The sequence below is a fragment of the Hemibagrus wyckioides genome, linkage group LG04 (genome assembly GCF_019097595.1).
Source record: "Hemibagrus wyckioides isolate EC202008001 linkage group LG04, SWU_Hwy_1.0, whole genome shotgun sequence".
In the NCBI taxonomy this organism is placed as follows: domain Eukaryota; kingdom Metazoa; phylum Chordata; class Actinopteri; order Siluriformes; family Bagridae; genus Hemibagrus; species Hemibagrus wyckioides.
Genome location: NC_080713.1, coordinates 2466526 through 2538614, shown reverse-complemented (window position 1 = coordinate 2538614; position 72089 = coordinate 2466526). Strand labels below are relative to the sequence as shown.

At 36.7% G+C, this 72089-nt stretch overlaps 1 protein-coding gene across 8 annotated transcripts; it reads right to left on the bottom strand.

Annotated features, from left to right (window-relative positions):
* Nucleotides 1–28369: 28369 nt before the first annotated feature.
* ppfibp2a (PPFIA binding protein 2a) lies at nt 28370–65697 on the bottom strand. 8 transcript variants are annotated; one of them, XM_058388419.1, is made up of 25 exons: nt 65519–65697; nt 63179–63369; nt 57905–57991; nt 56521–56634; nt 52855–52986; nt 48211–48435; nt 47068–47160; nt 43815–43926; nt 43111–43143; nt 41247–41308; nt 38378–38453; nt 37767–37855; nt 37624–37691; nt 37489–37546; nt 37319–37360; nt 37085–37196; nt 35170–35305; nt 34381–34512; nt 34117–34267; nt 33536–33647; nt 32229–32317; nt 32019–32141; nt 30488–30613; nt 29388–29576; nt 28370–28795 (listed from the first exon to the last, which is right to left on the bottom strand). In XM_058388419.1, exons 1-25 carry the CDS (start codon nt 65559–65561, stop codon nt 28667–28669), a joined length of 2724 nt encoding a protein of 907 aa, XP_058244402.1. In that variant the 5' UTR covers nt 65562–65697; the 3' UTR covers nt 28370–28666. The 8 variants fall into 8 exon arrangements, with proteins under 8 accessions (XP_058244402.1, XP_058244401.1, XP_058244403.1 ...); XM_058388418.1 differs by having other exon boundaries at nt 35170–35308; nt 65519–65695; XM_058388420.1 differs by lacking the exon at nt 43111–43143 and having other exon boundaries at nt 35170–35308.
* Nucleotides 65698–72089: the final 6392 nt, after the last annotated feature.

The window sequence follows — 72089 nt, the reverse complement described above, 5'->3', positions numbered from 1 at the left end:
TTTGTCTGCAGTTTAACATTTAATGGGCTACGACCTTAGATGTGTGTAAAAGTTTGTATATCCTTAATGATAAAAATTAATATTTAGGGTGTTGTTCTGTTGCACTCTATTTATTTATTTATTTATTTATCTAATTATACACACTAAACCTCTAGAACACTACAATGTCTGTAGTGTGCAAACGTTTGCACACTACAAACCATAATTTATAGGTAATAATAATAATAATAATAATAATAATAATAATAATAATAATCTAGTATTATACTTTACTACATAGGTAGATAATATGCATATACAAATATATCATAATAACAATCTTAACAATATTTTTCTATATAATATACTATATTTATACAATATTGTTAACACCTTCTGTAAAGAATATGTGCATAATAAACAGTTTATAATGCTCCCACAGTTACACTCTATATCATACTATACGTAGTAACAAAATGTTATATTCCAGAAGGTCATTTTTGTATAAGGAAGTCATAAGGCTTTATTTAACAAAAAAGCAATTGCATATCGCACCTTACTACTCTTTAGTAGTGTCAATTAAATTGAATTAAAGCAGTAATCTTACTCCAACATCTTCAGTAACATTAGTAAACGTCATTAAAGAGTATGTTAACAGAGATTGACGAATTAAACTAACTTGATATTTTTCAGTTCAGTTACTCAAGAAGTTTTAGTTTTCTTTACTATCAGCTGATAAACTGCTAAACTAAATTACAATTTCTCTTTAAGTTTACATTGCAAAAAAACCCTTTAAAAAAAAAAAAGTAAACTGAACTGGTTAGAATTGACAGTGTGGATTGTTAGCATGCTGTATTGTACGTCACTTTCATAACATATTACCAAGATCAAGTTTGCATAGAGCAGTAGGATAGTAAGGCTTATTGTTTGTTTGTTTGTTTGTTTGTTTGTTTGTTTATCATGCAATTCTCCTAATAATCTTTACAATCTCCTATAAATAAAAACTCATAAATATTTCCAATGCACTACAAAACTTACATCATAACACAATCTCACAACATACTGAAACTTTTTTACAAAACCTTTTCCTATAACAGGAGCTGAAAGTGTTAAATTCTTTTTCTGTCGCAGCAAATTGACTTTGATTAGAATTTATTCTTTTCAGAATGACAATCTTATGTTTTTAGAGACAAAAAATTAAATGAATAAATAAATAAATAAATAAAATAAAAATGAATAAATAAATAAATAAATAAATAAATAAATAAATAAAAATGTATTAATTAATTAATTATCTAGATAAAATTAAATAGAGAAAGAATAAATTAAATAAATAAATAAATAAAAATAAATGAATAAATAAATAAATAAACAGCAGGTAATGGAGGATAAACTCCTCTGTCCTGAAAACATCATAAATCTTAAATTTGCAACTTGGCAAAACACTGGAGACTCCTTCCATTTCTCCTTACAGAAAACTTCACCACATCAACATTTACACACACGTTTATTTATTGAAGAGCATGTTAAATTAAGCTTTTAAATGCATGTCCACACTGCATGTCCCTGAGAATAGACATGACTATAAGATAGATATGAATGTGACATTTCACTGTAGGTTTATTTTTCTTCTTCCAGCATGAATTTCACTCCGACACGGAACATCAGAAATGATCTGGAATGAAAGGGTTGATTAATTCACAGGGTAAATGTGTGAATGTATCACGTTTAAGAGAAAGCGAGGCGTGTTTATTCCCCCACTACCGCAGATGGGATTAGTGAGTTAAGCCGTGCTGTCACAGCCGGTGATGGTCCAAATCTCTGCATCGCACTGAGAAGGCATTGGACCTGTCAGTTCACTCAACACTTCATCATGTGATGGCTTTCCTAAGAACACTGGGCCCTGAGAACGCTGCTCTCCTGCTCCTTCCTGCCCAGGGGAAGCTCTTTAGTATGGGGAGAGGGTTCGACTGTACTAATACCAGACCTTCCCAAAACACACACACACACACACGGGGTGTATTAGTGAGTTTTATGATTTGTCCAAATTTACACACACCAACTCATGAAAAGTTTGGAATAAAATTTAGAGAACAGAAACATATAACAAGATTTTATTTATTTATTTATTTATTTATTTATTTATTTATTTACTTAAATCTGAGTATCTACATATTTACTATAAAGTATATTATTTTGTAAATACGTCAATAATTTGAATAATATTAATATGAAAGAGTTAGGGCACTCTTCCTATTTTCTCTTTGCTGTGAGTGGTTAATAAATTTATGATGATTAAAATATAAGCATAATAGAAATATTATGAAATATAGACATAATAAAAATTCTAAAATAAAATAAAAATGCTAAAATATTATAAGATTATAGGCATAATAAAAATGTTAAAATATTATAAAAAAATATAGGCACAATAAAAATGTTAAAATATTATAAAAAAAATATAGGCATAATAAAAATTTTAATATAACAGAAATATTCAGATATAAATAAAACAAATTTCAAATGAAAATGAAGTTTTAGGATGAAAGTGTATGAGTTTTATCGAATTTAAAAGAAATTAAAAAAACTTTTTTAAAAAAATCATGTTTATCTTATCCTTATCAGGAATAGGTTTATGCAACATTTGAATAAATTAATCAAAAATATTTTTACTATTACCTTTAAGAAATAGCCTAGTGCCTTTTTTCATGAAGCTTCATTTTGTGTTAAAGATTTTCTTCATATTGCTGATAAACACCAATCAGCCAAACTGTAATCACCAATCAAAGCACTTTCACAGCAGAGATTATGCCTGGCCACGCCCACAAACTCTATAAAAGTCTAAAAACGGCAAAATGATGACTAAACCTGTGAAAGAAATGCTTTCTACCTGTAATTAGGAATCAGTTTACATTAATTAAATGAGTTTGAAGTACAGAAATATTCAGAAAGCCAAAGATGCTTATCCAGATGAACTGGATTTTCATAAACATTCCATTTCTGGTGTATGGAACGATTTACAAAATCAATTTGTCTTTAGTAAACGAGGTCTCTGATTATTTACCTCATGGAGATAAGACAGGAAAACCACACAAAACTTACATTAATTATTACATACTTCTGTATCAAATCCTGTGTAGTTCTTATCCAGTACAATGACGTGTGAACACTAATCCCTCGGTGGGTCAATGTTTATAAATGTTCATAACCTCTGAAAGAAAAGAAGCATGCTTTTTACAAAATTGATCAAAACCACAAGCAGCATTTTATTATAAATGAGAAAAAAGTCCTGAGCGACCAGTAAAGCCACAGCAGGCGTGTCCCATGGGAACGTTTACGTTATACGCTACTTTTCTATAATATCATCATAAATCATCTTATTTAGTTATTCAATACTATTCTGCTCCCTGGGGTCCTAATCTATTTAGAATGGTAATGTCTTTTTGGAGGCTGCACCTTAAAATCTATACTAAATGCATTTTTAATTGGCAAAAAAAACAACGTCTCGTTCCCGAACCACAACCTGTTCCAGGCTTTTCTTTTTTTTTCCCCCAGCAGTTAGATCTGTCACAGTGAGCGATGAAGCTCAGAGAGTTGATTTTGGAAGACATCTATAACAACCACACGTCAGTGTGTTATTTTGGTAGCCACAGGATCAGGATCCTCCAAACAAAATTTCACACACTCAACCTGCTAGCGCGGAGCCAGATTCACAGCTAGGATTTTTAGCTAGGCTTACACTTAAATGGAACGTTATGAGAAAAATAAAAAAACCTTAAATCAACATTTTTTTTCCCCCAACCCTTTCCATTAAAGCAAGTGAAAACCAGTAGGACTTGAAAATTAAATAAATACACAAACTACACGTTATATTCCGTCACTCAATATGTGTAACAGTACCGCGTTTTTAACGAGGCGTCAATCACATAGACCCCAGACATCACGTCTCCATGTGAGTCACAGGAATCTAAAATAATGCAAACGAGCCAAAGAAAGAAAGCAGTGTGAAATCAGCTAGATGGTTAAAAAGAGCAGTACAATTGTTTTTCACCAAAAAATTAAATAAAATAATTAAAAAATAAAAATAAAAATGGAGGAAAGTAAATGAGCAATAATTAATACTGAGCTAGATATTAAGATCCTTTAGTAATAATAATAATAATAATAATAATAATAATAATAATAATAATAATAATAATAATAATAATAATAAAAGCAAAAAGAAAAATATTTATTTATTCATTTATTTATTTTTCTTTATTTTTATACATATTTTTAGGTTAAAAAAAATCCTTCATCTATGTAGTGTTGAAAACCCCATAATTGGTTACAACCAACAAAGGATTATTGAAAAAAAAAAAAAAAAAAATTAAAAAAAAAAATAAATAAATAATAATAATAATAATAATTAAATTATTCAGTGATTCAGTAGGTTAGTTTAAATAGTTTAGGGTTGGCAGTAATTTTGCCAATAAACTTTTACAGAGAAATAATTTTATCCAATCACCTCCTGTCTCCTGAAAGGTGCCATTTATTCTGGATTTCTCAGTATGTCCTGTATGAGCAGTGAGTTTGTATTACTGCATCTTCACACAACCCCTTTAAACTAGCCACATTATGTACTCAGGTTGGATAAACAAATGCTTTGTGTACATTTCCTATGATTATTTATTTATTTATTTTAATGATATGCTCTATTTCCTGGTTCTCTTCTTCTATCCTTTTAAAAATAAATAAAATAAAAAATCTGCACATCTCAATACAGAACCCATTACAGCAGACAGTAAAAAAGTTGCAAAGTAGATCTTCACCAAGGTCAATGAGGCCTGAGGAAGGAAACAGGAGAATATCTGCCTTTATAGAGCAATAAAATATTCTTTTACAGCAGAAGATCTCTAGCCAACTGTCTTTAAAATGAAATAGTGTTATCATATTACACAGCCACAATAAAACCAGGAAATCATGTCATTTTACATGCCTGTTACGTTCCATTAAAAAGCCAAACAAATACCAAACCTAGAATATTTCCCCACACTGAAGCCATCCAAGACTTCAGTTCAATAAGAGACAAACACTTCTGTCATTTATGATCTGCAGAGCGGTCAACCCTGACTCGTGAATCATTTAATGCCTCCCCACGCAGCCGTGTCCTTTCTTTTATTCACTCCGCTTCATTCATGAAACTCGCTAGCAGCTCTGCTATCACTGCACTTCACCCTTATCACCTCCAGCGCGCTTCATACGTGCTATTCGGCTTGCGTTGTTAATTATTCCTAAACGTCCCTGGCTCTATTCTCTGAAATGTAACTCTGGTGCTATTAAAGTAATGAGAGTGTCAAGGTTCAGAGTGCAGACCCATGTGTCCGTCTGCCTCGGGCCGGAGCACGGAGGCGGTATCGTGGTGAACCTCACTCGCTGACTGACTGATTACACCACCACCACCACCATGAGGACAATATGGGAAAGCCTGACGTAATAAAGAAGACCTCTTTTTCAGGTCTGGGTGCCATGTGTGTGTGTGCTACTGATGATACGGTTACACAATAAAAGCTATAAATCTTATTCTTAAAAACTTCTTAAAAACTTCATCTGAAATGATGAAGAGCACAAAAAGGAAGAAAAGTGTATATAAATAAGTCCTCTTATTTTTTATCATCATTATTTTTAATGATATTGTATCATATAGTCACTTTAAAATAATATTAATAACCCAGAAAATAACCCAAATAATACAGAAAGTCCATCATTAATAAAAAAAATAGATATTTAACATAATATTTTGTCCTCATGTCATTAGCATGGATGCTAACCACAATTTGCATCATTTTTAATGTTATGCTCTAAAAAACTCTTTCAAGAATAAAAAAATCCAGCCTTTTAAAATAACAAGGTTATATTTTATCACTTGGCTCATGGTGTAGTAAGAGTCTGGATATGGAATTAAATATTATAGGAAACATTTACATGAACAAACAAAATAACAAATATTATTCTGAAATATTAAAATATATTATTTATTTATTTATTTTACATTTTTTTAATAAACAAAATTAAATGTGCATGGTGTACGTAAAATATATATATATATATATATATATATATATATATATATATATATATATATATATGTGTGTGTGTGTGTGTGTGTGCTTAATGATCTGCACCTTTTGCATAGAAGTAACACACTTTAATGGCTCTCAGTAGCTGAAAGTGACTTTGACACCTCTCCAACAAGTTGCAGCCAGGTCCAAAGTTTACATAGTATTGTTTTATCAGGGTTATTGAATAGATGGATAGATACGCGTCCCTGAGCATGCTGGGGGCTGCTCGTAGTTATCCCGGGTTTTTACGACTTAACGGCCTGTTTTTCATCAATTAACATCCAGCTATCTGCCATGCTATAAAGCGAGTGAAATAGATGTTCGGAACATTGAGAAATATTTAACTGAGGGACACCAGAGATACAGCATTGTGTTTAGTTTATACACAATCGCATTAATTTTATATGAAAAAGGAATAGGGTTGAGATTCATGACTCAAACAGGAGACAAGACACACCAGAGCTTAGCGGCGTTATTGCCTGAGAAGATTAGAGGGAGATGGATTACGCTAAGTTAATGAAATAAACCAGTCACTTCGAGAATTTCATGATTTCCCGACCATACAAATTAACGTGAAATTAAATAAAGTCTGGATTTTTTAAAAATCTTATGCAGATAAATAACTAAAAATAGATAGATAGATAGATAGATAGATAGATAGATAGATAGATAGATAGATAGATAGATAGATAGATAAAAATAAATGAATGAATGAATGAATGAATGAATGAATGAATGAATGAATGAATGAATGAATGAATGAATGAACGGATGAATGAATGAATAATGGGATAATGGAATGAAAAAAATGAACAAACGAATGAATGAATGAATGAATGAATGAATGAATGAATGAATGAATGAATGAATGAATGAGCAAACGAAGTTTAAGCGGCTTTGGATAAAAGTGTCTAAAAGCAAAAATCACCTGAACATCATGAATCTGATCTCCAGCTCAGGATCAAACCCCAGACCCTGTGAGACCCTGGAGCTGTGAGAATGAATCAATAATATTTACAATAAACAATTCTTCTGTCCATTCAATCCAGTCTGTTAAGAATAAATTTCAGTTGCTAAGCAACATATGATCCTTTACAGTGTCAGTAGCATAAAGCTGTTATGGGTTTAAAACCTGACACATTCGAACACGAAGCAGTTATCACCCTGCAATCACGAGGGAGCGGATATTAAAGATGTTATAAAGGCTTCCAACTATTATCTGTTTTAAATGTTTTATAGTAAACAATAAAGATGCATTAGACAATATAAACTCCTTGCAGTTATTTCTAACTCTCCAGGTATTTCAGCATGTTTGTGCACCTGCATTACATAATACCCTTAAAATCAAGTGACGGAGAACTTTGTCCTCTATATAACCTGTGTGTGTGTGTGTGTGTGTGTGTGTGTGTGTGTGCTTATCAAACTCTCTGCAGAAAAACATATGACATAATTGTTTTTGCTTTTTATCTTCTTTATATCGATAGCTTGATTAGAAGAAGTGTGGAAGAAGGACATAAAAATAGTTATATAAGAATTGTCTGGTATTTCTATTCTAGGAAACTACATTGTCAAAAGTATTGGGACACCCCTCCAAATCATTGAATGCAGGTGTTGTTTTTCAGGGGTTGGGCTCGGCCCCTTAGTTCCAGTGAAAGGAACTCTTGATGCTTCAGCTTCATACCAAGACATTTTGGACAATTTCATGCTCTTTGTGGGAACAGTTTGGGGATGACCCCTTCCTGTTCCAACATGACTGCACACCAGTGACCAAAGCAAGGTCCATAAAGACATGGATGAGTGAGTTTGGTGTGGAGGAACTTGACTGACCTGCACAGAGTCCTGACCTCAACCCCATAGAACACCTTTAGGATGAATTAGAGTGGAGACTGTGAGCCAGACCTTCTCATCCAACATCAGTGCCTGACCTCACAAATGTGCTTCTAGAGGAACGGTCAAAAATTCCCATAAACACACTCCTAAACCTTGTGGAAAGCCTTCCCAGAAGAGTTGAAGCTGTTATAGCTGCTGGACAACTCCATATTACATTCATGTGCATGTAAAGGGCAGACGTCCCAAAACTTTTGGCAATACAGTGTGTATGAATACATTAAAGTCACAAGGGGATTAAAGTAAACATGTATGGTTTGGTATGTGGGCATGACCTTTTTTCCAAACTCCCTTCATAGGGTTAAGAATGAATCCCTGATATTCTTTAATTTTTATTTTTATATTAAAACATTCGCTGTATTTTTCACACCTTAAAATGTCAGCCTTTATTCGGTGTAACGGTATAAAAACACAAGGATATGATCTTCGTTTGCTATGACATCAAACCCCAAATTTGCCATTAACCTTTTCTTTTTTTCCAACTCGTTCAGGTCTCAGGACTGCAGGCAGGAGAAGGGTGTTATTTATTTGCGTTTATTTTTCTCATTACTCAGTGCCCTACAACCTGCCGGGGTTGTTTGGGGCCTGCGTGTAAAGGTCACATGGAACAGATATCTGGTTGGTATATGGAGGCTGATATTAAGTAGTAAAAAATCATGCTTTCGAATTCAACCCCTGTGTTTCAGGACATAGGAGAACAGAAACGTACTTACTAATAATAACAACATGAACAAGTGCGTAAAATAAAAACGTTACAGCAAGTTGTGTCCAGTTACAGCAAGTTGTGTCCAGTTACAGCAGGTTGTGTCCAGTTACAGCAAGTTGTGTTCAGTTACAGCAAGTTGTGTCCAGTTACAGCAAGTTGTGTCCAGTTACAGCAAGTTGCGTTCAGTTACAGTGTATAACAGTCTATTTACAGCAAGTTGTGTCCAGTTACAGCAAGTTGTGTCCAGTTACAGCAAGTTGTGTTCAGTTACAGCAAGTTGTGTCCAGTTACAGCAAGTTGCGTTCAGTTACAGTGTATAACAGTCTATTTACAGCAAGTTGTGTCCAGTTACAGCAAGTTGTGTCCAGTTACAGCAAGTTGTGTTCAGTTACAGCAAGTTGTGTCCAGTTACAGCAAGTTGCGTTCAGTTACAGTGTATAACAGTCTATTTACAGCAAGTTGTGTCCAGTTACAGCAAGTTGTGTCCAGTTACAGCAAGTTGTGTCCAGTTACAGCAAGTTGCGTTCAGTTACAGTGTATAACAGTCTATTTACAGCAAGTTGTGTCCAGTTACAGCAAGTTGTGTTCAGTTACAGCAAGTTGTGTCCAGTTACAGCAAGTTGTGTCCAGTTACAGCAAGTTGCGTTCAGTTACAGTGTATAACAGTCTATTTACAGCAAGTTGTGTCCAGTTACAGGAAGTTGTGTTCAGTTACAGCAAGTTGTGTCCAGTTACAGCAAGTTGTGTCCAGTTACAGCAAGTTGTGTTCAGTTACAGCGTATAACAGTCTAGTTACAGCAAGTTGTGTCCAGTTACAGCGTATAACAGTCTAGTTACAGCAAGCTGTGTCCAGTTACAGCAAGTTGTGTTCAGTTACAGCAAGTTGTGTCCAGTTACAGCAAGTTGTGTCCAGTTACAGCAAGTTGTGTTCAGTTACAGCAAGTTGTGTTCAGTTACAGCGTATAACAGTCTAGTTACAGCAAGTTGTGTCCAGTTACAGCAAGTTGTGTCCAGTTACAGAAAGTTGCATTCAGTTACAGCAAGTTGTGTCCAGTTACAGCAAGTTGTGTCCAGTTACAGCAAGTTTTGCCCAGTTACAGCAAGTTGTGTCCAGTTACAGCAAGTTGTGTCCAGTTACAGCAAGTTATGTCCAGTTACAGCAAGTTGTGTTCAGTTACAGCAAGTTGTGTCCAGTTACAGCAAGTTGCGTTCAGTTACAGCAAGTTGTGTCCAGTTACAGCAAGTTGTGTTCAGTTACAGCAAGTTGTGTTCAGTTACAGCAAGTTGTGTTCAGTTACAGCAAGTTGTGTTCAGTTACAGCGTATAACAGTCTAGTTACAGCAAGTTGTGTCCAGTTACAGAAAGTTGCGTTCAGTTACAGCAAGTTGTGTCCAGTTACAGCAAGTTGTGTCCAGTTACAGCAAGTTCTGTTCAGTTACAGCAAGTTGTGTCCAGTTACAGCAAGTTGTGTCCAGTTACAGCAAGTTGTGTTCAGTTACAGCAAGTTGTGTCCAGTTACAGCAAGTTGTGTTCAGTTACAGCAAGTTGTGTCCAGTTACAGCAAGTTGTGTCCAGTTACAGCAAGTTGTGTTCAGTTACAGCATATAACAGTCTAGTTACAGCAAGTTGTGTCCAGTTACAGCGTATAACAGTCTAGTTACAGCAAGCTGTGTCCAGTTACAGCAAGTTGTGTTCAGTTACAGCAAGTTGTGTCCAGTTACAGCAAGTTGTGTCCAGTTACAGCAAGTTGTGTTCAGTTACAGCGTATAACAGTCTAGTTACAGCAAGTTGTGTCCAGTTACAGCAAGTTGTGTCCAGTTACAGAAAGTTGCGTTCAGTTACAGCAAGTTGTGTCCAGTTACAGCAAGTTGTGTCCAGTTACAGCAAGTTCTGTTCAGTTACAGCAAGTTGTGTCCAGTTACAGCAAGTTGTGTCCAGTTACAGCAAGTTGTGTTCAGTTACAGCAAGTTGTGTCCAGTTACAGCAAGTTGTGTTCAGTTACAGCAAGTTGTGTCCAGTTACAGCAAGTTGTGTCCAGTTACAGCAAGTTGTGTTCAGTTACAGCATATAACAGTCTAGTTACAGCAAGTTGTGTCCAGTTACAGCGTATAACAGTCTAGTTACAGCAAGCTGTGTCCAGTTACAGCAAGTTGTGTTCAGTTACAGCAAGTTGTGTCCAGTTACAGCAAGTTGTGTCCAGTTACAGCAAGTTGTGTTCAGTTACAGCGTATAACAGTCTAGTTACAGCAAGTTGTGTCCAGTTACAGCAAGTTGTGTCCAGTTACAGAAAGTTGCGTTCAGTTACAGCAAGTTGTGTCCAGTTACAGCAAGTTGTGTCCAGTTACGGCAAGTTCTGTTCAGTTACAGCAAGTTGTGTCCAGTTACAGCAAGTTGTGTCCAGTTACAGCAAGTTGTGTTCAGTTACAGCAAGTTGTGTCCAGCTACAGCAAGTTGTGTCCAGTTACAGCAAGTTGTGTTCAGTTACAGCAAGTTGTGTTCAGTTACAGCGTATAACAGTCTAGTTACAGCAAGTTGTGTCCAGTTACAGCAAGTTGTGTTCAGTTACAGCAAGTTGTGTCCAGCTACAGCAAGTTGTGTCCAGTTACAGCAAGTTGTGTTCAGTTACAGCGTATAACAGTCTAGTTACAGCAAGTTGTGTTCAGTTACAGTCTAGTTACAGCAAGTTGTGTCCAGTTACAGCAAGTTGTGTTCAGTTACAGCAAGTTGTGTCCAGTTACAGCAAGTTGTGTTCAGTTACAGCAAGTTGTGTCCAGTTACAGCAAGTTGTGTTCAGTTACAGCAAGTTGTGTCCAGTTACAGCAAGTTGTGTCCAGTTAAAGTCTAGTTACAGCAAGTTGTGCCCAGTTACAGCAAGTTGTGTTCAGTTACAGCAGGTTGTGTTCAGTTACAGCAAGTTGTGTCCAGTTACAGTCTAGTTACAGCAAGTTGTGCCCAGTTACAGCAAGTTGTGTTCAGTTACAGCAGGTTGTGTTCAGTTACAGCAAGTTGTGTCCAGTTACAGTCTAGTTACAGCAAGTTGTGTCCAGTTACAGCAGGTTGTGTTCAGTTACAGCAAGTTGTGCCCAGTTACAGCAAGTTGTGTTCAGTTACAGCAGGTTGTGTTCAGTTACAGTCTAGTTACAGCAAGTTGTGCCCAGTTACAGCAAGTTGTGTCCAGTTACAGCAGGTTGTGTTCAGTTACAGCAAGTTGTGCCCAGTTACAGCAAGTTGTGTTCAGTTACAGCAGGTTGTGTTCAGTTACAGTCTAGTTACAGCAAGTTGTGTCCAGTTACAGCAGGTTGTGTTCAGTTACAGCAAGTTGTGCCCAGTTACAGCAAGTTGTGTTCAGTTACAGCAAGTTGTGTCCAGTTATAACAGTGTATAACACTCACGTTAATATTCATAAGAGAGTCATTAATTCACCTTAACGTCTACGAGAGGTTTATGAGCTATGGCTTCTTAAAGGATCTCTCCTGATGTGAATTCTCTCTTATGAAAGGTTATAAGCTCTTTAGCATTAGCTGTATGTTTAGCATTAACTACAGTTGATTTTCGAGTCAGGTTTATTAGCTAACTTTAGCAAAGCAAACTATCTAACACCATCGATAAATTAAAAAAAGAGAGAATGTTAACGAAATTCATTAGCATGTTAGCCACTTAGTTAGCCTAAGCTAAGATGAATATATTTTCAAGGAACAATTTTAAAAGCTATGTTAGCGTCCTTGGCTATTAGAAGCTAAACTGAGAGATTTTTTTTTTTTTTTTTTACATCAGTTCTGGTAATATGTCAGAAATATTTATTGCTAACAACAGCTTGCTAATGTGAGCTAACCTGACAGAATTTTAAGTGAGGTTAGAATTAGATTAGAAATTATATTCAATGCTAATACTCACTAGCATTCTCATAGTTAGCGTCAGAAGGTTATTTCAGAAAAACTTTCAATCCAAAAGGTTTAAAGAATGTTTGTTTCTTTATTTCTATCCAAATTCCATATCCTCATTTTCATTTTCTTTTTATTTTCCGAGGATGGCTTCCTCGGTTGGTGAGAATCAGATGCAGAAGAATACGAGCTGCCAGCTTCCTGTCAGTCGGAGAAGAGCCGCGAGTCGACCGCCATTGTACTCGCCGATCTGGTTGATAAAACTCTTACTGGTGGTTTTGTTTAAAATTGAACCCTTCGCTCGGTTACACAGGAAAGGAAAATTAGCAAGCAACAAACATGTCAGAGATAATTAGCGCCTTTCACGTGTCCTCCATCGGCTGTCCATTAGATCTGCGTTTCAGGAGGAATATTAAAAAGGAGAGTCTTGTCAAAGCTGGCAGGAGGAAGATCAGATAAACATTTTCTTTCCTTCTTTGTGTGGATGTGTGTGTGGACGTGTTTATGTGTAGCTGTGCATGTGTATATGTGTATATGTTTGTGGATGTGTGTATATGTGTATATGTGTGTAGATATATGTATGTGTGTAGATGTGTGTGTATATGTGTGTGGATGTGTGTGTGGATGTGTAGATGTGTGTGTATATGTGTGTAGATGTGTGTGGATGTGTGTGTGGATGTGTAGATGTGTGTGTATATGTGTGTGGATGTGTGTGTGGATGTGTAGATGTGTGTGTATATGTGTGTGGATGTGTAGATGTGTGTGGATATGTGTGTGGATGTGTAGATGTGTGTGGATATGTGTGTGGATGTGTAGATGTGTGTGGATATGTGTGTGGATGTGTAGATGTGTGTGGATGTGTGTGTGGATGTGTAGATGTGTGTGTATATGTGTATGGATGTGTAGATGTGTGTGGATATGTGTGTGGATGTGTGTAGATGTGTAGATGTGTGTGGATGTGTGTGTGGATGTGTAGATGTGTGTGTATATGTGTGTGGATGTGTAGATGTGTGTGGATATGTGTGTGGATGTGTAGATGTGTATGGATGTGTGTGTGGATGTGTAGATGTGTGTGTATATGTGTGTGGATGTGTAGATGTGTGTGGATATGTGTGTGGATGTGTGTAGATGTGTAGATGTGTGCGGATGTGTGTGTGGATGTGTAGATGTGTGTGTATATGTGTGTGGATGTGTAGATGTGTGTGGATATGTGTGTGGATGTGTAGATGTGTGTGGATGTGTGTGTGGATGTGTAGATGTGTGTGTATATGTGTGTGGATGTGTAGATGTGTGTGGATATGTGTGTGGATGTGTGTAGATGTGTAGATGTGTGTGGATGTGTGTGTGGATGTGTAGATGTGTGTGTATATGTGTGTGGATGTGTAGATGTGTGTGGATATGTGTGTGGATGTGTAGATGTTTGTAGATGTGTAGATGTGTGTGGATGTGTGTGTGGATGTGTAGATGTGTGTGTATATGTGTGTGGATGTGTAGATGTGTGTGGATATGTGTGTGGATGTGTGTGTGGATATGTGTGTGGATGTGTGTGTGGATATGTGTGTGGATGTGTAGATGTGTGTGGATATGTGTGTATATGTGTATATGTTTGTGGATGTGTGTATATGTGTATATGTGTGTAGATGTATGTATGTGTGTAGATGTGTGTGTATATGTGTGTGGATGTGTAGATGTGTGTGGATGTGTGTGTGGATGTGTAGATGTGTGTGGATGTGTGTGTGGATGTGTAGATGTGTGTGTATATGTGTGTGGATGTGTAGATGTGTGTGGATATGTGTGTGGATGTGTGTGTGGATGTGTAGATGTGTGTGTATATGTGTGTGGATGTGTAGATGTGTGTGTATATGTGTGTGGATGTGTAGATGTGTGTGGATGTGTAGATGTGTGTGGATGTGTGTGTGGATGTGTAGATGTGTGTGTATATGTGTGTGGATGTGTATATGTGTGTGGATGTGTAGATGTGTGTGTATATGTGTGTGGATGTGTAGATGTGTGTGGATGTGTAGATGTGTGTGTATATGTGTGTGGATGTGTAGATGTGTGTGGATATGTGTGTGGATGTGTAGATGTGTGTGGATGTGTAGATGTGTGTGGATGTGTAGATGTGTGTGTATATGTGTGTGGATGTGTAGATGTGTGTGGATATGTGTGTGGATGTGTAGATGTGCGTGGATATGTGTGTGGATGTGTAGATGTGTGTGGATATGTGTGTGGATGTGTAGATGTGTGTGGATATGTGTGTGGATGTGTAGATGTGTGTGTATATGTGTGTGGATGTGTAGATGTGTGTGGATATGTGTGTGGATGTGTAGATGTGTGTGGATATGTGTGTGGATGTGTAGATGTGTGTGTATATGTGTGTGGATGTGTAGATGTGTGTGGATATGTGTGTGGATGTATGTATATGTGTGTAGATATGTCTGTATGTGTGTGCATATGTTTGTGTATGCATGTAGATGTGTGTATCTGTCTGTACATGTGTGTATATGTGTGTGTAGATGTGTGTATCTGTGTGTAGACGTGTGTATATGTGTGTGTATATGTGTGTATACGTGTGTATATATTTGTAGATGTGTGTACACGTGTGTGTAGATGTGTCTAGATGTGTCTATATGTGTGTGTATATGTGTGTATATGTGTGTGTATATGTGTGTATACGTGTGTGTATATTTGTAGATGTGTGTACACGTGTGTGTAGATGTGTCTAGATGTGTCTATATGTGTGTGTATATGTGTGTATATGTGTGTGTATATGTGTGTATACGTGTGTGTATATTTGTAGATGTGTGTACACGTGTGTGCAGATGTGTCTAGATGTGTCTATATGTGTGTGTATATGTGTGTATATGCGTGTGTATGTGTGTACACGTGTGTATATGTGTGTGTATATGTGTGTACATGTGTGTATATGTGTGTGTAGATGTGTGTACACGTGTGTAGATGTGTGTGTAGATGTGTGCATATGTGTGTGTAGATGTGTGTATATGTGTGTGCAGATGTGTGTACACGTGTGTGTATATGTGTGTAGATGTGTGTATATGTGTGTGGATGCTTCATTACTCCTTGTATTTTCCTGCATGCTTCATCCCTATCCTTCCTCTCCTCAGTGCGAGTGACAGCAGAGGTGAACGATGTGTGTGTGTGTGTGTGTGTGTGTGTGTCTGTGTACGCTCTAAGTGTGAAGCTTGTCTGAAGTTTATGACATTGAGAAAAAGAAAATAAAAATCCACTTCCACATGCCAGACATTTACTCTTATTGTAAGTTGGGTATAAGGATTGTTCCTCCAACTGGGAACCTGTAAAACTGCTCAGAAAGAAACATTGTAAGATCTATCAAGAGAAACCCTGAAAAACAAGTCAGTGACATCACCAACAACCTCCACAGGACCAGAGTGAAGGTCTCACCATCCACTGTTTGAAGATGTCAAGATGTCCAAACTACTGAAGCTGGATCACAAGACTACCTGTCATCAGCAGCTGAACCAGAAAACCAGACTGGAATTCACAAGAAATCCAGAGATGATCCATAAAAAGTGAGGAAAAGTGTGGAAGAAGCAAAGATCTGCTCATGGTCCAGAAGCTCATGTTCTGGTAGCATCATGGCTTGGGCTTGAATAGCTGCTTCTGGAATGTTCTCACTAATCTTTATTGATGATGGAGCTCATGATAGAAGCAGCAGGATCAGGAGGAACTTCTCAAACATCACGCAGCTGGACAATTCTCAAAGAAGTCCAGAGATGGTCCATGAAAAGTGTGGAGGAAGAAATGATCTGCTCATGATCCAGAACATACGAGCTCATGTGTGAAGCATGCTGGTGGTAGCGTCATGGCTTGGGCTTGAATAGCTGCTTCTGGAACGTTCTCTTCTTGTATCATCTTTATTGATGATGGAACTCAGGATGGGAGCAGTAGAATCAGGGAAGAGGAACTTCTCAAACATGATAACAGGACAATGATCCAAAATCACAACACAGGACTTCATCATGAGAGAAAAGTAGAAGGTTTTAAAGTGGCCAAGTTCAACATGCTGAGATCTTTCAGCACTTCACCTCCTGCAGAAGAGACTGAAGAGAGAGAGAGAGATCCCCTGAAACAAACAACAACAGAAAGAGGTTGTGGTAAACCTGGAAAAACATCACAGAAGAAGAAACCAACAGTTTGGTGAGGTTGGTGAGGCGCAGGTTTGATGCGGTTGTTGCAGGTGAGGGATATGAAACTGAATATTACGATAAACGTTAATTACTTTCATTTACAAGACGTTCCTGTTCCATTTTCTTCACAAAATATAACGATCGTCTTTATGTACAATTTGGTTTTGGAGACACATCAAGATTTTATTTATTTATTTATTTTTATTTATTTATTCATTTATTTAAACTTAAAATTAACACTAAATATGAAGGGGAAAATATTTGCAGTGTGTGTGTGTGTGTGTGTGTGTCTGTGTGCGTGTGTGTGTGTGTGTCTGTGTGTGTCTGTGTGTGTGTGCGTGTGTGTGTGTGTGTCTGTGTGCGTGTGTGTGTGTGTGTGTCTGTGTGTGTCTGTGTGTGTGTGTGTGTGTGTGTGCATGTGTGTGTGTGTTGCCAGGTGTATTTGTTTTTCCCCTAATGCTTTCCCGTAGATGTTTAATCGCTTCTGTGTAAAGCGGCTGGTTAACAGTCTTGTCCAAAAGAAACGAACTCTCTATGAACAGGTCACAGAATGCCAGACTCATTTATAATGCATTATTAGAGCTTATAACAAATGTGTACAATTAATCATGACGCACTTGTGAAGATTTCTTGCTCTACGTTCTTATGCAGCGAGTGAGGAAGAGAGAAAGTAAAAAATTCATTCCATGGTGTAATGAAGTATTGAATTGAATTACACTTGTCTAGTAAAAATCCGTTTAAAATAAATCCTGTGTGAATGATGGAAATTTTGATCAGATAAATCAGACCAGAAGCTAAAGCCGTGTAGAAGTGATGCTACAGGATACACGCTCCACCATGCGGACATTGACATGAGCTTCACAGTGGGCTTCAGTTCAGCAGGAAATCCAACGTCAGGTTAAAAGACAAGATGAAGTGAATTATGAACCCGAGCAGTCAGGAAAGTTCATGCTACAGGAACCTGGATGATGAATTATTGCTCTTCAGCTCCATAATAAAGTCAAAGTCAAATAACAATTGAGGCCTCAATCAGCAACCTCCACAAGGCAGGAGTGAAGGTCTGACCATCCAGGTCTGATGTCGGGAACAGATCTACAGAGGCTGGATCACAAGATCTGAACCTGTCATGAACAGTAGAACCAGAAAACCAGACTGGAGTTCACAAAGATATCCAGAGATGATCCATAAAAAGTGGAAGAAAGTGTGGCAGAAGAAACGATCTGCTCCAGAACATGATCCAGAACATACAAGCTCATGAGCTCACGTGCTGGTGGTAGCGTCATGGCTTGGGCTTATATAGCTGCTTCTGGAACATTCTCACTAATCTTTATTGATGATGGAGCACATGATAGGTGTAACAGAATCAGGAGGAACTTCTCAAACATCACGCAGCAGGAAAATTCACAAAGAAGTCCAGAAATGGCTCAGGAAAAGTGTGGAGGAAGAAAAGATCTGCTCATGATCCAAACCATACGAGGTCATCTGTGAAGCATGCTGGTGGTAGCGTCATGGCTTCGGCTTGAGTAGCTGCTTCTGGAACATTCTTATATCATCTTTATTGAGGATGGAGCTCATGATGGAAACAGCAGAATCAGGAGGAACTTCTCAAACATCACGCAGCAGGACATTTCACAAAGAAGTCCAGAGATGATCCATTAAAGGTGTGGAAGAAGAAAGGATCTGCTCATGATCCAAACCAAATGAGCATATCTGTGAAGCATGCTGGTGGTAGCGTCATGGTTTGGGCTTGAATAGCTGCTTCTGGAACGTTCAAAATTTAATCTGAGAAATTTTATTATTTTGTGTTAAATCTGTGTGTGAATCTGTTCTTCGCCTCCTGCCTGCAAACACCTTTTCCATGAGTCGTCTTTTATAACATTACGATTAATGTACATTTTAGTTATTCGGTCATCACAATGAAATATCTAGAGCATTCTGCAAGTCATATATTCAACAGGAAGTCGCATCATCAGTTTCCTGTGGGTCATGTCGTATTTTTTTTTATTGCTCTGCTTTGAAAGTACAAGATTGTTACATACATGTAATTATAGACTGCAAAGCAATTAGAAAACATGATAACGAACAGATTAGCATGGATGCTAATTAACCAGCATTTTGTGTACTAAGCACATGACCTAGCTACTTTCTACAGCTCTGCAGGTTGGTTAAAGCCATACAGTTCAACAATGTCCGCTTGCTAGCAAGCTAACTCTGCTGAATTCTAAATATTTAGTCTGCTACTTCTCCTAAATGCCAAACCGGTCTCGTAGACTCAGTTTCAAACTCGTTTCCTACGATGATTTGCTGCGCATGCCACTTGTTAGAGCAATCAAACGCTCGTGTAATTGCTAATGCATATCACACTGCAACAATTGCATATTAATACCGCTGCAGGGGCCGATTGATCATCAGTACATCAATATGCAGTTTGCATAAATTTATTCCCCGTTAAATGGTCTATGTTTGAGGTGACAGGGTCACCGCTTCAATAATGCTAATGGCCTTTCGTCCTTTAACGGCTAGTCTAAGCGAATGAAGGGCCACGTCGTCCGCGGAGTAATACTCAATACTACGGTTTGTAGCGTGCTTCCAGCAGCTGTAGTGTTTTCATCACAAACATTTCTGCCTCTCACACACAGCTAGCAAACTGCCTGACAGGCAGAAACGGCTAAACAAACAACATCTGGATCTTTTAGAACTTGGAGAATGAATTACTAATTATTTATTTACTTATCTTTACTCGTTTATGCATCCGAGACTGAAGAAGCCGCTCGGTGTCTGTTGATTTAGTCTCGAGCCGGTTGTCTGACCTTGAAACTCCGATCCATACAGCTGCTCATATCCTGAAGGCACTGGAGCGTCGTCCAGAACCTGCCGATAAACGTGCAGGACGAAGAGACAGAGCGATTTCTGAGCTGGTCAATAACATACATGTGGAATGAAGGAGGGAAAAAGGGATGGAATGGACAGGACAGGACAGGACAGGAAAGGAAAGGAAAGGAAAGGAAAGGAAAGGAAAGAAAAAAAAAGATAAGAAAAGAAAAGAAAAGAAAAGAAAAGAAAAGAAAAGAAAAGAAAAGAGAGAAAAACAGCTGCATCCCCTGCCACATTTCTGTCTTTAGCAAGTGCAAAGACTGAGGCTTTCATTTCTTTTATATATTTATGCAAAAAAGATCTCCAGCAGACATGTTTATTTGTTTGTTGTTTAATTAATTCTTATATTGATTGATTGATTGACAGCGACAGAGAGAAAATAAAATGATCACAAGGCAGAATGTTTTATTGGCTGCATTTTATTTTCCTCCATCTAAATAAATCATGAAGATCCACTGGAGCTGTTCTGTAGAGCTGAGATGCCTCCTAGTGGAAAAGAAGAGGAACTGCAGGATGAGGCCTTTCTTTCTGTCTTTCTTTCTTTCTATCTTTCATTCATCTTCCATAATCTGGAGTCTATACTGGGAGTACTGGGCATGAGGTGGGATGAAAGGTTAGATCCTATGGGATGAAACAGCTCCGTCTCCCTGTGCTGCCCCTCACACTCCCCCTTGTTGTAGATATTTTATATTCATCATTAACTGGCTGTAAATATAAAATCAGTGTAATCAGTGTGTCAGGATTATAAATTCATCTCCATCTTGCTGCTGAAACTCCATAGCTGTTGAAGCTGTTAGCATGTGTAATTATGCTAATCACACGGTAATAAAGGGTCACTTTATCTGAGGTTGATTTGTTGTTGCTTATAGCCATTTCATTTGTCTTTACATGTTGATCAGGAACATTTTCTGTCATTGAGTGATTTAATTTCCTTTCAGCTCAATGCCTCTGGTTCTGCTCCTGCACCCGGAACCCGACCAAACCCTGATCTGTGCATCAGTACTCATGAGGAGATGGAGTGCTGAAAGATCTGGATATTTACTAGAATCCTGTCTTTTATCTCCATGTGAGCTGTTTCTGCTGTCACTGCCTGTCAATCCACCCCAAAGAATAATAGCTCCGCCCCATACTAATTTTTTATTTCTTTGATTAAAGCTTTTTGTTGCGAATTTTTTTTCACTTAGGAATTACAACCAAGAACTTCATCAGCCCACAAGACCAGTTTTAAACACATCTGGTTTACATCTAGATGTTGTTTTAAGTTCACCAGATGTTGACTTTTCTAATGTAGTAGCATGTAACCTTTCCATCTGATGGCTCTTCCATGCAGATCTTCTTTGCTCTGCACAGAAGAACCATGACTCCTGCTTCAGCTAAACCATCTGGAAGGTCTTTAGTGACTTTTTGACCAGCGTTTGGTCAGTCCTACCTGGATATCATCATAGTTTTTCAGACTTTGTCTTGAGATCCAGAGTTCTAATGACGATTATATTTGGATTGAGTGAAAGAAACAGAAACATCTCCCTGTGCTGCTTCTAAACTGCATTTCTAAATCTAAAACAAATCCAGCGTGCCGTTGCTCTCTTCATTTCCCACACCAGAGCAGACAGGAAGTTCTGATGAGGAATAAAGGCGGATCAGTGGGATACACGGCTTCAGGTCTGATGCTTTCCCGCCATATTCACTGCTCTTTGTTTCAGATGCGGTTGAAGGCAGAGCATTATGGCAAAAAGATCAGGAGGTCCGAGGCTTGGTTTAACAAATCCAAGATCATGTCAATATTTATTTATCCTGATCACTTCACATTTGGTTTGTAAATGAGATCTGGATTAGCTGGAGTAAGTTGTATGAGACTCAAAACCTTGATTAGTGAGTCAGTCGCTGGCTGTTTCTGCATATCATGACAGATAAATATCATACGTGACATACAAGAAACCACTGGAACAACATGAGCTCCATGAGTGTGGTTTTTATTTATTTATTTATTTATTTATTTATTTATTTATTTATTTATTTATTTATTTATTTATTCATTTAGTCATGACACTGTTTTTTTGTTGTTGAAATTAAAAAAATAAAATAAAAATTATAAATAAAATAAAATATTATAATTCTATAATATTAATTATATAATATAGTATAATAATTAAATATTATATATTCATAAAACTCATAAAACAGATTAAAACAGAACAGACTCAGTTAAAATAAATAAATAAATTCAATTTAATTCAATTCAAATTTATTTTTTATAGTGCTTTTAACAAAGAGCATTGTCTCAAAGCAGCTTTACATGAGAAACAACATAAGAAAACAACAAACATATAAACAGACAGACAGTCCTAGATGTTATCCCAAGTGAGCAAGCCTGAGGCGACTGAGGCAACTGGGGCAAGGAAAAACTCCCTTATGGTATGAGGAAGAAACCTTGAGAGGAACCAGACTCAAAAGGGAACCCGTCCTCATTTGGGTGACAATTGTGTGATGCAGATACAGCATGTGTATAGTGTTATGTAAATCAATAAGGAGGTTGTTGTCCATGTCGCTGCTTGAATATCCCAATCCTTACAAGCAGAACCCGCCTGGAGCTGGTCCATCTCTGGATGCCACTGGAGCCGGCACAGTCTCTGTATGCCTCGGGATGGGTAGAAGAAGGGAAACAATGGAACAGCATTAGCGTAGCTGCTGTTCATAATATTAGCAGCACTAGATGAATGTGCATTTAATCAGATGTACTGGAGCACAAGGTTATGGGATGTGTTAAATGTATGCCAGGCTGAAGAGATAAGTCTTTAGTCTACATTTAAACTGGGAGACTGTGTCTGAGCCCCGAACACTGTCAGGAAGACTATTCCAAAATTTAGGAGCTAAATACGAAAACGCTCTACACCCTTTTGTGGACTTTGATATTCTGGGAACTACTAGAAGTCCGGAATTTTGCGATCTTAAAGAGCGTGGTGGATTGTAAATAAATAAACAAACAAACAAACAAATGAATGAATGAATAAATAAATACTACTACTACTACCACTACTACTACTACTACTAAGAATAATAATAATAAGCATGTAAATCATAAAGAAACTTTTTTTTCTTTTAACCAAAACAGAAACTGCTAGAGACCAAAAAAGGACATTTTTATACACAGATAGTGTCCAGAATATTAAAAATACAGTAATTAATTATTTAATTAATTATTTCTGTGTCTGTGCTGCCAGTGTGTTGTTTGTGTTTGTGTGAATTAAATAAAATTGAAGTGAATAAAATTATAATTTGTAATTTAGTGCTGACATCTAGGGTGGTGGGAGTCATATTAGCAACCTGGAGTTTCTTTCTTTCTTTCTTTCTTTCTTTCTTTCTTTCTTTCTTTCTTTCTTTCTTTCTTTCTTTCTTTCTAATGACAAGTAGTTCAGATTTTTGTACATATTATAGAGTTACAGTAAATGATATAGAATGTTTGTGTTATCACTTACCTTATAGCAGCTCTTGTCCTCTTTAGCAACCTCTTTAAAAAAATAAAGAAGAAGAAGAAGATAAAGATGGTTACAAAGCACTGACACTGGAGACTCCTTCCATGTCTGCTGTGTAGCTTAAAGTACATGATCAATAATATAAAGACTTTCTGCATAAACGGTCGTCTAGCTGGACGGTGGAGTGAACAGGAATTCTGTCAGGGATTTTATTGACTTGTAAAGAAGAAAGGAGAGCCAACAAAGATGAGGTCAAAATGTTAGGACTTTTTTTCCCACTCTGCCAGTTTACGCAGTGAAATGTAGCGTGTAGATTGCAAACTGAACAGATTTATGTTTCCAAACACTCACTTCATCTTATCTCAGGCCAGACTTTCTTATTCCTTCATTCGTCACCCGGCTGCTTGATAGAAACATAAATAAAAGCTGTCCTCTCACCCGGGCAGCTATGTCCTGTGAGTGAGGACGTCATGTGTGATGGTACAGCTGCGCAAACACGGTTGAGAGGTCATCAAAACAGAGTGTGTGTTCGCTGACCGCTCGCTCCTGAACGGTGGACGACGGACGATGCCAGCACGGTCAGCGTCATTCCCGCCGCAATGGGACCTGCAGCCTGGCTCACCGGATAAAGACCCTTTTCTCCACAGCTGCATGCTCCTGCTGCGGGATATTTTACAAGCCTGGAGGTGGGAAGTGAGGCTCGGACACATCTGAAGTGTTCATGAGAGAGTTTCTCAGAAGTCCAGCATGAGGTGACGAGTTTGATCCAAACGTGATCGTTTACCAGTCCAAAGGTTCAGACTGGAGAATTTTATTTTTTTTGTGTGTGTGGTTATTCAGTGGTTATAAAATCCTAACATTATATTTGGTGACTTTTATCCTCACACTGTTCTGGGAAATGTAACAGCGCTTGTACAGAAATCTTCTCATATCTCAGAGTTCGGACATGGAGCAACACGAGCTCCATGAGTGTGCTTTTATTTATTTATTTATTAGTTATGACACTGTTTTTTTTTGTTTGTTTGTTTTTTGTTGTTGTTGTTGTTGTTGTTGCAACTTACAATTAAAACACCAATTTAAAAAGTTCATTAAAGACAAGTAAACAAAATTGGTCATTACGAAATATTCCAATTCTATAATATTAATTCTATAAAATAATATTATAATTCTAATTTTGCAATTATAATTCAGGAGCTTCATAAAACAGAGCAGACTCAATTAAAAATAAATAAATAAACAAATAAAAAAAATACTACTGCTACTACTACTAATAATAATCAAAACAATGTAAATCATAAAGAATTTTTTTCTTTTAATAAAAACAGAAACAGCTACTGAGGCCGAGAAGACTCAGTTATAAATAAATAAATAAATACTACTACTACTGCTACTATAATAATAATAATAATAATAATAATAATAATAATAATAATAATAATAATAATAATAATAATAACAATAAAAAAACATGCAAATCATAAAGTAAGAATTTTAAAACAAAAACAAAAAACAAAACAAAAAAAAACAGAAGCAGTCATGAAAATAAAGTGTAAAAAAATAACATATTAAAGCTTCTGGTATTACATCAATAATAATTAGTAATTATAAGTAAACAAATACATATTGCATCAATAATAATAATAATAATAATAATAATAATAATAATAATAATAATAACAATACATTTTTTATGTTGTTAACAATAAACAATATGTTAACAATACATATTTTTGTATGGAATTGGAAATAAATGAAAATCATTAAACAAAAATGACATAATAAATAAATACATATATTATATATTGTATTAATAAATAAATAAATAAATAAATAAATAAATAAATAAATAAATAAATAATAATAATAATAATAATGTATAGTTACACTGCACAACAAGTTAACAAACATTTTGTCATTTTGTTTGTTTGTTTGTTTATATTAAAAACATATTTATCCCTCACTCAGCATCTCTCAGGCTGTGAAAAGGACAGTGCTCCATCTCATCCTTGTCTCCTAACCTCTCCTGACAGACAGTCGTCTCACAAATCAGACGGAACGTCAGATGCATCATGTCATGCCCCCTGGAGGCTTTTCCAACAGGACTGGGGGCAAAGGAGGGACAGACTAACGGCTAACAGAAAGGGACACAATGCAGTGTTTACTTTTGTCCTTACTGAATTCAGTGGGAAGCTGAAACCCGGAATAACGGCCATTAGGGGAGACTCCAGTAAAATATCTGATTTGAAGAATAAGGGTTTATTCACACACACACACACACACACACAAAGAAGTCAAACTGGTAGCTATTTTTTTAAGCAGTGATTTTTAACACATTAGTTAACTGGATATTTTATTTATGCACAGGTGAAAATTAAATGCCAAAATAAAATAACAAATAATTTTTTCATTTCATTTCATTGTCTGTACCGCTTATCTGATCTATACTCAGGTCACAGGGAGCCTGTGCCTATCTCAGGAGTCATCGGGCATCAAGGCAGGATACACCCTGGACAGAGTGCCAACCCATCGCAGGGCACACACACACCCCACGGGCAATTTAGAGACTCCACTCAGCCTAGAAGCGTGTCAATGGACTGTGGGAGGAAACCGGAGCACCCGGTGGAAACCTACCAAGCATGGGGAAAACATGCTCCACACACACACACACACACACAGCAAGCAGGAGTGAGACTTAAACCCAGGGCGCTGGAGGTGTGAAGCGAACGTGCTAAACATTAAGCCACCGTGCCACCGTAACAAGATAATATATGTACTTAATATCTTTCCATCACAGAACAATTAAAAAAGTTAAATTATATAAAAATATATATATATATAAATAAATAAATTAATTAATTAATTAATTAAAAAAGGATACATTATTTTTGTTATGATAGTTATTAATTGATTACTTGATTACTTGATTAATTGATTAATAAATATCATAACACAAAGGTAATTTATCCTTTATCATTTATTTTATTAAATTTTATTGTAAATGTTGTAATTAAAAGTAAAAGTTAGAATGTTAAATAAAATATTTTACATATTTTAATATTATATTTATGTTAAAAAATATTATTTATAATAAATTATTATACCTTGTTCAGATGTATTTTTATTTTATTCATTTATTTTATTTTATTTATTTATTTTTATTATTATTATTATTATTTTTTTTTTTTTTTTTTTCACTTATCCTCACATTTGCTCCAAACGAAACATTTGCATGCTTTAATGAATTTGTGAAATGCAGTAATATATCTAAACAAACCGAGCTAACTTTTGACAGCAGCACAAATCCTCCTACGCAGCACAGTTCCTCTGGCACGGAGTCGAGCGCTCTCTATTACTGCATTTGTTATTAATCAAGTAGATGCACCTCTTCTGTAGTGGAATCATCTTCATCATCATCATCACATCATCATCATCATCATCGTGTATATGATCATTAGCATCGATGTAATAAATCATTTCTATAAAACACAGCGCTGCAATTTTATTTACATTTTCTCTCAGCTCTTCACGGCCATTAACAACTTCACAACTAATAAACGTCACCACGGCTTTCACTTAATTAAAACAATAGACAGCAGTGTATTTGTGTGTGTGTGTGAGTGTGTGTTTGTGTGTGTGTGAGTGTGTGTTTGTGTGTATGTGTTTGTATGTGTGTGTGTGTGTGTTTGTGTGTGTGTGAGTGTGTGTTTGTGTGTGTGTGAGTATGTGTGTGTGTATGTGTGTGTGTGAGTGTGTGTTTGTGTGTGTGTTTGTGTGTGAGTGTGTGTTTGTGTGTGTGTGAGTGTTTGTGTGTGTTTGTGTGTGTGTGTGTGAGTGTGTGTTTGTGTGTATGTGTTTGTGTGTGAGTGTGTTTGTGTGTGTGTGTGTGTGTTTGTGTGTGTGTGTGTGTGTGTGTTTGTGTGTGTGTGTGTGTGTGTGTGAGTGTGTGTTTGTGTGTGTGAGTGTGTGTTTGTGTGTGTCATTCATCCATGAGTTTCCTGAGCACTGCCATTTCTTTATGTCGTAAATAAGAGCCATTAAACTGACACACAATTAGCAACAGAGAACATTCTAGAAATTACTGAGCATGAGGTACTGAAAAAATACTTAATTTTATTTATTTATTTATTTATTTATTTATCTATCTATCTATCTATCTATCTATCTATCTATCTATCTATCTATCTATCTATCTATCTATCTATCTATCTATCTATCTATCTATCTATCTATCCATTTTCTTCACCGGTTATTCTATACAGTCTCTCTTTCTCTCTCTCTCTCTCTCTCTCTCTCTCTCTCTCTCTCTCTCTCTGGTTTCCTCTGGAGAACCCTGAGGAAACCCCTGAAGCACATTGAGAATTTGCAATCCCTACACACACACACACACACACACACACACACTGAGATAAGACTCGAACCTTCATCTGTTATTTATTTTTGTTTGCTAGTTTAATATTTCTTTTACACGGAGCAAACCTAAACAGAAGGGAAAACACATCGTATAATTATTTTTCTAATGAGAGAAGTGTAAATTTCTCAAAAGTCAGCTTTCGTCTAGACGACTGAATGATTAACCATTAAATTAAATTATAAACAGTGACAGTAATTAACTGAACGAGTTAAAACAAGATCTTACTGCAATATCCTAACTATTACTATTGTTAAGTTTATATGTTTTATTACTTCCTGATGTGTTCATGATTAGTACATGTATTAATTATTTAGTATTAAATAAAATTAAATTTAATTAAATTTAATTCAATAAAGTATAAATCAATCAATCAATCAATCAATTAATTAATTAATTAATTAATTAATTAGTAATATGTGTAAAAAAGATTTCTGTATTATTTTGCCAGATTAAACTTTTGTCTAACACCTGAAACATTTTACTCTGTGTGTGTGTGTGTGTGTGTGTGTGTGTGTGTGTGTGTGTGTAAAACCCATTTGCCTATACACCCTATTCACCACTTGATGGCAGTGTTGCACATAAATACATTTAACCCTAATTATTATTATTATTATTATTATTATTATTATTATTATTATTATTAATAATCCCTATATTATATTATATTATATTATATTATATTATATTATATTATATTATATTATATTATATTATATTATATTATATTATATTATATTATGTTATATTTAAATTTCATCCCTCTAGCTGATAAGTGAGTAAACCACTGGATCTAAAGTGTATTGTTTGTCTGCAGTATGAGCGATAATAATTATTCATCAATGCAGAGAAAAAAAAATCACTGAAAAGAGAGAAGAGAAATGAATCGAGCGCTTTATTTATTTATTTATTTATTTATTAAGTATTTCAGAATTTTAGAGTCTACAATAAAACATTACACCAACAAAAAAAAGAAAAAGAAAGAAAAATGGGGCTTACAACCGAATAATGTCCGGATGTATGACCCTTTAATCCAGGTGAGGTTTCAGCCGTGTGTTCCGTCCATCCGAGTGGACAGTCGACCGATCCGATCACAGTAAGAGAGACTGTCGAGGGAAGATCAGGACTTTGATCTGCTTCTGATCCTGTCTACCTGAGTCCAGGAGAAGCTGGAGAAGCACCGACGCTGTGCTAGAGCTGGTGGGTCGTTCCGTTCAGAACCGGCGAGTTTCCCATTTCTACTGGACAGATATAATCCGCAGAGTCATCGGGCCTCCTCTTCCTCAGGTGGCTGAAGTTCGTGAAGCCGAGCTTCTTTGGCTGAGAGAAGGCATGATGAGAAAGCAGACGAAAACACACACACACACACACACACACACACACACACACAAACTGTTTAGAGAAAGCACATGGGATCCACAGAAAAAAAAAATCCACAAACTCATCTTGGTGATAATTATGGGCATAAATTTGTTTCTTTATTTGTTTGTTTAATATGTTAATAATTGTTGTGTTTTGATTAATTGTTACAATAACTGTTTCTAAGTAATTCATTATCTAAGTAATTAATTAGGATGGGTGGTAATTAATTAATTAATCGTTTCTATAGTAACAACTCAATCACAGGGAGCTTTACACTCCACATAAACTACATAAAAGACTAATAATAATAAATTTTAATAGTTTCCTGTAAATAGAATTGGCTGAGCGTTTAACAGATTAGTATTAATTGCTGTACTAATTAACATATTAGCATAGTCGCCTTATTATATGTACTCTTTAGCTGAAATATTGAGTATAGTAGTACACACTGATCAATACTGTCACACATTTTTTCCCTTTTATTATGTCTGTGTGAGTTGAGAATTCACCCTACAGCATTTACAGAGTTAAGTCTGCATAGGTGACCTACCCGGACTTTAGCGGTGGTGGTGAGTGGCGTGTGACCGCTGGCGTTAGCGTACTCGCGTTTCTCCTGCTGAGCCTGCGATCCCACCAGACTGTTGAAGTTGGTGGTTAAATGGCGCCTGAGCAGAGTTTTCTGAGGAGGGATGTTCAGCAACATGGCCAGAGTCTCCGAGGTAAAGCGAGGCTCCAGGATCTGAAGATATATCCCAGAAAATAAATAAATAAATAAATAGATTAATTAATAAATAAATAAAAACTTCGTGTTGATAATAAACAACAGATTTATTGCTAAATTCTGGAAATTGTGGAAGGACACGTGTATTTAAGAAGGCATTTATGGAAGGAGTCTCCAGTGTCAGTGCCTCTTATCTTATTACCATTAGACAGAGAGAGAAGACGTTGAACAACATTTAATGTAACTGGAAATAGATAGAGAAATGAGAACTTCAGTGTGCTAACAGTGCCTCCTCTTCATCACTCCATCCTGCTCTTGATTATTTTCCCATAACAGCATGATACTTCCAAACAAAAAATGGACCTTCCTCCTGTTTCTGTTGTGTCCATGTAGACGATCGAGTGTCTTTCCCATGTTCCTCTCCACAGTGGAGGTTAATATGAAGCTCATATGAAAGTAGACACTCAGGACTTTAAGAATTTGTAGTGTTTCAGAAGGATTTCTGTTTTTAGATGACTAGGGGTGATATATTCGTAGAAAAGTTCCACACAAATGTTTGTATTTTCAAATAAATGTTGATATCGAACCCATTTCTGCTCTCTGAGATGCTCTGAGTGCTTGTTCATCTAAAAAGCAGCTGGAATTTGATCTTCAGCCAGTAAAATTCTGTGTAAGGTTCTCCAACAGAGGGAAAAACACACGTCTAAAACACACTGAAAGCCGAGAGACTCGTTTTAGACTCACAGGCTGAACATCGTTCCATTATTTATACTGATTGAAAAGGTCCCATGAATCCATTTCCTGTCTACTGGTATGTCCTTGTATTGTTATTGTATGTGTATTATATTGTACGTGTGTTAGCTCGTCTCAGTAGGAGCTCTGTGGATAAATACTGAACAGAAGGTGATAAAGGTTTTCTTTTTACTCACTATGAGGCCTCCATGAACGCCGCTGCCTCTGAGGTTGGGAGCGTATTCAGCCAAGTCCACCGAGCGCAGCCACTCCATCACACGGTGATTGGACCACTGCACCACCTCGGACGGAGAGGTCTTATTCTGAGGGAATCAGACACAAACACACTTTCTGTGATATGTGATATGCGCACACACTGATATGCAACCTCATATTCGAGCAGAGACAAGAGAATGATACACTTTCCTGGTCACTGAATGTTTAATGGAAATCTTTAGGGGGAAAAAAAGATGTAAAAAAATGTTTAAGATTTTTATTTAGATTTTTTTTATTTATAAGTATTTTATTTATCTATTTATTTGTTCATTCGTTTAATTTTAAAGTAGTTTATCAAGAATTATCTGATTTTTCTTGAAGGGTGGAAATAATTATAAATTTGAAAATAAAGAACAATAAATGAAAAATCAACTATGTATCAATTATTGTAAATAAATAAATAAGTAAACAAATAAAGATAAATAAATATTAATTACATATAAAATGCATTTATATATATATATATATATATATATATATATATATATATATATATATATATATATATATATATATATATATATATATATAAATCACTAAATTATCTTTCCCTGTACTTCTTAAATTGTATTTTTTTTGCTTGTAACTGCAGATAAAACACCTTTATTTCAAATGCTGTTATTTTTTTATTTTTTTATTTATTTATTTATTTATTTATTATTATTTATTTATAAGTGGAGTAGCTCATCAACAATTTTCTGATTTTTCTTGAAGGGGGGAACAATAAATGAAAAATCAGTTATGTTATGTTATATATATATATACACTACCAGTCAAAGGTTTGGACACACCTTTTAATTCAATGTTTTTGTTTAGGGATTTATTTTCTACATTCTAGAACAATCCTGGCGATTTCAAAACTATGAAATAACACACAAGGACTTCAGTAATCCATATGTAACGACAACAAAAACCAGTCAGTTGTTATTTTAAGACACGAAGGTCAGGTGTTCTGGAATAGTTCTTGCAAGAACAGTATTGTCAAGTGCATTTGCAAAACCCATCAAGCACCATGATGAAACTGGCTCACATGAAGACCATCCCAGTAAAGCAAGACCAAAACTTACCTCTGCTGCAGGTAAGTTCATTTACCAGCCTCAGAAATCACCAATTAACAGCACCTCAGATTAGAGGCGTTATGAAGGCTTTACAGAGCATCAGTAGCAGACATATCTCAATATCAACTGTTCAAAGGACATTATTATGCATTTCGGCCGCCTTCAGCATTGTTTTACAGTGTAGAAAGAAATAAACATCAGGAAAGACCATGGGATTAGAAGGTGTGTCCAAACTTTTGACTGGTAATGTATATGAACTTTTTTTCCCCCTGTACTTATTTAAATTGTATATCTGCTCATGTATGTAACTAATGTTGTTGTTTGTTATTTATTTTATTTATTAAGTCCTCTCTCTGGTCATTCAGTGTGTGTATTATCTGGAGTGAACACACACCTCATCTCCTGGTCTGCGCCTCAGGCAGTGCGGGTTGAACTTGTTGGCATGGAGGACGTGGATGGCACACTTGATGCTCAGGTGATGGAGCTGACTGGTGACCTTCAGGAACAGAAGGTCGTTCTGTAAGAGGACAAAGACGATAAAAAGCCATGTTTAGAAGATGAAAGCATCATTTTAGCATCAGTTACGGTCAGTTACTGGACTCACCACAGTGAGGTACTGGAGAACCCTGCCGTCCACTCGGCTCTCGTGGAACTGGTCTTTATACTGAGGTAAGCCAATGTCATCCAGCCAGCCTGAGGGGAAGAAACACGTTTACAAACCTACTCGATTTTTCCATCTTACTGAAAGCAGCTACTTTAAAACTTCTCAACTTTTATAAGCTGTCAGTATAAAATAGCTCTCAGTGGTCAGTATAAAACAGCTCTCACACACTCTAACACTGAACACATGAAACGTCCGGAGAGCTGGAGAAGGACGTTTAAACACTTAAAATCAGTTTAGGGAGAAAACAACCTACAAAGAAAAAAATAGATATAATAGATAGATTTAATTAATAATGAAAAAAGTTTATTAAAAAAATAAATAGATTGATATAAATAAATAAATAAATAAATGCATGAAATGCATCATGAAAAAGTGTAAAATAATAATAAATATATAGATATAAATACTAAACAATAAATAAAAGTTAAAATTAAATAAAACAAATAACCATAAATAAGTAATAAAATAAATAAATAATCATGAAAAAAGGTTAAATAATAATAAATATATAGACAAAAATACTAAAAAAAACATTAAAAAATAAACAATAAGCATAAATAAATAAATGATCATGAACAAATTAAAAATAATAAGAAATATATAAAGAAATATATATAATATAATATATAATAATAATATATAATATATATATATTATATATAATATATATATATATATATATATATATATATATATATATATATATATATATATATATATATATAAATACTAAAAAATAAATAACAAATAAAAGAAAACAAATAACCATAAATAAATAAATAAATAAATGACCATGAAAACATGTAAATATAATATTAAATGTATAGACATAAATACAAAAAAATAAATAAAAATAAAATGAAACAAATACCCATAAATAAATGATCATGAGAAAATGTAAAATAATAATAAATATATACACATAAATACTAAAAAATAAAACAAAACAAATAACTGTAAATTAATAAATAAATAGATAAATGAATAAATGAATAAATAAATAAATAAATAAATAAATGATCAGGCAAAAATGTAAAATAATAATAAATGTGTATTAGCAAAAAAAACTTTTGTTTTCTATTACTGTGACTATTTCTTGTCATAGAGATGAGTTCACATCTACATTTCATCTATCTATCTAGATATCTAGCTATCCGTTTTCTTTAAATATGTGAGTATTCATAGTCACATGTTATAAATTTACATTCAACAAAAACTTTCATGAACCCCATTCCAGAAGTACCTACGTGTGACCCAGATGTGATCAAGCTCAGAGGATTTCTCCATCGTCTTGTTGCTGAAGGACCTGAGAGCCAGCTGCAGTTTCTTTCTGTGCAGCGGATGTTTGATGCCCATTTCCTGGAACGATCATTAAAATGTAAAATATTTAAAATAGGAGATAAAACACAGAGATACTGAATAGGAAGTCAGAAGAAATCACAGCTGTATTCACGATAACAATATAACAAGGGCTCCAAATAAATCAGTAACATCTACAGACATTTCTGACATAGTATGGTCAAAGTTTTTGTTTATCTAGCTCACATCAGCATCTATTCTTTCTGGTCATCTTCATTTGATGGGATTTTGGGTTTCATTTGCGGTTTCTGATGATGTCACTAACTCTCCTGTAGTAACCGTTTCAAAGCAGTAAGTGAAACGTTCCAGAATGATAGAAACACAGTGAAAAAAATCCCACTGAGGTTACAGGAAACATAAACACCCCTGGAACACTGCTCGACCAATCAGATTAGAGGAGTAAACTACCTCAATGCGGTGATAAGTTTCGTTCAATATAATGTGCAAGCTGCAGTAAAAAAAATCAAACCTTCTCAAATTCCTGCGGCGTAGCGGAGAGGAGGGTCTGTCCACTCATCACCCACTGACGCGCCAAGCTGACGTATTGACCAAGCCCGAAGTCCTCCAGCCAACCGCACACCTGCTCTGTGGTCCAGTTGGAGAAGGGAACCGTCATGTCTCTGAGGAGGAAAATAATAACTTAATCATCACAGAGAGATTACAATAAGAGCCGTGTATTTTTAGTAAGATTAAAAAAAAATCAGTTGTTGAAAATGTAAATCTGGACTCTTACCGGACAGAGCGGCCCGAGTCAGGGGTTCGAGCCAGTCGTGGTCCAGCTGTGGCTCTAAATCCTCCTCTCCTGAACTCGGTGGGCTCCAGATCGTCGCCGGGCCCCAGACCCCCCGACTGAGTCCTTCTGATCCTAAACACACACTCAGGTTGTGTTAATGCCTTAATATCAATGTTCACAGACTCAGACATGCCTTTAGATAATTAATAAATAAATAAATAAATAAATAAATAAATAAATAAATAAATAAATAAATAAATAAATAAATAAATAAATGTCAAAACATGTAACATCGTGTTCATCTGAGTTAACAGCGACATAATGATGGGGTCCAAATGACGGGTTTTGGGCTATAATAATAATAATAATAATAATAATAATAATAATAATAATAATAATAGAATAGAAATTTGGCTCAAAAACATAGCATTTATTGACATATTATTCTGTTTGTTTGTTTGTTTGTTTGTTTATTCACATTGCTGTTAAGAGCCTTTGTACTTAATTAAAGGAATAAAATTATTTATTTTATATTATATATAAATTATTTTAGAAGGAATAAAAGTATTTTTCCACTTTTAAAGCACAAGAATGAGTCAAATTTAAAACTAATTATTACTAAACATCCTGAAACAATCCAGACACTCGTCTAGAAAAAAATGAGAATTATGAAGAAAAATGATGCACTTTTGCGTATCAAAAAAAAGGTTTTAAGTGGAATTGTTTGACCCCAGCAGGATTTAGGGGTCAGTTAGGAGCAGTCATGCAGAGCTGCAGATCCACACTCACTTTCCCCAGAGTTTACGAATGCTCTTGTTGTTCTTCATGTTTTCCTGGGAGACGGGGGAATGTTCTCCTGAATCCACACCGGACGACGTGGGTGAAGTGTCGCAGGCGCTCGGCTCTTCTGTTCTCTCGGCCTTTCCTGCTGGAAAAAGGAATAAAACTCAGAAAGACGGGCTACTGAAGAAAACGTTTCGATGTGAGTTCACACAGAAAATGAGGTGCGATGTTATCGGTCAGACTCGGCATGTTATTTACGGAATATTAAACCGCTTTGTCTTTCCAGAATTCCAAAACTAGTGGAGAAATTGTTGAAGTAAAATCGTGTGGAACGTAAACGAGGCTGGAGTTAAACATAGTAGCAGTAATGAAGACTTGGGCTTCATTAAACCCTTTAAATCCTGATCCTTTGTGTGCCTTTCACTAAGCTCTTGGCTTCACGAACAATAAATAAATAAATAAATAAATAAATAAATAAATAAATAAATAAATATCTTCTCATTAGATGAAAATGTGTCACTTGATGGATTTTAATCCTGTATATAACATCATGCCCTGTGTTTTATTCCTTTTTTACTACAACAATCATTATAACAAACATCACACTTTACTTTTTATCCGTTTGTTGTTATGTTTATTTTCATGGAATGACTAAGAAACAAGTTCCTGCTCTCTCTTCGGGTCATGAAGCAGCTCTGTTTTCTTTCTTTAAAAGATTCAATAAAAAGTCAAACTCAGTTTGTGTTTGGGAAAACATAAACTTCATACCCATGTGAAGTCTGACACTGGAGACTCCTTCCATGAATGTTTAATCTCTCTTTACAGACAAAAAAATCACCACGCTAACACACGTCTATATCTATATCCCTCTGACCAATCAGACTGGACGAAACATCTCTGTGGTACTATATTAATAAAAGGTAATATAATAAAAACAACGATTTAAACACAATTAAAATAAAACACATGATGTTCCCAAGTGAAGCGGAAGAAGAAATGACACCTGAGAGCTCGCAGTTTCCGGAGTAACTGCTACGCTTTGATCTGGACTCTGACACATGTGCAAACATCTGGGCTGAGTTAAAGCTAAAACACAGCTGAAGCCACAGGTCTGGTCCTCAGACAGACAGAGAGAGACAGAGAGAGAGAGAGAGAGAGTGAGAAAGAGAGAGAGAGAGAGAGAGAGAAAGAAGGAATGATAGTAAGGAAAGTCTAGAGCTTCAGATAAAACCCCCGACTGCTCCATCTGATCAAAGACAGACGTAAATCTTAGGAGTAAATCTGTGGAGCAAAAAGTGGCTTTCATTTACTCAAAGCAGAGAAGAGAGGTGAAGAGAAGGGAAGAGTAAAGATCGAGAAGAGAAGAGAAGAGAAGAGAAGAGAAGAGAAGAGAAGAGAAGAGAAGAGAAGAGAAGAGAAGAGTAAAGATCAAGAAGAGAAGAGAAGAGAAGAGAAGAGAAGAGAAGAGAAGAGAAGAGAAGAGAAGAGAAGAGAAGAGTAAAGATCGAGAAGAGAAGAGAAGAGAAGAGAAGAGAAGAGAAGAGAAGAGAAGAGAAGAGAAGAGAAGAGAAGAGTATTTGTGGATAATATTTGTAAATGCAGTGAAACAAAACCTGTATTAAAATTACCTGTTATTTAGATGTATAATTAACTGATTGTCTAATCTTTAGTCTATCTATCTATCTATCTATCTATCTATCTATCTATCTATCTATCTATCTATCTATCTATCTATCTATCTATCTATCTATCTATCTATCTATCTATCTATCTATCTATCTATATCTTTTCTTCATATATTAGTTCATTCGTTCTTCAACTCCAGCATTGTTCCATTCTATGTTAATTAAAAACCATGATTTAGACCTAATATAGGTACATAAAAAAGCACATGGTCTATAAAAGTGATATAAACTCTTACTCTGGGTCACGTCTCCGTCCTGGCTGCCTTCCTGAGACCTCGACTCTGATCCGTCACTTTTATTTCCATCTGTCAGGATGCATTTCCCGTTCGCGGGTTTGGGTGGAGAACCCTGTTTGTGTAGGAACCAGAAAGCGGAGAGAAATCCTGAGAGAGTTTATCTGATGATCAGCAGAGTGAGACGTGAATTCGTTCGATAATCGGACCGAAAGTTAATCAGGGTCGTCGGCATACCTCATCTGAGGAAGCAGGTTCTGCAGGAGATCCAATCACAGGCTACAGGATCGAAACAAGATCGGAAATACGGTTAGATTAGAAACAAATGAGGGATTTTAGCTAAGAGAATCCTCATTCAAGCAGAATTTCAGTCTAGTTTTCCAAAAAGGAATCCTAAAAAGACAAACCTTTAGTGCTTCACTCTTCAGATCTTCCTGGCTGCTGGACAGATTTCTCGGCTGTGACCTGAGACAACAAAGCAACATCAGGTTCAAGCGATGAACGCTTAGTATTAGCAACAGCATTAGCAGAAATCATTATACCTCGCTTCTGTTTCCTTCTGATCAGATGTTTTGGATGGGAGAAGTGGAGATGCTGCACCGGACGTCATCTAAGAGCGAGGAATTAGCATTAGGTTGTGAACGTGATTACGGGAAACAAAGCATGTCCATGAGACCATCTGTACCTCTGAGGGAGCTTTCAGAGTGAGAGCTTTAGTCTTCACTGCTGGACTTTGCTCTTCTTCTTCACTGCTGCACTGAGGTGCTGATGTCTCTGAGGATTATTAGCAAAAAAGATATTCAAAATCAATCAAATTTACAATATTGTAGGTGAATTGCTGAATTAAAGGAGCTGTGTGTCATGTTTAAGGCCCTGGTCTTGTTCTTCTGAAGCTGTTTCTCTCTTGGCTTCTTGCTGGAAAGTGTCCAGTTGTCTAACAGATGACTGCAGGTTTGTGCCAAAAAATCAAAAGAGGGAGAAAAAGTATTTGTTTTGACTAGAGCCCTAGTCCCAGCTGAAGAGAAGTAGCCCCAGGGCATGATGCTGCCACCACCGTGCTTCACCATAGGGTTGGTGTTAATTTCTGTAAATAATTTTAACCCCTTAAAGGGGCTCCAAGCTTTCCTAATACACACTTCTCAATACACACCTTTCCTAAATAATTCATATTTACCAAATCTTCAGCTTCAGGGTTAGCAAATGAATAATAACGAGCGTTATTAAAGATAACGTAATCTAAAGATAACGTAAGAAAGCGTAATAAAGAGTTAGCGATGGTGTGTAAGATAGGCTCACGTTGAATTAAGGCCTTGCCATCTCGAAACTGTCTGCAGTGGCTCAGGAGAAGAGAAAGCTCCTCTATACGCCGATCCTGTACAAGAAATAAAAAAGAAAAACAAAACTTAAGCAAGAAAGCAATTGAAGAAATTATACCGTAAAGAAAATATGACTGATATAAAGATTTAGTTATGAGTCACAATACATGACTATTATGTTTGTTTAAATAGTTAAATGGCATGGACTTATTTCATATAAAAGATTCATATTCATGTGTTTGTATATTATTACGTTACAGTTAATATAGTCGCAGATACACTATGTTGCCAAAAGTTTTGGGACGTCTGCCTTTCCATGCACATGAATGTAATATGGAGTTGTCCTGCCCTTTACAGCTATAACAGCTTCAACTCTTCTGGGAAGGCTTTCCACAAGGTTTAGGAGTGTGTTTATGGGAATTTTTAACCGTTCCTCTAGAAGCACATTTGTGAGGTCAGGCACTGATGTTGGATGAGAAGGTCTGGCTCACATTCTCCACTCTAATTCATCCCAAAGGTGTTCTATGGGGTTGAGGTCAGGACTCTGTGCAGGCCAGTCAAGTTCCTCCACACCAAACTCACTCATCCATGTCTTTATGGACCTTGCTTTTTATTCAGGTATCCCAGCTGACAAAATTGGGGTCAAAGTGCAGGGGCAGCTATGATACAGCACCCCTGGAGCTAGGAGGGTTAAGGGCCTTGCTCAATTGCCCAACAATGGAGCTTGGTGGTGCTGGGGCTTGAACCCTGATTCCTTTCCCACTTGAACCACATAAACAGATTTTTTTAATGTGTGTAAAATGTTAAACATTAATGGAAGGGGTCTCCAGTTTCAGCACTTTTTTAGCAATCTGACATTCAGAATTTCTGTAAGATGTCAATCTGTGATTTCAGACAGAATAAAAAAGACTGGTGAGGTAAAAAAAAAAAAAAAAAAAAAAACTGTTTATTGCCTTGATAATGGAAGTAAGAACAGGACTGAATTGTTTCATGGATGTTACGTAACAATAAATATTTAGCTATAAACAGATGGCATGATACGATGTTATAGGAAAATAATCAACTTCAGGTTTGAAAGCTGCTATTGATTATTTTTCTAAAACTACACAACACATGTTTTTTTTTATTCCTGTCCTTCATATCGGAATTCTAATACAAGGAAAAAGTGAATCATTAAAATATTGTGCACAACAGAACGTTTCCATATGAGAAAGGATTTGAAGACAGAACCCTTTCAGGAAGGATAATTTATCCAGCAAACTTTAAAAGAACCATCAAAGAACCCATTTTTTAACATTAGACATCTTATCAAAGAAATCTGAAACCAAGCAGCAACGGAAAAGTATCCGATCGCTTTATGAGGATTATGTGAACCTTTTGATTATCTGAAAATAATCTCCCTCGCCCCGATGGTTTAGAACACGGTACATGGCTGCGCAGTTAAATGGAACATTGGCTAAATTGCAGAGTCGAGATTTGGCAGCGAGTTCAGAGAACTGGGTGTGTTTTTGAAGCCATGCCCTGAAGCAGACCCTGCCACGTCTCGCTTACTGCAAACACATGACGGGTTTTGGCATGGTACCCGCACCTTTAAGTGTGGACTGAAGGAAACGGTTTTAGCTAGGGTTCTGTAAATATCTCATGCTGTTTAAGTCCACAGATGGGAACAGGAGGTCCTGTGTGCTCAAAGTGGTTCTCATTTACTCTCCCACATGAAGCTAGAATGAGGTTTGGGGAGCGAGTAGAGACGACACTCTTAGAATGTGTAATGTGAAGACTTAGAATATTAAGTATACTTTAGATGGTTAATGGTTCTAGCTTTCTAAAGGGGCCTTACTTGGACCCAGGTTTAAAAGTGAAACCATCTGGTGTAGATGGAAACTGGAATCCTTTAGAGCACTACACAGTTCAGGCTTTTGGAGGAACTCTTAAAAGTACTATTGTTAACCCTACAGATTAGTGCTTCCCAATAACAAAGGGCTCTCAGGAGAACTCTTTCAGGAGAACAAGAACCAAACCATCCGAGGGCTTTTATTTTTTATTTTTTGGCCAATTATCAATAATTTGCTGTTTGTACCACACACAGTGGTTCTGCACATGTTCTTAAAATGTTTATTGGACAATTAAAAGACTCATAGCTTCCAAAAAAGGGTTAACCCTATACACTGTCAAATAAAAATGCTTGTTAGGTGCAAAGCAAAACATTTAAAGGAAGAAAAACAAGAACTTTGCAGGATTCTAGGCATTAAGATAAAAACATTGAGCAATAATTTGGGGTAAATAAAGGTTCTTAAATGGTTCTTTGTCTTCAGAGTGTATGGTTCTATGAGGACTTCCATTGCACAAAAAGTTATTTGTAGTGGAAAAAAGTTTCAGCCTATAAAAAGGTTCTTTATGGCACTAAGAAAAAAGGGTTATTTTAAGAACCATTTACTAGACGTTTCTTTGGAGAACTAAAAATTGTTCTGTGGCATCGATACAAAAAAAACCCTTTTTTTGGTTCTTTCTGACATCTTTATTTTTTTCAAGAATCTTATACAACTGGGTTCTTTAAGAATAATGAAGGCTTTATAAAGCTTCTACTTCGATCCCTTTCCAATAGTAAAATTTACTTTGATTGTAGGCCAGAACATTTTTGTACAACTTTGAAATGTTCCAAGATGGATTCAGATTCTTTTCTGAAAGCTAAGAGCACTTCAGAGTTTTATGTAGAGTTCTCATGGGTTCTCCTTGAATGACAAATGAAGAACCTTTAAATGAGTTTTAATAGACTATCTAGATTATGCTAAATTTCTAATAAATGAACTGTTCATATTTTTTAAAAACTGAGGCCAGAAATGTTCCTTTACCTTCTCATCGTTGGCTGCAATTAATAATTCCATTCCGGCTTTTAATTTTAGAAGCTCTTGATCTGTGGAGAAAGAAAGGACACAAACATGTTTACTGGATTTAACAAAGTCTCCTAAAGCAAGAACAGATGACAAATGCAAATATGTGCTTTCACCATTGACTGGAACTGATTAGAAATGTTATTCTTGCTTTTGAGGTATCCCCTTGGTTTTGCATGCACATGACAGAAATACAAAGTGATGCTGTGATAAGATACTGTGATAATTGATTGATTGATTGATTTATTGATTTATTGATTGATTAATTGATTGGAGGACAATGTCACATTCCTCTCTCCTTTTGTCCCTTTATCTGTCACATATTTGTCCCATTTTACTCAGGACATTGTGCTTCTCATTGTCAGTTGCCATGGAATATAATTATTGTCACCTGTTTTTTGTAACCCCTGTCTGGTTATCTAAACCCTGCATGGTTTCCTTGGGTTGTGATTGAGGAAGTATAATACTTGGACATGCTGCAGTCTTGAGCCAAACCTTTGAAATAAATGACTATATTTAATTGCTTAAACCAGATCAGAAGATCAGAAGGTCTGAGAAACAGATGTGTGGAGGATTTTTGTAAAGCCGATTACTCCCAAGCACAAAAACATTCTGACCACTCATTACTGCCTGCTCCTACAGACACTCTTAACCATTTCGCTCACTGTAAATGGAATTGTGAACAAGACTGCCTAAAGACAATGGCATTCCAACCAATCCTTCCATGGGAATTCTGACCAATCTAGCCTGATCTTAAAAATAATTCAATCAACATCTTGGTTTATACAATCAATACCTTGGTTTTATACAACTGAGCAATTGAGGGCTATCTATCTATCTATCTATCTATCTATCTATCTATCTATCTATCTATCTATCTATCTATCTATCTATCTATCTATCTATCTATCTATCTATCTATCTATGTCCAGTCTTGCCCCTTCCAAAGAAAGTCTGATCAATCCTGCCTGATGTCAAAGAAATTTCGGCCACTCCTGACCATTCCCTTCCAAAGAAATTCTGTCTAGTCCTGCCCATTCCAAATGAATTCTGACGGGTCCTGCCTGATAGCAAACTCACTGTGACCAGCCCTGCCCCTTCCTAAGGAATTTTAACCAATTCTTCCTCATTTCAAAATAATTTCTACCAGTTCTGCCCCTTACAAAGGAATTCTGAAGCAGCCTTGCCTTATCCACAGGAATTATGAAAAATCCAGTCTGATCTCAAAGAAAATTTGGCCAGTTCTGTCCCTTCCAAAAGGAATTCTGACCAATCCTCCCTGATATCAAACAAATTGTGACAAGCCCTGCCCGTTCCCAAGGAATTCTAACCAATTCTGCCTAATCTCAAAGCAATTCCAACCAAATTCCAACCATCCCTGTCCCATCCAAAGAATTTCTAACCATCCCTGTCCCTTCTAAAGAAATTCTGACCAATCCTGCCTGATATCAAAGGAATGGTTTTCTGGAAAGCCGTGCCCCTTCCCAAGGAATTCTGCCAATCTCTGACCCATTCAAAGGAACAATTCTGCCTGATCTCAAAGAATTTGGGTTATTCTTACCCTCTTCCAAAGGAATTGCCTGTTCATGAAGGAATTTTGAATAATTATTCAAGGAGTTCAACAAGAAAGTGTGTTATATATGTGATGTAAGCAGAAAGTCCTTCTAGATGCACGAATTCCACCAGGCGTGGAAAAGTAGAGTAAAGTAGAGCAGCAATAGTGAGACAGAAAGAACTTTCTTTTAAGCAGCTTAACAGTCTTCATTTATGTCTACTTCTAGGAGTGTGTGTGAATGTTAGTGATCAGATATACTAAAAATCTTACGTTTGGTGTTGAGCCTCCTCCTGTACAACTCCTCTTATGTTGAGAGCGGAATAAAGACGATACAGAGTTATTGTTAGACACTACACAAACAGTTACACTGCACACCATGCAAACACGTATTATATAAATACCAAACACCACAGATACCATTCAAGCTCTTACTGTACACAATGCCTGCACTGTATTTTTGAATAAAATTGCTAGACGACAAATTAGTGCATATTAGTGGCAAAAATATTACTTTAAGGGCAGCATTTTTTAAGGCTACATGACACCTGCAAACACCCTTCCTTACAATTGACATAAACCTACATAAACATTTACAAACGCTAATTCCAACAAATCTCCACAGCAGCATTAATAGAGCATACATCATAAACTTACAGACATATATCTACAGTATATGCAGTGGCCCAGATCACATTGTTATTGAACTTCCAGCTCATAATATCATAACCTTGACAATTTATTGATAAAATAAAATGCTTCAGGACAACAGCACTGTGGTTCAGCCAGATTTATTGTGTCTTGGTTGACCAATAGTAACCAGTCAGTCAGTTTAAAGGCCGGCCAGTATTCATTAACAGTCGATCAGGACCACTGATCAGTGCTACATAATTAGCACTAGATATCATTTATGTCTCTATGTGTCCTTATCATATTTGTGCTGAAGAATAAAAATTAAAAAACAAACATACGCTTACCTTTTTCTGAATTGTCAATGGAACTGGGAGATCTGGAGAGGAGCTGGGACTGGAGGTTCTCGATCTCTGCATTCTTGCATTGCAGGAGGTGCTGAAGGCCAGAAATTTCTGCCTGGAAATGGAATTTATCAATGACTTCATTCTGTATGTCTACAAAACTAATGAAATTAATACTTTTCTGATGTACAATAAAGGGTAATGGAAAGATCATTAAACACTAATGAAACTCATGAAACAGAAGGTCAAACTGAAAGGACCTAATTAGCTGGAAAAAAAAGTTTGTTTCCCAAACTAGTCCTTCAGGTGTCTTCAGTCTAACCATATTACTGAGGACTTTCCTTATATATGGTCCGCTAGTGGCAATGTTCTACCCTTAAGGCAATTAACACATTAAAATGGTGCCATGATGAAGTTTTACTCCAATCCATCATGTTGGTTGAGGTTAGGTTCAGACCCCAGGGAAATAAAAAAAGTATCAAGAACTAAGGAATGATCTAAAATGTCCTTAAACTCCAGAATTTCCATAAAAATCATACAATACAAGTCGCCAAACAGTGTTTTTGACTGTTCCAGGGAGTGTTTTTTCCACTCCAGAGTCCAGGGACGTGCTTTTACTACTCTGATGTTTGGCATTACATTGTGACCTTAGGTTTAAGTACAGTTTCTTAGCCATGGAAATATTTGTGATTTAGCTCCAGATGTAAAGATCTTGTGCCAGCGTTGCATCCAGAAGCAGTTCAAAATTCAGTAGTGGCTGTTCCAGCAGATGGCAAGTAACTTCCACATGTTTGCATTTAGTTACCTGCTTGAATACTGACCTGTTGTTGCTTTTGGACATTTTCACTGTAGAATATCTAATTCTAAGACTATGGAAGGAAGACAAAGGCAGATTGGCCAAAGACATGTGCAGATTCGAGGATGATTAGGTGAAGAAGGTGGGAATAAAATTAAATGCAGAATCAAGATTGCCTTGAGGGAGCGATGAAGTGAAGATGATGATGATAGAGAAGGAAGTTGCAACAACCATCAAAAAGTGGAAGATGATGTGGAGCAGGTGGGATTGAAGATTTGAGATGAGAAGGTGGATGTTCCTCATGAGAGATATGAGAAGAAAAGGTAGCAGTGAAGGAGCGAGTAGGTGGAGGAGCTGGGAGAAGAGGGGGGGTGGTGGTGGCACCTGAAGGTTCCTGCTGTGCTCCTCCCACTGCTGCCTCTCCACCTGCAGCTGCTCCACCGTCAGCCTCAGACTCGACAACTGAGTCATCAGAGACTGGTAACACACGCGAAGAGAATAAGAGATGGACAGCTACAGGAGAAGAAGTTGAAAAGTGAAGGAGGAGAAGTGAAGAATAGATGAATAAGAAAAAAGAGAGATTAAGGGGAGAACTGTGTGAGTGTACATGCAGAGAAGGACGGTTCTGGTGAGTGTTTAGTTTGGCATAATGACTAGCATTATTTTTTATTATTTTTAAAAGTGAAATATTTATAAGCACAATTTTCAAGGCCATACATACACTGAACAAAATTATAAACGCAACACTTTTGTTTTTTTGCCCCATTTTTCATGAGCTGAACTCAAAGATCTAAGACTTTTTCTATGTACACAAAAGGTCTGTTTCTCTCAAATATTGTTCATAAATCTGTCTAAATCTGTGTTAGTGAGCACTTCTCCTTTGCCGAGATAATTCATCCACCTCACAGGCGTGGCATATCAAGATGCTGATTAGACAGCATGATTATTGCACAGGTGTGCCTTAGGCTGGCCGCAATAAAAGGCCACTCTAAAATGTGCAGTTTTATCACAGCACAATGCCACAGATGTCGCAAGTTTTCAGGGAGCATGCAATTGGCATGATGACTGCAGGAATGTCCAGCAGAGCTGTTGACCGTGAATTGAATGTTCATTTCTCTACCATAAGCCATCTCCAAAGGCGTAGAAAAAATGGGGGCAAAAACAAAAGTGTTGCGTTTATAATTTTGTTCAGTGTATATAAAGACCTATAAAATATTCACAATGTCATAACCACTTATAACCTTTATGAGCAGAGGTTTTAATTCATTATTAATTATTAACAGAATGCACTTTACGTAGTCTTCTGAAGACAAAGTATAGAGATATGATACAATTAACCTAGTTAACTTTAAAACTAATAATTGTGAGCTGCAATTAAAGTGAGATTTGGTTATAAAAGATAATCATAAAAATTAATAAATATATCAGCAAAAGCATTCATAAAAGAAAACAAAATGCTAATAGAATTTGTACTGTTCTTATTGGTCCCATATTTTGAATGCATTATGCAAATAAGAGATGAGTATCATAAGAATTCTGACAAGCCCTGTCCCTTCCTAAGGAATTCTAACCAATTCTGCCTCATTTCAAAACAATTTCTACCAGTCCTGCCACTTATAAAGGAATACTGACCAGCCTTGCCCCATACACAGGAATTATGAAAAATCCTGCCTGATCTCAAAGGAATTCTGACAAGCCCTGCCCATTCTTAAGGAATTCTAACCAATTCTGCCTCATCTTAAAGCAATTCCAACCAGTGTTGCCCCTTCCAAAAGAATTCTGACCAGCCCTGACTCATTCAAAGGAATTCTGACTAATCTTGCTTGATTTCAAACAAATTCTGGCCAGTTCTGCCCCTTTTCGAAGGAATTCTAACCAATTTTGCCTGATTTCAAAGTATTCCGGCTAGTCTTGCCCTCTTATAAAGGAATTCTAACCAATCCTGCCTGTTCCTGAAGGAATTCTAAATAAGGACTGAAATAAGAAAGTGTGTTATAGATGTGATGTAAGCGGAAAGTGACAAGTACTAATAATTTATTTGGTGTTGGTGATGTACTGAATATTTTGTCACAAAACCTACTTAAAATTTGTACTTGCTATTAAGCTATTTTTATATTATAATTATAACAATGTGTATAATGACTTATAAATGCATTGTAACATGTTCTAATGTGTTCATTAGAGTTTATTAGGAATATTAGGAACATTGTTTTTTTTCCATGTACTAGTAAGATTCCCAGATTGTAACATTATTATTATTATTATTATTATTATTATTATTAAATAGGTCAATAGGAAGTTGTGAACAGAAGTGAGAATAAGTCCAGCTGTTAAACAGTAAGCTTAAGAGGCAGAGGAAGTGTGAGCTGAAAAGAGGAAGATTAATTCACTCATGTGAAAGAAAATCAGATAATCGGAAGATAATTGGTGATGCAGTGTGCAGTATTTCAGCAGCTGTACCTTTGTAGCCTTGAGTTTTCTCTCATACTGCGACTTTTCATCCTCAAGTTCCTCCACCTTAGTTTTGAGCAACCTCAGTTCCTGGAGCAAGCTCTGTTCACCAAAATAAAGAAGGAATGATGAATAACTCTGTCACTCAGAGGAACAGTTATAGCGATTCCATGCTGAAGTAATTGTTTAGAATTTAGGTACACACATAAAATCTCCAACACCACACCACAACCACAACCACAACACAACTCTCCTGAATGTTTAGACCAAAATATCACTTACTGATTCATATTTTTTTACATCATTTTTTACATCATACATGTAATGCTCATTTTAATTATGCATTTAAGTACGCATAGGATGTCTCAACAACCTGTCTCAACACATATATTAAATATATATTTCTTATTTAATTTAAGTATTTTAAGCAGATATTTTCTTTTCTTTTCTTTTTTTTAAGTTAATTATTTAAATTAATTTCTTTTTATTTATTTATTTATTTATTTTTTATTGTTTCCTTTTTATTTTCTCAATAAATCAATAAGGCACTATACATGATCTCATGATCTCAAAACATTTCTAAAATTTACATAATGAATTCTATGATTGTGTTTATATTTACTTGAATAAAAAAATCCATAAATAATAAATAACATATTCATAAATAATAAATAGCGACTCAGTAAACGTCATTATTAATTTTTTGTAAAATAAAATTTAAAAAATATATGTGCATACTGTCAGTTATGTCTTACTGTGTATTTGAAAGTATATTCAAGGACAATAAAGTAAAATGTGTTAATAATAATAATAAAGAAAAAGCTCAGTGGCTTTAAATGATTTAACAAAACATGGTATAACCACTCAGCTCTTAAATTAAACACTTCCATGCATGTAGTCTGTTAGATATTTTCCCAGCCCACAGACCAAAACAAATGACACAGAAATTAAACCCACAACAAGATGTTACATCAAGCAGGAAACAGGAAGCAAGCACACTGTGAATACTAGTCCAGATTCTCCAAACACGGTGTGATAGCATCGATCAGCAAATGTCACACGAGCAAGATGCAGGTTTTACAAGCAGCTTTCACATTTTAGGCCCAAGTCCAGCTGTGAAAAAAGGAGCTTTACAACTCATTCAGTGCCTACACTTTCTCTCCCACAGGGACAGAGCTCCTCAGCACCTAAATCTTCAGAGCTCTGCTCCTCGGCAGACGTTTCTTCAGCCTCGGCTGATTCACTCTGCGAAGCGTCTGTATCTGTGTCTTCATCCTCCTGAAGCTCTGCAGCTTTTTTCTCCTGGATCTTACAAGAAAGTTCCTGCTGAATTCTACACATCTGCTCCTGGAGCTCGCTAATCAGATTCACTACGCTCTGGCCGAGGGGAAGAACCGGACAGGGGAGCAAAAGTGGAGAGATGAAAGGGAAATTAAACTGAGAACACATGTAGGAGTACAAGACAGTATTGTATGGTGGCTTGCATAAGTATTTACCCCACCCTCACCTGCTTGATCCATTTTTAAACATTTCCACACTTTGAATTGGACATAAATTTTATATCATGAATCTAATTAAAAAGAAAGTAATATTGAAGTGGGGGGAAGCAATATAGATTGCTACATTATTCACATATAAAATATGTAAATGTTGGTGTGATGAGTAACGATGCTGCTTCACAGTTTGATACTGAGCATGTGTGTGTCTGAGTGAAGTATTTCCTGTTCTTCTGGGCTTCTTCTCAGTTCTCTGATTTCTTCCCACATCCCAAAAACATATTGATAGGCATATTGGCCATGTAAAATTGCCCCTAGGGCTAAGTACAGTATGTTGCCAAGTTTTGGGACACCCCTCCAAATCATTGAGTTCAGGGGTTGGACTCAGCCCCTTAGTTCCAGTGAAAGGAACTCTTAATGCTTCAGCTTCATACCAAGACATTTTGGACAATTTCATGCTCTTTGTGGGAACAGTTTGGGGATGACCCCTTCCTGTTCCAACATGACTGCACACCAGTGACCAAAGCAAGGTCCATAAAGACATGGATGAGTGAGTTTGGTGTGGAGGAACTTGACTGGCCTGCACAGAGTCCTGACCTCAACCCCACAGAACACCTTTGGGATGAATTAGAGTGGAGACTGTGAGCCAGACCTTCTCATCCAACATCAGTGCCTGACCTCACAAATGTGCTTCTAGAAAAACGGTCAAAAATTCCCAATTCCCAACTCTTCTAGCCTTCCTAGAAGAGTTGAAGCTGTTCTAGCTGCAAAGGGCGGGACAACTCCATATTACATTCATGTGCATGTAAAGGCTTTTGGCAATATAGTGTATGTGTGTAAATTTGGGTAAATTCTTGCACCTCTCTCACAGCATTTACATGAAATCTGCCAGATCTGCTGAGACCCTGAGCAGGATAAAGTGCTTACTGAAGACAAAATGAATGAATCAAATGAAGCCCTGGATTAGTCCAAAACTGGTGTGTCATTAAAGTGTCACATGATCTGAAAATAAATATACCGTTTCCTGGAAGAACAAGAGGAAGGAGATATCTGAATGAATTATAATTAATATATGTCAGAAATGTTGAACCACAGAGTGACATAAAGCAAAATCCCTAAAGAAATAAAAAGGTGTGTATATACTGAACTTCTAGAAGAGACCATTCACCAGAGAAACAACCAAGAGCTAAAGTGTAACTCTAGTGCGTACGTGTCCACGTCTTTGTGTAAGCAGATCTGCTTTTTTACTTTCTTACATTTAATAGTCTGGAACATTTCAGGATCATTTCACTCTGTGGTACATTTATTAAGCCAGATTCAGAAGAAAATAGCATGGAGCAGGAGCTAGGGGAAGGCAGTGAAAGTACTGCCATTGGCACGTCCTTACAAAATCATGCCCTCCAGCCAAAATAAACAGGTCACTGACCTGAATTTTGCAATGTAAGGACTCAAATATATACAGAGCCCTTTGTTTAAAGTGGCCACTCAGGATGAAAAGGGAAATGAGGCTGAGATGTAAAATGGTAAAGACTTAAAGGTGATGAGAAATGATTCAAATAAACAGGACTGTCAAGTTGAGTTCAGCATGTGAAGTAGCGTAAACAAGGGTTAAGCAATGAATGGCATGGAAGGGGAGGAAGTATCATGTGATAGTGTGGCAGGAAAACACAGCAGATGAGAAGGCTGACATATGATTGCTATCTATAGAGCGCAGGGGAGAGGGTCGGGGTGGGAGGGTGTTCGCTGCTGACGGGAGAAGCATGGCATGTCAGGGGAATGTTGTGAGCCAGATTAGAGCCGGTCAGACCAGCAGTTGTCAGAGGAGAAGCTTGTGATTTTCTGTGTAGGCTTTTTTAATTCAGCTTAAAATACAGATCCTGATTGTATAGCTCACCTTGAATCACATCATAAAGGAACTTGTATAAAAACAAACATCTAGACTTTATTAAAATGCCACTTCCTATGAATAAAGTGCATTATAAATGATTATAGACATAACATATGAAACCCTATGATACCTGGAGTTAAGCAGTTATACCTGCAGTTACCTGTATAACACTTCAAAGCAGGAGGACTAGGTTACATAATGTGTTATAATACTATAGAACAAATTTATTTGAAGAATGTTGTCAGTTCTCAGCTTTATTCAAAATTTTTATATTTCTATAAAGCTGCTTTGAGAGAAAATCTACTCTTAAAAGCGCTATAAAATTGATCAAATTGATCGGTTTCAATCGGTCTGAAGGTCTTGATTGACTGACGATAAAATCAGCTCAGGGTTATGTAACATGCTTGTATTAATAACGTTGTTGTTGCTATAGCAACAGCCCATTCACAGGAACTCAGGAATATGGTGAATGATTTATATAGTAATACATGGTGTCTTTTGTGAGGAGAAATGTGAAGGATTTAGCAGTTATGGAAGGAGTCTCCAGTATCAGAGGTGAAGCTCTTCAGGAGTTTATGATTGTTTAAGCGAGACAAATAAACTAATAATGAGAAGCTGCTGAGGGAAGAACTGTTTATAGCTGCTGTAATTGCAAAAAGTTGTTTCACAAATTGAAAGATATCCATAAATGGATAAAAAAGTATGACGTTATTTTTGTTTAAAGAAAAAAAAGCATTGGCAAATGGATGTGGTGTAAAAGGAACAAAACACTTCAGGAAATTAATCAACGCTCTTGTGAAAAGTGTAACTCTTTCATCTCATCACCCTGTTGTTGATTATTTTCCTAAAACAGCACAATCTAGTGTTATAGAAATAATAATTAAATGAAAGCATTATCAAGAAATTAACTAAGAAATTAGCTAGCATTTGTCACAGATCATCATGAGTGACTGAGAAGAAGTCCTTACATCATCGTTTTCATATTCATTTAATAAAGAGCCGCTAAAAGTATTACATTACCATCATGTTGTAGTTTTGTTTGATACTGGATTATGCTAAATTAGCTAGCTCATTGATTCCTACCAGACTCTAATATCAAACATTTTTGGATTATTACTCAAAGTTTCTGAGAATTTAGTGTATTTAATGTGATCCATGTCATAAATTTACAGTCAGTTCAGTGCTACGTTGGCAAATTTCACCCAAAACGTGTCAGAAAGCGCCATGCGTTTGAATCCAAAGTACGCCATGTGATGTAATGTTTACTATAACGTGGGTGTAGCATCAATTTGTTCAGCGAGTCAACATATTTACACACACACACACACACACATTTCACCCACACTTCAGCACACTTTCCACAAATCCCGAGGCAAGATATATTTTACATCAACAAACCCCAGCTCTCTTTGCTAACCCAGTAATTACGTCTCACACGTAAGCTTTCATTTTGCAAAACTGTAATTAGTTTAAGAAAACCCACAAATTAGTTCTTACAAATAGACTGTTGCACACACGCACGTAAATTAGACCAGCGGCAGCGTAAACAAGCATAAATTTACTTTTGATTTTTTTTAGAGTAGCAGGAAAGCACTGTTTAGCAGAAAATTGGACAGAATTTAGCACAAATCTCAAAAACGTGACTGAATGCTGCCACATCATTGGAACTATTCAGTCTTTTGTGAATCATGAATGGTATTTGATCTCAAACCCATAAGGTTATGAGGAAAAAGTACAGCTATAGTCTCTAAACTTTTTTAAACCATAGTCCTGTTGGATTCTGAAATCCGATTGGTTGAAGTTGGAACAGCAGCTCTGGTGGTCTTAAGCTCCAGATCACAGATTTCTGTTTCTGCACTCATACTGGTACGTTAACATTTCTAACATATTAGCAACAATAAATAATAACAACAAAATAAAAAAAAGTCTGTAAACGTTGATACGGTGAAGTTTTATGTATATTTAACATTAATGGGAGGAGTTTACAGTATCAGAGTTTCGTAACAGTCTGAGATAAAGCTTTAACATCAAGTTTGCTGACATTTACGGGACAGAGAAGAGAAAGCCAAAAAAAAGAGAAGCTGGAGAAGGAACGATAATGCTAGCTGACATGAGCGATTAAGTGAAAAGAGGAATTAACTCCTTTTGCAGTTTACATGAAATGAAATGGAACTAAACGATGAGAAAAAGACAAGAAAGTACGCTCTGAAAAAAGTGAAGAGAAAGAGAGAGCTTCGCTTCATCATTCCTACACCATCACTGATTATTTTCCCAAAACAGCACAACACCGAGTGGTTCATTTCTGAAATAACCAGCCGTACAAGTCTCTACTTCATTCTAAAAGTCTCCCTGAGTGGAGAACCCCGTCCAAGCCTGAGTGGTTTTATTCCAGCGTCCAGAGCAGTACAATACCTCAGCTTTGTGTTGTCTCTCTGTGCTGTGATTCTGTCTCTCCTCCATGCTCACCAGCTCCAGTTTCACACAGGAAACCTCATCCATCAGATCTAGTTTCTGCGACCCGAGCGCAGTCCTGCTCAGTAACTCCTAGACAATCCCACACACACACACACACACATATATATATAAATATATATGCGCGAACCCAGATATGAAACCTTTTACTTAAAGTGTCTTCAGACAAATTTCCCTCAACACTGCGGAGCTTCTGCTTCACGTTGGCTAAATATACACAGACTATGAAGGCTATATTTACTTCCCCTCTCTCTGACTGTATGACACAAGAGAGAGAGAGAGAGAGAGAGAGGGCAGGAAAAAGAGTGTCTGCAAAACACTCAAGAAGTGGAGATTTAATCCAGGCAGCTCTGAAGAAAACACACCCAGAATCGGTGACAAAAACAATATTTTGGTCTTTAAGCCGTCTGTTTAAAAGCAGACGCTGACTTCACCAACTGGCCCGAAGGTGATTTTAACAGCCATGCATTTGTCATACACTGTCCCGCATTGGGAAGCTCGCTTTTCGAGTGAATATCGTGCCATTTAGAGACTGCAGATGGAAAATATTAAGGCTATGTCACTGGGAGCGGATTGACTTTTGGAGGCCAAAACCTCATAATGACCACAGCTCTAAAATGCTTCCCATCAGCCGAGCCAACGCTGTAGATTCAATCAGGAGCAGCGCTTTTAGAAAAGAAACACAAATAACACAGAAATGGGGCAATTAAAGTCTGTCAGAAAATGAGGTGGAAAAGCTTGTTAAAGTACCTCTGGAAATAAAGAATTCTACAATGCGATAGGGGTGATAAACTGAGTTAAAAAAAATACAAAAATACAAAAAAAGATTTTTAAAAATAATGAAAATGAATGACTTTTGTTTTTTAGGGGATAATTAATGTTTCTTTTTTTGGAAAAAAACAAAAAACAAAATAAAGGAATAAATAATTCATTATTAATTAGATTTTTTTTATAAATATGTATAATTTTTATTATAAATATTATTTTTTTTATTATTTCTATCACATCATGTACAACAAAAATTATCCTTTTTTAAAAAAAAACATTTTTTAAAATTATTTTATTTTTATAGATTTATATCATAGCTTGTTAATTGAGAAAATGTTTTATATTAGTTGTTCAATAATGAAAAAAAAAACTTATTTTTATTTATTTATTTGTTTATTTATTTATTCATTTATTTTTGATAATTCGTTCTATAAATCCTTTGTTGTTCCACGACATGTTTTTAGACCATAGCGTATCTCGAACTCTAGAGTCTGAAGTAGACTCACAACACACACTCACACTGACTTCCTGTTTAAAGAGGAAAACATGTCAACATACAGAATCGAATCACAGTTCCAAATCCACTTCATGTGAGATTTTAACCTTGGATAAATGCTAGTTATCTTTCTAACCTGACACTGGAATAACTGGATAATCGTGTCATTTTTCTCTGTGTACTTTGGTCCTTTTTTCTTTGCATTTCTTTCTTCTTGCTAATACTTTTCTCTCTTTTCCTCTATGCCTGAAGATCAGCTTACCTGGCCAGACTACACCATCCAGACTGGGCACAAACCACATAGATCCCACAACCCTGTCAAATATTTGTGTTGTCAAGGCAAAGTGAGGCCTGACCTTGAGCTATTTCCTCCTGTAAAGCTTCAAAACCCAAGGAACCCATGTACATATCTTCCTTTAAAGACATCTGGCTTAAAAAACAAATCTAAAAATAGTCATTTATTTGAATAAGAAAATGAAGTATAATCAGGTAGGAGGAACATGTAATGGGGAATATTAACATTAAAAATAATTCCATGGAAGGAATGTAACAGAAGCTTGGTGTAAAAATAGAAGCTAATGGGAAGAAAGAAAGAGTTGATGGTAAACAGCGAGTAGACAGACAGACTAAACAAACTGCAACAGAACACAACAACGTCTGAGTCACAGAGTTCACTGTAAGGTTCGTTAACTTCCTAAAATCCATGAGATGATTTGAAATTGACTCGAAACAAGAGCTGCAGAGACAGCGCTGCTAGTACACCCTGAATGGTTCTAAGTAGAACCTCAGAACATAGTGCTTCTCTTTCAGAGAACATTTCAAGTAGAACAGCTTCACTTATATTTTCCATTCACTCTGTAGTCATCTTCTTTTAACTGAGTCTTTGTTTGGTCACTCTAGAATGCTAGGAGAGAGCGTTCCTCTCTCACATAAGGTTCTAGAGCGAGAACCATTAATGATCCCGAAAGAAAACCACACTGTAGAACAAGAATGTAGCTGCTTCATCAAGTCATAGATAGATAGATAGATAGATAGATAGATAGATAGATAGATAGATAGATAGATAGATAGATAGATAGACAAAGGTATGGACAATTAGACAGACAAACATACAACTGTTAAGAAAGACATATGGAGTGATGGACAAACAGCTAGACGGATGGACATACAGAGAGATAGACAGACAGACAGACGAAAGGGAGGGACAGTTGGACAGACACATGGACAGACAATTGTAAAGAAATACATATGAAGTGATGGACAAACACCTAGATGGATGGACATACAGAGAGACGAACAGACAGACAGATGAAAGGGATGGACAATTAGACAGACAGATACATGGACGTACAATTATAAAAAAAGACATACGGAGTAATGGACAAACAGCTAAACAGATGGATGTACAGACAGACAGGTGGGTTGTTCAGATGGACAGAGGGATGGACAGATGAAGAAAAACTTGTGACTTTGTTCCTTTTGGCTTTACTACAGCTAAATTCATGACAAATCACACAACCCTATTTTTATACGATTCAACAAAAACGAAGGCTAGATTTAGGGGGCGGAGCTATCTGTCTATAGCATTGGTTCCAGGGTTTTGGCTTTCATCCCAGCAGCGTTTTCTGGGCATCAGCATGTTCTATATTGGTCACTAACAAGCATCACAATAGTTTTCTGGGTTATGGCTTTCACAGATACACAACCAGCTACAGAACCACATGAAAACAAAATGACCAGAAATCTTAGTCTTAGTCTAACCACTAAAAATAGATTTTAAAAAAAGCAAAATGTCGGATATTACAGTCTCCTGGTGTAAGAACAAGGCAAAAATCATGGTTGCTCTTTCTGATTATTGGCTTCTATTTGGAGTGTTTAATGCCGTTGTGTAAATAAAACACTTTAAACCTAAAAACTGGTTCAGGATCTGCAAGTAGGAACAAATATACCCTCATCCTCCCATTAAAAAAATACCCTGACAAAAATAAGAAGTCTACAGCCACGTCACTTTTCTTTTTCATTTACAATTCACAAGGTTAACCTTTCCTTACCTTTTTTTTTCTTAATTCCCTCTCTTCACAGACTTCCCCAACAGTCCCTTGAGATCTCATTAAAAATGAATGACTTTGTCACATCACATAACCACCAGCGTGAACACAGGACCAGCGTTCGAACAACTTCAACAACTTCAGATGAAGCCGAGCAACCAGAATGCCATCAAAGATTCAATTCTTTTTGCTGAGCTCGAAAGAAAAGCCCTAACAGCTCTGTTTTCACCTTAACGGATATAAGTTCTTACACATTTGCATTTGTGAAGCTGTAATGAAGAATATTTGTTGTACCTGTTGCAGCATTTCTTCAGTAGAGTTCAGCTTGAGTTGGTGCTCTTCAAGGGAATTCTCCAGGTCTCTGATCTTCTCTCCTTGAGCCTCCACCTGGTCTGTCAACACACTCACCTGTGTGTGTGTTTGTATAGTGAGTTAAAGAGAGAGAGAGAGAGAGAGAGAGAGAGTCATAAATCTCCAATGAAAACAAACCAGTCTTCTCGTCCTACACAAATACCTCTCTTTGCCTAGCATTCACATCTTACTAATAGCTCTAACATAGACGTATGATTTGTTTTAATCTCGATTTGCCCTTCAGCGGTTGTTTCTACACTTGTCAATGCGCAATAAAGTGGCACAACGAGTTTCAAAACAGTGGACTACAGTCTGAGCTGATAATCCTGAGCAAGCAAAACCGAGGCCCAGAGGATTATGATGGTGGCTGCATCATTATAATCACTGAAATGGTGTTCAGCAAGCTGATGGATTGGCTGCTGTCTAAAGTTTCCAGCACTTGGCCTGAATGCTAGGCATTTTACTCAACCGTTCAAGCATGTGACAGAGCCGAGGAGGAAGGACAGCCTTCCTGCCAAAGCCTAGCTTCACACTACTGTGCTACACGATCTGGCTAATGTTCAGGATTACCAGACGATCACAGAATTGCTTCCTATGAGCACATTCATAATCATCAGCCATCAACCCTCATTACTGCTCATACTCGTGACTACTCTGAGCAAAAGGAAAGATGTTTTTAACATCATTGGGAATCACCTGGTAAATAAGAGCTAATTATAAAATAAAAGTTTAATTGTTTATCTGAAAACTGAGAGTTTAGAGTTGAACAAATTTCATGAAATTGAAACAGCTGATAAAAGCCAGCATCATGCACACAGTGTTCAAATAATCTGCCTGATAATTAGCATTCATCTACATTATAAGCAAACAAATGAACAAACAATACATTAATTAAATACATTAACATTAAGTATATAAATTTAAATAAATGAATATATAAATAAATAAATATGAAGACTAAATATGGAATTAAACTAGTAATGAAAGTTCAGATAAAAGCCATAAATAATTTATAGCTGCATTGTTTAAGTTCCTTGGCTGAAAATGTCAAATAAATAAATAAATAAATAAATAAATAAATAAATAAATAAATGCTATTTAGGGACATTGGAACAAACATGTGATAATTTAGTTCATAATTAATTAATATAACGGTTATAAAAGTCAGGTTCCTCTAAAAACAGCTTATAAACAAACTCCAGTTCTCCCAGTTGCAATATAACAAAGATAAAAGCAGGCTTTTAGAAAGCACTACACAAACACACACACACACAGACACACACACATACACACAGCCTTTGACCAGAGCCGACCCCCTACATCTTACCTGTAACACGAGCGATTCCTTATCTCCCTCGAGTCGACAGAGCCGTTCCTGATAACTCTCGTTGTTGCCCAGTGCTCGCAGGTTGACCTACGGACCAGCAATCAGTCACAGACAGTATATAAACACACCTTGGATTACTTTTACATTATTTTAATCCATCTCGATCTACTAAATTCTATCTACTGGGTACTTTTATGATTTGGGAATAAATTGGGTCCTAAATTCTTCCTTACACTATATTACCAAAGGTTTTGGGACACCTCTCCAAATCATTGAGTGCAGGTGTTGTGTTTCAGGGGTTGGGCTCGGCCCCTTAGTTCCAGTGAAAGGAACTCTTAATGCTTCAGCTTCATACCAAGACATTTTGGACAATTTCATGCTCTTTGTGGGAACAGTTTGGGGATGACCCCTTCCTGTTCCAACATGACTGCACACCACTGACCAAAGCAAGGTCCATAAAGACATGGATGAGTGAGTTTGGTGTGGAGGAACTTGACTGGCCTGCACAGAGTCCTGACCTCAACCCCATAGAACACCTTTGGAATGAATTAGAGTGGAGACTGTGAGCCTGACCTTCTCGTCCAACATCAGTGTCTGATAATTCCCATAAACACACTCCTAAACCTTGTGGAAAGCCTTCCCCTAAAAGAAGCTGTTATAGCTGCAAAATGCAGGATAACTCCATACTGCATGTAAAGGCAGATGTCCCAAAACTTTTGCCAATATAGTGTACATTCCTGATGGTTCTGGTATCAGAGCACTGCCTCATGATTGAGCTAATAACCAAACCTCTGGACTTAAAATTATTATAAATTTATAGGCAAGTTTATACAATGGTTTATATTTAAAAGTTAATATATATATATGGCTTCATGGTTTATAGAAATTTTCACTTCTGTTATATTAGCTGCTGTAAAACCAGTCGATCCTCATAGCTCAATAAAACAAAAAAGTTCAGCTCAAATTTCATGTTTTTTATTAAATAAAATAGACTGGCAAATTCTTCTGTAAACCTTACAGAAAACAGACAAGTCTGTTTATGTGTAGCGTCTTCACACAAACATTGTAAGTTCTTACTATAGCATGTTGATGTAAAACCTGTAATTTGTAGCTGCACTAAAGTCAGAGCTGCTGTTATAGAAAACGAATCAACATCAGCCGACCAATCAGAATCGAGCACCCAACAGCGCTGTGGTAGAAATGTGATTCAAACTGTGTTTGTGTATATCGCAGGTGTTATGATCTGTCATCTACGCACAACACAACCTCACAAACAAGCAAAACTAGCTAATATAAGTTATATCAAGTTTACTGTAAATACTGCATTTACTGTATTTTCTTCATAACACATCGTATAATCCTTCATTCCTGCCTCTATTCTTAACATTTATGTGGATTTTCTTTTCAGCCTCTGTCAGCGTGAGCGGCTGCCGAGTCAAATTCCTTGCATGTGAATCTCATTTCTTATAAAAACTACACTTCTGGTTCTGAGCCTCATGGTTTTTGAAGTGGATTTTTTCAGCCTCCGCTCGTCCTCCATGCGTCTGCAGTGCAGCTTTCGGTGACGTAAACAAGCCAAACGTTTAAAGTAAAATAAACTGCAATCAGAATTTAAGAAAAGGAAGGAAAAAGAGTTGCACTAGTAGAAGAAGCTTACCTTTTTAAGCCAAGTAAAATGTTTGTAAAACTCAATGTCACACTCCATGACTCACGGCCATGATCCTGCCTCCTTCTTCTCACATGTAGGACCGTCAACTGCTCCAAACGGGAAATAAACGCAGCACTAAAGCTCTAATCGATGTCTTCTGTCTCTCAGTATGTGTGTGTGTGTGTGTGTGTGTGTTTTTCCCTGTCTGGAGGCTGTTTATGGCTCCTCAGCATCTGGTTTGGAGCAGAGAGAAGGCAGCAGTCTTTAACATCAGGCTGCGGTCTTGCAGCTCAGATCTCAGCAGCTGCACTCTCCCTCCCTTTTCTCCTTTCTTTATTCTCCTCCTCCTCCATCTCTCTTTTTTTCTCTTTACCTCTCTCTTCTTATTCTCTCTCCTGATTCTATGGCACTAATTCTATCCCCTTTTAATTTTTTTCACTCAGCCTACTTAGTTATGAATTCTGATCTCGGCACCCTGTCCAGCTTTGTTGCTCTGCTTTCTTAGATCTCATTAGCGAGTACTTCAGAAAAAAACACAAACCTCACGTGGGCCCTTTGTGTAGCGAGGGCACACGTCTGACACACGTGTTACACAAGAGGCTGGAGGAGGAGGTGGAAAGGAAGAAGAGAATAAATGAGGTGAGGAGTAGTAGAGGAGAAGGGGAAGTAAAACGAAGGAAAGAAGGAACAAAGTGCAGGATGGAATCTTGCACTGACCGATATTGCCAAAGGTTTTGGGACGTCTGCCCAAATGCACATGAATGTAATATGGAGTTGTCTGGCAGTTATAACAGTTTCAACTTTTCTAGGAAGGCTTTCCACAAGGTTTAGGAGTGTGTTTATGGGAATTTTTGACCATTCCTCTAGAAGCACATTTGTGAGGTCAGGCACTGATGTTGGACAAGAAGGTCTGTCTCACAGTCTCCACTCTAATTCATCCCAAAGGTGTTCTATGGGGTTGAGGTCAGGACTCTGTGCAGGCCAGTCAAGTTCCTCCACACCAAACTCACTCATCCATGTCTTTATGGACCTTGCTTTGGTCACTGGTGTGCAGTCATGTTGGAACAGGAAGGGGTCATCCCCAAACTGTTCCCACAAAGAGCATGAAATTGTCCAAAATGTCTTGGTATGAAGCTGAAGCATTAAGAGTTCCTTTCACTGGAACTAAGGGGCCGAGCCCAACCCCTGAAACACAACACCTGAACTCAATGATTTAGAGGGGTGTCCCAATACTTTTGGCAATATAGTGTAGATGGTAAGTTCATGTTTGGTACAAAAAGAAGTTTTTCTTATTTCAGCTATTCATTTCTGCCTGAAAAATCTAGCATATTTGGCCTAAACTGAATAAGCAGTATTCTATTTCAAATAAGAGGAAAGACTTCTTTGGAGATTACTATATTCTTCCATGCAATCGGAATAATAAACTGAATTTGCCATGCCTTAAATCCTTCCTTTTGTCTCTGCCTAGGCTTACTGCTCTACTCTTTTAAAATTATTACTCACCTCTCTATCATGGACGTCTCTAAATCACCTAAAAACAAAGATAGTCAGTGGCAGCCTGGGAGTAGAAGAGTCAAATCAGAAATTTGCCAGTTTGATTGACATAACTGACTGGATAATCCTGTTTTCTCATTAGGCTATGAACCATAAGTGGGCTAGTTCCAAGATACAAGACCAGTCTGGCTCTGTAAACACTTGGGCATGACACTTAACCCATACTGTGCCAAATCAGACTCAACATATTTCTGTAGCAAAATATGCTGCGGTCAAATGACAAGTTTGAAGCAACACAAATTCCAGTTTATAACTAAAAATCTGCTTTGTTGTTGAAATCAGTCCTGAATATCATACATCACATGATTCTAGATAGGATACATAGCCACTAACGGGCAGTGTAACATAAACACTCAAAAATTTTCCCAGAACATATGGTCATAAACTATGTTGCCAAAAGTTTTGGGACATCTGTCTTTCCATGTACATGAATGTAATATGGAGTTGTCCCGCCCTTTGCAGCTAGAACAGCTTCAACTCTTCTGGGAAGGCTTTCCACAAGGTTTAGGAGTGTGTTTATGGGAATTTTTGACCATTCCTCTAGAAGCACATTTGTGAGGTCAGGCACTGATGTTGAACGAGAAGGTCTGGCTCACAGTCTCCACTCTAATTCATCCCAAAGGTGTTCTATGGGGTTGAGGTCAGGACTCTGTGCAGGACAGTCAAGTTCCTCCACACCAAACTCACTCATCCTTGTCTTTATGGACCTTGCTTTGGTCACTGGTGTGCAGTCATGTTGGAACAGGAAAGGGTCATCCCCAAACTGTTCCCACAAAGAGCATGAAATTGTCCAAAATGTCTTGGTATGAAGCTGAAGCATTAAGAGTTCCTTTCACTGGAACTAAGGGGCTGAGCCCAACCCCTGAAAAACAACACCTGAATTCAATGATTTGGAGGGGTGTCCCAATACTTTTGGCAGTATAGTGTATCACTGGTGTAGTCATCATCCAGTTTGAATAGTGTGGCAAAACAACAAGGTAGGGCAATGATCGCAACAGCAGTGTCTTCATTCAGTGGAAGAATAAATATGTTAAATTGTGGAAGCAAAACTATAACTTTGTTTAAAACAAGACCAAGAAATCATTGCAGTGTTTCAGGGGACAGGTGTGTTCAGATAATAGAAGATATTGATCACTTGAAAAATCTAGATTGTGCAACAAAAGTTGTATTGTACATAACACAACACAATACAACTTTGGATCGGCTGTGTATGTTGGACGACTGATCAGAAGACCATGAGTTTGAATCCAAGGACCACCAAGCTGTTACTGCTAGGCCCTTGAGCAAGACCCTTAGCCCTCAGCTGTATAAATGAGATAAATCTAGCTCTGGATATTGGTGTCTGTCGATTGCTGGAAATCTAGCAATAAAACTAGATAGCTATGTAGTCTTAAGGAAATACTAGACTTTTCAAACTGGCTGTTAGCAAACCATTGACTAAAAAACCTGACCTGGACCTGACCTAAATTTGTGCCTTCACAGGAATCCCTTACACAAATTTTCAGTTAGAATTCAGAAAGTGCCGGTTAAATGACCTAATACTGGCTTTCAAGAAGGGATGTTTCTTTTCGATTTTATTTCTTGAAATATAACCATAAAACACAGAATATTATTCTACACAGATTAGAATTGTTTTGATGGAGTTAATGGAACAGCCCTGGTTCAGATCTTATCTTACTGACTGTTACATACATCGATTTGTGAATGTTAAAGTCTGGCATTCCACAAGGCTCTGTTTTAGGACTGCTTTGTTTTTTTGTTTGTTTTTTTCTTAATATATCCTGCAACAGGAAACACATAAATAATAGTGTACATTTTAACAGGTTTTAGAAATTAACTTTTAGTTTAAATCATAAGTCATTTGGTTGTTGTTAGCTGTAGTCAATGGAAGCTAATCAGAATGGTTTCTAAATTCTAAATGAAAGCTAACTGAAAGGTCTGCTTTGGCTGAAACTCATCAGGAATCATCTGGCTATGACAGCGCCTCTTATACAATGATTTACTATTGTTGCTCTAATAAGCATAACAAGGTTACTAAGGTTTATAGAACGTAAATGATCCATAAAACCTACCAGACTTTTGTCCAGGCACAAGAAGACAGTGCGCTCTGTAGTGGTAGAAACCTGCCTCCTCACAATATCCTTCTCCTCCTTGCAGAGTTCAGAGTCCTGGGCATCTTTTAGCTCCTTGTCCAGCTCTGGAACCCTCAGAGACATACAGTGATCTGCAGACTCCAGGAGATCTGGAACAATAGCTTTAGACCCTGCATTGGGAGTAGAGTTCGAGTATGTTTCAGATATAAACCTGTTTTTAAGTGTCTAGAGAATCCCAGGTGGGTGTGAACTCCTTTTTTCCCACTGTTTCCAAACTTCTACCTGTCCCTTCATGCCTAATCTTCTTCAAATTTATCTGTAATCAGCATATAACTAATGTAAGAAAAGCTTAAAAAGCAGAAAATGAACATTTTTAACAAATAAAACACACCGATTCAGGCTAAGAAAGAATATTGTCATTGATATCATTTTCTTATTATTATTATTCCCTTTTACACTACAGCAATTTGCCAATATTTACCACTGTGATTTATTACAAAATGACAGATCATAATTTATAATATCTAATTCATATTGTGGAATGTCCATGAAACAAGTTAGTTCCTGTTATCACTTATGTTTTAGAGATGAGAGCAGTGATATAACTTTATTAATCCCCTGCAGGGAAACTTAAGAAATTCATAGCAGCTATAAACAGATATTCCTTCACCAGAGACTCTGCTGTATTTCTGTTAAAGCTAATAAGAGAAAGTCCTAAAAGAAACCATATAAAGTGTAATCTCATCTCTATTTAAAATACCTGTACAAGAAATAAACATGCCCTGGTCTCAGATATATGGCTAGATATAAAATGTCCTAATCATTCATGAACACATGGACTTCATATCAGGATCATCTTTAAATCAACATATATTGTCAACAAAGCAGCTGTACAGAAATCCAGATGTGGATGTAGATTCCTAATGAACATGCCAGATGTAACATCAGGGTGGGAAAAAAAAGCTCCATGGGGATTTTTAGTACCAGTTTTAGAACTCAACTGGTTCTTGCTTGTATAATCTCCAGCCCATGAGAAATTCAGACTAATCTGAATATTGATGGTGAATGATTTTTATTTTATACCTCAAATCTTTAAACCTTGATACTTTTTCAGTTGAATAAAATCATTACACATTTGCTAGTGAGACAGAAGGTTCCTCTGTGTTCCTGCAGTGAGTCTAAGTGTAAATGATTATCATCTGCACCCAGTAATGGCACACTCTATATTCCTTGAGTCAACTCCACAGGAATCAGACACTTGTAATGCTAATATAAAAAATACTTTGCTAATAACTTCATAGATAAAGTGCATAGAAATGTTAAGAAGAACATCTTAAAAGGTCCTTGGATTCCTTTCTGATAGGAAACACTTTGAACTTATTGTTGTCCTCAGATAGACAAACAAAAAACTGTTTAAGGTTCTAGGAATTATTATTATTATTTTTATTTTTTTTTTTTTAAATAAATAAATATATTATTTTTGTTAAACTAAAATTAGAAATATTTCTAATACAAATTAAATCAAATAAATGTATTAAATAATTGTAAATAAATATTTATTTTTTTACATCAATTATTCTGAAATTATAGCACAAGTAAACTACACAGAAACAACAAGAAGAGCACCTTTAAGGGTTCTCCTTTTCCTCCTTTCTGAGAGTAAAGACTTTGAACTTTGAACAATTGTTCTTCCCAGATGGAACATTTGTTCTAGGAATTACCCTAGAACCCATTGAATGAATTTCATGTCTTCCATTATTTATTTATTTAATTAAATAATTTTAATTAAATATTTTTTAATTCATTATTCTAAAATTATAGCACATATTTTAAGTGTTTTTGGTTTATTAAGCATTTATAGATTCTAAAAAATGATCTTATTGCAACACTTCACCTTGAACTTTTCTAAATGTTCCCTCAGAGCGACAATCTGTGAACCTTTCAGCGTTCCAAATTTGTTTAATAGTGTATAAAATGACTCCGGCTGTTTATTAACCCCTCCGAGATTTCCACTCCCATTATGTGAGATGCTGCTTAGTCTGTGGGAATGAAGTCTCTGCAGGGGGTGGAGAGAAAGAGAGAGAGATGAGGATGTGCAGAGAGAGAGAGAGAGAGAGAGAGAGAGAGAGAGAAGAAAAATAAAAGGATGTGTTTCTTCTGGTTGATCCAATCAGACTTCTTCTGAAGCTTAATGAAGAATTGTTGATGTTTCAGAGACGATTTATTTAACCTGTCAAATAAACTCTCGTACAGAGAGACCATGAAGATTGCTGAAAATAACAAAAACATGAATATTTTGGAAGGAAGCATAAATCTTACCAGCTGTAATTCCATCCATTTGCTCGGAGGCTGATTTCAGCATGTGGCTGGCATCTGATTTATCACGCCTGCTCCACTGCTTCACTGAGTTCAAGAAGACATTCAGAAGAATCCATGCTGCAATCAAAAGCGTGCACTAGAAACCAACATCTATACAAAACTAATAATTATAATAATAATAATGAAGCCAGATGAACAGACGAGCAGATGCAGGGGTGTGTATCTGCTCACAGTGGCTTTGGTTTTAGACTTTCCTCTCATTTTACAGCAGCCACTCCTGCTGCGCTACATATTTCTAACCAAGTATGGTAGAATGGGGGCGGGGCTTCTTGAAAGTCATTTACATAAATGATTGCAGCAGCTGTTTTGTTCATTATTACGCTCTAACATCCTGATATGATAACAAAAGTGATATATATATATATATAAATGCTATGTAGGAATAAAACTTGTGCAATGGAACAACAATATGATAATTTACTTCATAATCAATAAATTATAACAGTGAGGTACAGATAAATAAATAAATAAATAAATAAATAAATAAATAAATAAATAAATAAATAAATACTATTTAGGAATAAAACTAGCACAGTGGAACAATACAATAATTTATTTTATAATCAATTAATATAATGGTTACAACAGCCAGATTCAGATAGATAGATTGATCGATAGATAGATAAATAGATAGTTGAATAAATAAATAAATAAATAAATAAAAATTATTTAGGAATAAAACTAGCAAATTTGATGAACCGTATGATAATTTAATCCATAATTAATTAATTTAATGGTTAACAGTGAGGTTCAAATAAATAAATAAATAAATAAATCTATGTTGACAGTGAATGAAATACAGAAAATCGAACCGGAATGACAACACACACACACACACACACAAAACATCATCATCATCATCATCATCATCATCATCATCATCATCATCATCATCCAGGGCGTCAGTAATCATTCTGGCAACACAGCAGCATCACTGAAGGCACAGAGCCCTTATTACTGCTAACGGCATCTCAAACACCTGACATCATAACTGTCTACATCATTAACATCACTCTGACACACACACACACACTAAACACACACACACACACACGCACTAAACACACACACACACGCACTAAACACACACACACAAACGTAGGGGCGATTATTTCTCGAGGCTAGCTCTGTAAACAAGGACGTTCCTGAAAGAGCAAACACTGAGCTTTTATTTCCCTCCCTGGAGAGATTTCCACAGAAACAATCTCATCACAGAATTCAACGATCCCTCGGAGGATCTTTATTAAGCCACTTTTTACATTTTCTTTCTTTCTGGCACAACTGTAGAGCACACAGAGCTTATAACTGCTTTATTAATGATCGTAATGGCTTAATAAGGTCATAGAACTGGACTGACTGGAGATAATCTGGAGGAAACTTCACTTTTCTTCTTGAGCTGCGAAGGAGTCGTGGTTAATGAAGCTAATAAATGTAGGCGATTACAGAAATCCTGAGGAAGATGATGATGATGATGATGAGGAGGAGGAGGAAGAGGAGGATGACTCATCTGAGCGAAGGAGGGAACAAGGGCAGATGCATTTCTCGCTATTAGCGTATCACTGGCAGGCAAAAAGAGATGCAGTCGCTACGTGGTGTGGAGTTTTAAACGACTGTACAGCTATTAAACTCTCATCGTGTCTCTCACACACTGACACCATATGGCACAGAGAGAGAGGGAGAGAGAGAGAGAGAGGGAGAGAGAGAGGGAGAGAGAGAGAGAGAGAGAGAGAGAGAGAGAGAGAAAAGAAAGAAAGAGAGAGGGGGGGTGAGAGAGAGAGAGAGAGAGAGAGAGAGAGAAAGAGAGAGAGAAAGAGAGAGGGGGGTGAGAGAGAAAGAGAGGGAGAGAGAGAGAGAGAGAGAGAGAGAGAGAGAAAAGAAAGAAAGAGAGAGGGGGGGTGAGAGAGAGAGAGAGAGAGAGAGAGAGAGAGAGAGAGAGAAAGAGAGAGGGGGGTGAGAGAGAGAGAGAGAGAGAGAGAGAGAGAGAGAGAGAGAAAGAGAGAGAGAGAGATAGAGAGAGAGAGAGAAGAAAGAAAGAGAGGGGGGGTGAGAGAGAGAGAGAGAGAGAGAGAGAGAGAGAGAGAGAAAGAAAGAGGGAGAGCGAGGGGGGGAGAGATGAAAGAAAGAAAGAAAGAAAGAAAGAAAGAAAGAAAGAAAGAAAGAAAGAAAGAAAGAAAGAAAGAAAGAAAGAAAGAGCATCTGATGATGTTCTTCTATCTTCTCTGGTGATCTTCAGGTCTTTACTGCAGCCTGTCTTCACTTCCTGTTTGTTCTTGCTGTATAATTTATTCCCTTTTTTTACCTCCAGAGACTAAAATGCTGGCTTCAGGTGATCCATTCGAGAATGTTCTTCTTCTTTGCTTTAAAATGTTCTCTTCACTTTCACAAGTCTGCTTCAGGTTCTCGTCCATGTGCACCGTGAAGCTCCATCCATATTCCTCTTTTGAAGCATTTGTCTTAATGTGAGCAGATCATGTAACCTCACACACTTCAGAATCATTTTATTGATGATCATTTTATTGATGATATATTACCTGAAATGCCAGAACAGGTAAAAAAAATACACAAGAGCAGATCTGGAAGAAATATTTGGAATAAATAATAATAAATAATCTGAATAATGGTTGATTTTCTCAATGTACAATATGTAAATCCTCTCTCTGTGTTGTGTCGCCCCCTGCTGTTAAAAAAGCGATGATGCAGCAGTGGAGTATCAATAGTAGATTAAAATAAACACACAGTACATTTAATACATCATTATTAAGGGTAAAAAATAAAGCACAATTAATAAATATCAGCCATTTTGCCGTTGTATTGAATCCCAGATCTTTGTCATTCTTTTCATGTTTTGACAGATCATGGCTTTTCTGTCAGATCAAACCCGCCATATTACTGCGCCCCATTTCTCCTGCAGTTCCCGTCAGTGACCACCAGGTGGAGACAAAGTTCTGCATTTTCGCGGTTCAGCGCAGTCAGCGGAACGATTCCATGAGATTAAAGGTTCGTTTTCTGGTTCAGGATCTGAGGATAATGTGAGTCCGCCTTGTTCAGCTTTATAACGATATAATACAGTGGCTTATTACGCTGTTATTAACACATTAAGCTGTGTATTACAGTGTTATTGATTTAAATGCGCTACGCATCTCCGATTCAACGAAGTTTTTAGAGGAAGTTTTTAGGGTCGTGCCTCGTAACAGAAGGTCAGAAATGTTAGAAGAATTAGGAAAAGGCAGAACAAAACAAACCAAGAAAGAAAGACAGAAAGAAAGAAAGAAAGAAAGAAAGAAAGAAAGGATTTAACTGGTTGGTTTATTATTAGACAGACAGATAGACAGACAGACAGATAGATAGATAGATAGATAGATAGATAGATAGATAGATAGATAGATAGATAGATAGACAGGTAGATATGTTTAGGAGTGAGTGAAGTCTCCATGAGACCGTTTCTCTCTGACTAGCCTTTTATTTCTTCTGGGTTTAGATAAGAGGCGGAGCTGAAGGTCATGTCCCGCCTCTTTATCACATCACATCACTCATCTTTTCCTTTCACTTCCTGCCACTCAGTCAGTCAGATGTTCTTGACCTTGTCTTTATTTACCTTCTCTCTCTGGTGCAGTCTTCACACCGGATAGAAAATCGATAATCCGGCGCTCTTGACGTCTCTCTGACCACAGAAAGACGCGCTGTCTTGTAAATAATGACCGCAGTGATAGATTTAGATGTAGCGGTTAAGAGGACGATTGGAGTGAAACGATCCTCCACTCGACTCCTCCACTCGACTCCTCCACTCGCTCGTCAGCGGTCTGTAATAAAGTTCGTTAAATAATTATATATGAATAAATTCTGCACATGATGAGGACCTTCCTTCCTTCCTTTCCAGTGTCCTTTCTTCCTTCCTTCCTTCCTCTTTCCTGCCTTCCTGCCTTCATTCCTTCCTTCCTTTCCAGTGTCCTTTCTTCCTTCATTCTAGTGTACTTCCTTCCTTCCTTCCTTCCTTCCTTTCCAGTGTCCTTTCTTCCTTCCTTCCTTCCTCTTTCCTGCCTTCCTGCCTTCCTTCCTTCCTTCCTTCCTTTCCAGTGTCCTTTCTTCCTTCATTCTAGTGTACTTCCTTCCTTCCTTCCTTCCTTCCTTCCTTCCTTTCCAGTGTCCTTTCTTCCTTCCTTCCTCTTTCCTGCCTTCCTGCCTTCCTTCCTTCCTTCCTTCCTTCCTTCCTTCCTTCCTTCCTTTCCAGTGTCCTTTCTTCCTTCATTCTAGTGTACTTCCTTCCTTCCTTCCTTCCTCTTTCCTGCCTTCCTTCCTTCCTTCCTTCCTTCCTTCCTTTCCAGTGTCCTTTCTTCCTTCATTCTAGTGTACTTCCTTCCTTCCTTCCTTCCTCTTTCCTGCCTTCCTTCCTTCCTTCCTTCCTTCCTTTCCAGTGTCCTTTCTGCCTTCCTTCCTTCCTTCCTTTGCAGGATAAAAACAAAGAGAGGATTTATTAAGAAAATAACCAGATTAACTGACACAGAGAAGACTAGGAAACAGAAAATACAGAGAAATCAAAATCATCACAGAACGGGAAACACGACTCGGCATCAGACATCAGAACACAGCAGGTGTGTATAGAGAGAGCAGTCAGGGGAACATGAGGTACAGGTGTGCAGAGGTGGGACACAGGACAGACAAAGGGGCGGGGCAAACACACAGGAAAAGACAGAAGATAAATGAAAGCAAATGGCACAATAAGATAGAACATGCCCTAATATATCAGTTGTGCTGTGTTTTCTCAGAGAGAGAGAGAGAGAGATAATGCAAGAGATAATGAGAGAGAAACAGAAAGAGTGAGAGAGATAAAGAGAGATGGAAAATAAAGAGAGATAGAGACAGAGATAAAGGTTAATAGAAAGAGAAAGATGGGGGGGAGACAGAGAGAGAGAATGAGAGAGAGACAGAGAGAAGGAAAGAGAGACAGACAGACAGAGGGAGATACAAAGAGAGAGACAGAGAGAAGGAAAGAGAGATAGACAGAGGGAGAGACAAAGAGAGAGAATGACAGAGAGAGAGACAGAGAGAAGGAAAGAGAGACAGACAGACAGAGGGAGAGACAAAGAGAGAGAATGAGAGAGAGACAGAGAGAAGGAGCGACAGACAGAGGGAGAGAGATTAGAGTGATTTTAAGATAAGATCCTCTCCACATCCTGTGTAACATCCTGTGTAAGAATCTTTTATTTTTATTTACTCTTTCGTTTTTAATTTATAATATAATTTCAGTTAGAATTTGTTTGTAGTCTTCACTCATCACTCTGTTTGGTGCTACAGGAGGAGTAACATGTTATAACATTAATAATATGTTATCTGTGATAAAAACGTGATAGATAACGTGATAGTGTGATAAATAGCGTGATAAATAACGTGATAGTGTGATAGATAACGTGATAGTGTGATAAATAACGTGATAAATAACGTGATAGTGTGATTAATAACGTGATAAATAACGTGATAGTGTGATAGATAACGTGATAGTGTGATAAATAACGTGATAAATAACGTGATAGTGTGATAGATAACGTGATAGTGTGATAAATAACGTGATAAATAACGTGATAGTGTGATTAATAATGTGATAAATAACGTGATAGTGTGATAGATAACGTGATAGTGTGATAAATAACGTGATAAATAACGTGATAGTGTGATAGATAACGTGATAGTGTGATAAATAACGTGATAAATAACGTGATAGTGTGATAGATAACGTGATAGTGTGATTAATAACGTGATAAATAACGTGATAGTGTGATAGATAATGTGATAGTGTGATTAATAACGTGGTAAATAACGTGATAGTGTGATAGATAACGTGATAGTGTGATAAATAACGTGATAAATAACGTGATAGTGTGATTAATAACGTGATAGTGTGATAGATAACGTGATAGTGTGATAAATAACGTGATAAATAACATGATAGTGTGATAAATAACGTGATAGTGTGATTAATAACGTGATAAATAACGTGATAGTGTGATAGATAACGTGATAGTGTGATAGATAACGTGATAAATAACGTGATAGTGTGATAGATAACGTGATAGTGTGATAAATAACGTGATAAATAACGTGATAGTGTGATAAATAACGTGATAGTGTGATTAATAACGTGATAAATAACGTGATAGTGTGATAGATAACGTGATAGTGATAGATAACGTGATAGTGTGATAAATAACGTGATAAATAACGTGATAGTGTGATAAATAACGTGATAAATAACATGATAGTGTGATTAATAACGTGATAGTGTGATTAATAACGTGATAGTGTGATAAATAACGTGATAAATAACGTGATAGTGTGATAGATAACGTGATAGTGTGATAAATAACGTGATAAATAACATGATAGTGTGATTAATAACGTGATAGTGTGATTAATAACGTGATAGTGTGATAAATAACGTGATAAATAACGTGATAGTGTGATAGATAACGTGATAGTGTGATAAATAACGTGATAAATAACGTGATAGTGTGATAGA

Coding starts and splice junctions, on each gene's coding strand:
- ppfibp2a (XM_058388418.1), bottom strand. CDS start 65,561: ATGCTGAAATCAGCCTCCGAGCAAATGGATGGAATTACAGCTG. Junction 37,547..37,623: donor CAGAAGGAAACAGAAGCGAG/GTATAATGATTT, acceptor TTGTTGTCTCAG/GTCACAGCCGAGAAATCTGT. Junction 32,142..32,228: donor TTCTCCAGTACCTCACTGTG/GTGAGTCCAGTA, acceptor GTCCTCTTACAG/AACGACCTTCTGTTCCTGAA.